The sequence below is a fragment of the Ipomoea nil genome, unplaced genomic scaffold, assembly GCF_001879475.1.
Source record: "Ipomoea nil cultivar Tokyo-kokei standard unplaced genomic scaffold, Asagao_1.1 scaffold1317, whole genome shotgun sequence".
Classification (NCBI taxonomy): domain Eukaryota; kingdom Viridiplantae; phylum Streptophyta; class Magnoliopsida; order Solanales; family Convolvulaceae; genus Ipomoea; species Ipomoea nil.
In genome coordinates, this window is record NW_017617745.1 from 5,861,228 (window position 1) to 5,922,175 (window position 60,948).

At 35.6% G+C, this 60,948-nt stretch overlaps 2 protein-coding genes and 2 non-coding genes across 5 annotated transcripts; all 4 read right to left on the bottom strand.

Moving 5' to 3' along the window:
* Positions 1-22,229: 22,229 nt before the first annotated feature.
* TRNAK-CUU lies at positions 22,230-22,302 on the bottom strand. Its single transcript has one exon. It is a non-coding gene; the product is annotated as a tRNA-Lys (tRNA).
* A 1,817-nt stretch (positions 22,303-24,119) lies between these two features.
* Positions 24,120-24,201, bottom strand: TRNAS-GCU. The gene has a single exon. It is a non-coding gene; the product is annotated as a tRNA-Ser (tRNA).
* A 6,368-nt stretch (positions 24,202-30,569) lies between these two features.
* On the bottom strand, positions 30,570-35,211 carry LOC109185330 (phosphatidylinositol 4-phosphate 5-kinase 1-like). The gene is made up of 8 exons (XM_019335303.1): positions 33,687-35,211; positions 33,424-33,588; positions 33,062-33,227; positions 32,795-32,905; positions 32,516-32,709; positions 32,298-32,428; positions 32,113-32,206; positions 30,570-31,400 (listed from the first exon to the last, which is right to left on the bottom strand). The coding sequence occupies exons 1-8, from the start codon at positions 34,889-34,891 to the stop codon at positions 31,091-31,093; spliced, it is 2,376 nt and encodes a 791-aa protein (XP_019190848.1). The 5' UTR covers positions 34,892-35,211; the 3' UTR covers positions 30,570-31,090.
* Positions 35,212-45,314: 10,103 nt separating this feature from the next.
* On the bottom strand, positions 45,315-57,013 carry LOC109185329 (oxysterol-binding protein-related protein 1C-like). 2 transcript variants are annotated; one of them, XM_019335302.1, is made up of 10 exons: positions 56,133-57,013; positions 54,772-55,128; positions 51,372-51,471; positions 50,612-51,057; positions 49,255-49,410; positions 48,019-48,186; positions 47,796-47,936; positions 47,253-47,480; positions 46,329-46,442; positions 45,315-45,774 (listed from the first exon to the last, which is right to left on the bottom strand). In XM_019335302.1, exons 1-10 carry the CDS (start codon positions 56,724-56,726, stop codon positions 45,607-45,609), a joined length of 2,472 nt encoding a protein of 823 aa, XP_019190847.1. In that variant the 5' UTR covers positions 56,727-57,013; the 3' UTR covers positions 45,315-45,606. The 2 variants fall into 2 exon arrangements, with proteins under 2 accessions (XP_019190847.1, XP_019190846.1); XM_019335301.1 differs by having other exon boundaries at positions 50,612-51,060.
* Between the last annotated feature and the right edge of the window lie 3,935 nt (positions 57,014-60,948).

A 60,948-nucleotide genomic window follows, 5' to 3' on the forward strand; every position in this document is an offset into this window, starting at 1 on the left:
ATAATATTTGAATATTGTACCCTGAACAGTTTTTGTGCAACTAATGTTTTAGAAGAGATCAGAACTTATCCACTAAGTATCTGTTTATATACTTTCTCAACCTACTGAAACACAAAGAGCTAATAAAGCCTCCACTGAGGCTTGAACTTACAACCTTCCAAATGGAAGTCCAACCCGGGTACCATTGGACCACATAGTCCTGGTAATGGGTTTTGAATTTAGACTAGTATGTTCCTAACTATTTTTTAGATTATCATAAAAGAACCAGCTTCGAAGTTTCCTCATGTTCAGAACTATCAATTTTCATTGTTCAATGGAATCACAGATCAGTATGAATGATTCAAGACAGATGTATGTGTGTCATAATTAAGTATATCATTTCAATGCTTAAGAAAATCAATAATTTTATCAAATATATCTTGTGTTGGTGCAAAAGGACTGTGATGCTCGGGATGCTATTGTTGACGTTTGGGCTAGTGTTTTGAATGACAAAGAAAAAGAAAAAAAAGCAGAGGACCCTATCCGGTTTTTCGCTTCCACATGGACCACGTAGTCATTTCTACAAGATACTATTTTGTATTTTTGAATACTATTCACTTTAAATACTAATTTGTGCATTTCAACACAAACGCAGACAGTGGTAGAGACATCTAATGGCAAGGAAGAAAGATGTGAGTGGTTTGGTGATCGCCTAGATGAAGACTATGATATTACTCAACTCAGGTCTTGGAAAACGATTGACATGGTAACCTTTGGTGCTGCTGCCATTTTAGTGTTGTCTTATATGGTTATTATTTGACGTTTATGACATTAATTTGCTATTGTAGTTCCTTTAACCACTGGGTGATCGTGGACACTATAACTTCATAAGTGTGGACTTGAAGAAGATGACGATGGATATCATAGACAATTGTCCTACTCGCACTCCTAAAAAAGCTTTATATGGCAATGCTCCCATAGAACTGGTAAGGTCACAAATATCTTGTAATATTGTTTCTAATTTTACCACCAAGCTTGTGGTGCTTACTTTTTCGTGTTTGACGTTTCATGATTGGTGTTGTGAAACATGGTGATATTTGTTGTGCGTGAGGAATGATTCAGTGGTGCATTACACTGTATTTTGTCGTGCATTCACATTTGGCTCATGTGTTTTACTATCTTGTATTTTGATCTGTAAAGTGGGTTCATGTGTCTAATTGGTGTATTCTTTGTGGACATTGCAGCAAGTCTTCCTTGCTTCGTTTCTAATCGAGCGGATTGCGTGCGGTGCTTGTAACCGAAACGCATGCAAATGTCTTTGCAGGGACACAACCATCTTGGAGGATAGTGCCATTTATTCTATGCGCCACATAAAATCGAATTTGGGTTAGGGTGTTTCAAACTTGACCTGTGGTATAGTCAAAAGTGACATGGACATGCTTAATGATTTGCGTAAGATGGTCAATTCATTTGTACATTCACAAATCTAGGTTGCTGGTTGCACAACGTTCTGTGTGTATTTCCTTTCCCCTAGAATAAATCATCCATAGTAGCTTATTTGGTTTTCCTAGAATGCACATCAGTGTTGTTAATTCCTTTTCAAAATGCACAGTCCATTCTTCCCAGTTGCACATGAAGGTATTGGGTGATGGACTAAATCTAGATCTGTGTTGCATATTTAAAGTATATTCTGTTTATCTTGTTTGGTAGATAATTTTTATGCGATTAACATTAAAGTATTTAAATCAGCTTTGTCAAAACCATTCCAAAAGCAACCATTACAAAGTTTACAAATTAAATAACAAATATATTCATCCATTCTAAAAGAAGACATTTGAATGTTTTGAAATAAATGAGAGTGTCCAAAACCATTACCATGCACAACTTTCTATGTTTATTTCCTTTCCCCTTGAATAAACCATAACTTATTTGGGTTTTTTAGAATGCCCAGTAGTGTTGGTAAATTCATTTTCAAAATGCACAGTGTGTTCATCTCCATTGCACATCAAGGTATTTGGTGTTGCATCTAGATCTGCGCTGCACAATTACAATATATTGTGGTTATGTTGATTGGGGGATAATTTTTATAGGACTAACATTAAAGTGTTTAAATCAGCTTTGACAAACCACTCCAAAAGCAACCATTACAAGTTTACAAATTAAATAACAAACAGATATAATCATCCATTCTAAAAGCAAACATTTGAATGTTTTGAAATAATTGAGAGTGTCCAAAACCATTACCATGCACATCTCTCTGTGTTTATTCCCTCTCCCCTTGAATAAACCATAGCTTATTTGGTTTTTCAAAATGCAAAGCAGTGTTGGTAAATTCATTCTCAAAATGCACAGTCCATTCCACTCCATTGCACACCAAGGTATTGGGTGTTGCACTAAATCTTGACCTGGGCTGCACAATTACATTATACTGTGTTTATGTTGATTGGTGGGAAATTTTTATACGTCTAACATTAAAGTGTTTATATCAGCTTTGACAAAACCACAACAACCATTACAAAGTTTACAAATTGTACAACAAACATATATAATCACTCATTCTAAAGCAAGACATTTGAATGTTTACGATCGTCGTGCCCACTGAATAGCCCCCACGCATGAGTGTATCTTTGATAATAACTGATTCCTAAGACTTTTTGATTTGTCATGTATTGCATTCTGCTTGTTGATTGTGTCATCAATGTTAAATATAGGACGAATGCAAGCATTTCTTGTCCACCGTGACAACAAATACTCTAGTTGAACATTGTTCAAATTTAAAAGTGTATAATCCCTATCTTGATGGTCCATAGTTTGCTGTATGTTTTCAAATAGTTTTGACGTTTGTGTTTTGTTGCCCTTCTCTCCAGGTCTCAGGTATAGTTGCATATTTAGCAGTTCTATGTTGCATATTATGTTCTATAAGACTATAACATTGCACTTAACATAAACAACATTGCACTATAGTCACCACACGATACACAAAACCCAAGGGACGGTACCTAATTCTAATTACAAACCCATTCGATCTCCCACCACGTATGTTTATCACAGGTACGTAATCTACGAAAACAGTAGCCGTCATTGTAGTGTTTTTCATGAATTTTTCGTTTCAATAAACCAACATGATATTGTATTCATTCGAACCACGCTTACTTACGGAAGAATACCTACCAGATTGCATGGCCACAACATAACTTGCACGCCGCTAAATCGTAAAATTGAATACAAGAAGGAGTTGCGTTGTTTTCTCGGTGAATAGCATAAGAAATACAGTCGTATCTTCATAAGAAAACTAATTAAACGGGAAGTAGATTCCATGCAGGAGTAATCTTTTACAAATTACAGTAATGCCCATGGTTAATTAAGGATTTAATTACGGCTTTTTAAGAAAAAAGGATAATCTTAGCCTTTAGATCACATCAAACGGATGCTCTGGATTAGTCATCAAGTCCTCACCTAAGCATAGGTCCTCACCTGATCCGGACCATATATATATATATATATATATATATATATATATATATATATATATATATATTTGTGTGTATATATATATTTTGGATAAATATCGAATAATATTTTATATACTTGTGTGTGTATATATAAATATTATTTTCGGATATTAAATCGATTGTGGTTCATTATTTTAGAACAATCTTAAAACCTTATTATTTTGATAATGAACAAGTCGATGGATTCCAAAAGTGTTGGATCCGTGAATGTTGCTTGTGGTGCACATTCAAATGGTCGGAACGGCAACGATGTTGCACGTTCCGTGATGCCAGTCGATGGCAGCAACGTTGGAAATGATATTTCTATGGGAGTTGCAAAGACACACGATGGTGCTCCGGGGAACTTTGGTTCGCAATCCGGTAGACCAGTGGCTAATGGCACACAATTGGTACCTATTGTGTTGTCTAGTGGATCGGTTAAAAGCCACAAAGGATCCTATGATGGTTTAATAATTACATGGTCTGAGGACTATTGTAGTGTGACCAATGTCTTCAACGATAATCAAAGGAAAGGCAAGCGGAAGCTTAGCTTTCATGAAGATTATGAGAAGAAGGAGAAATGCCACCATGAAGCGAACCGTCATCCTGGTGAAAAGGTTGAGGACAATTTCGCTATGTTTAAAACATGTGGATGGTTGGATGAGTGAGGTCACAACTGAGGTACCCCCGATGTGCGCTATGGACCACCCTTCGTGGAGTGGACGGTTGGAAAATGGAACAAGGCACACGCGTTGAAGGACTACTACGAGATAGGAATAAGGAATTTGTTTCCAATGTAGTTTTTCCTATTTATTTATTTTGAATAAATATTGTAGTATCCTTGTAATATTTTTTATTTGAATAAAAATATAATTGTCCCATTGAGTTGAATTTTGGTACATACGAATTATTTGTTAGAATAATGTCAAATGTATGAAATAATTCAATATGGGTGCGTAGTGCATCACGGAGCATTACGTGGGAAATGCAAAAATGGCTTAACGGCCGGAACGAAATGTAACTAGCGTGTTACATGTTTGAAATCCCGTAAAAAGACTTCGGTTCTGGTTCATGTAGAACGATAAGGATTTCAAGGATCAATTTGTCAAAAATTGGAATAGCTATATAATCGTGAGCGTCACAGCTCAAGTGTTGAATATTTTAATTAATACTCTAAGAACGATTATATAAGCTTGATTCGACTAGTCGAAAATTTGGTTGATTTGTTCTCGTTAATTATGTTATAATTAACTTGATCAAAAATTTCAAATTATACTAGTATATTTAATTTGAGACAAATTGTGTTTTGGTAAATAGTGCTTTTGTAGCACTAATGGAAAGTGCAATTTAATTTGGCACTTTGAAGTGCAAATTAAAACACTGTAACAGTGCTATTAAGCACTAGGTAGAGTGCCTAATTAGGCACTTTCGGCCACTTGGTGGCTGCACCTTTAGGTGTTGAAAACTTAAGCATTTGGTGCTTTGGTAATAGCAATAAAGGTGCTAGATTATGATTGGTCTTAATGCTAATCTACTTAGCTTAAATCTTTCGTATGTGGCTAATTAAATTTAGCATTGTAAAAGTGCTATGTGATTAGCACGAAAGGAGGTTTGGTTAATTTTGTAATTAGCTAATAAGCATAGGAATTATAAATTAAGCAACCGAATGTTGATGTGTGTTTATAATTTAAAGCAATGGAAGATTGCTTTGAGATCAGTGCTTTAAGTTGCAACATTGATTCATGCTTTGTGTAGCATGTTTCGTGCTTCATTACTAAGCACTGATTCGTGCTTTAATTTCGGTAGCACTGATTCGGGTTTGCGGCCTTTTGGTCAAAACCGAATGGATTTGTAAAGGCTAATATGTTAGCTTCTACGAAATGTGTTAACGTGTAACACATATTTATTCTTTATGAGAATAAAAGAGATAAACCAAATTAATCGTGGATTAACGAGGTTACAAACTATCAATGTGGTGAATATGAAACACCTATTGGTGATTTCTGCGCAAGCGTTGGTATTGTACTCGAGAGTACGTATGGTATTCACCTCAATCGAACGTTGTTGCCGAACATAAATATCAAGGCGTTGATAAGTTCGGGTCTACCTCAAGGTATGTGGGGTGAGACAATACTTTGGACAAGTAAATACCTTTTAAATAAGGTTACCCTCATGAAACTCTTACGAATTGTGGGTACGTAGGAAGTTTCCTACTAATGCCCGAAATGTGAGGGTGTCTTGCCAAAGGTGTGTATTGGTTCTTAGTACACGAGTCCTAGAGTTTGGATGTACATAAGAACACGATAAATTGAATCAAGAAATTCATTGTTCTTTAGAAAATGTATCTTTGTGAAGGTTCAATATTGGACCTAGCACGTTGAAATGAACTTTCGACGTAGCTATGGTTGAAGGGTATGAAAGAGAACCCGAGCTCGAAGCTAGACGTAGCAAGAGAGCTAGGATTGAAAAATCCCTTGATCTAGATTTTCTGACATACATGCTAGAATGTGACGTGCATATTCTAACTTGTTTACTAGAAAATAAATTGGACTTTCTGACATGGTTGTTAGAAAACGAGCCTTGAACGTATGTAGAAGTGGTGACTTCTACAGATGGACCAACCCGAGAGAGGCTACCGAGAGTGAAGTAGATTCTATCTTAGAGAATCATACTTGGAACTGGTTGTTCTTCCTCCAGGTTGTAAAACCTCGGGATCCAAAGTGGATCACTAGTCGGAAGATAAAACCGGTTGATTATATTGAAGTAAAATGGTCGGACCTGTAATTGTAGATTACATGCAACGCGAGTGTCACGGTTACTTTGATATAAATATTCTCTTGTGATGAGAATAAAATCCATTAGTATGATACTTGCCAAAGCCGTTTAGCGAGACTTGGAAGTTCATCAAAATGGATATAACGCTTTCTTAGTAGACATGGAACAACCTGAGGGTTTGTGGTTCCACGATGTGAAAAGAAAGTGTCTAATTGGTGAGATCATTGTATTGTTCGAAACAATTGCCTTAGTATTTGGCACGTAGGTTTGATCATACAATGATGACTAACGAGTTTAGTATAAATAAAAGTGACAAGCGGGTTTACGTATTGCGTACGATAGACGGTGATATCACTGTTTGTTTATACACGATAAACTCAACGTGGGTAGTAATGATCACATGATCAATTCTACCAGGGTCATGTTAAATTTGAGATTTGACATGAGACGAGTGAGTTTGGCAGATTTAATCTTCGAGATTGAAATCATGGGAAAGCCGTATGGTCTCGTGTTAGGCCTATCTCATTGTGTTGATTGAATCCTTCCAAAGGATGTTAATCAAGTGGCTTGGACACCGTTAGATACTAACGTACAACTAGCCAACAATCACGAAGATTGTACTTCTCACGGAAAATACATTCAGATTATTAGTAGTTTAATTGTATCAAATGGGTCGTACTAGGCCAGATATTGCCTTTGCGGTTAACGAACTCGGTAGACATACGAGTAGCCCTAGTGTTGCGCACTAGAAGACAATAGAAGTTATGAGATACTTAAGGTATGCTCGTGACTTTGGACTGCACAACGTGGGATATCTAGCCGTACTTGGAAAGTATAACACGGATATCAAGGACTCTGAGTCCATCAAAGGCTACGTCTTGACGTAGGCCAGTGCAGTCGGTTGGATGGAAATTCTCGAAATGATTTGTGATAGCTAAGATCCGACGGGATCTAAGCTGAGAGTCATACACTCGTGTCGCGAGCAAGTAGGCCGATTGGCTATGCCATTTTTTGAGAATGTTCTTAGTGGTAAACTCGTACCTCCAATTTGTGTGCATTGCGATAATCAAGCCAAAATTGGTTAAGTACAGAGTTAGATGTGGAATGATAAGTCTAGACTTATAAGTCGAAGACATAATACCATTAAACAATTTCTCACAACAAGGGTTATCTCTATTGACTACGTGATGTCAAAAGATAACTTAGCGGCCGCTAACTCGCTAACCCGAGGGTAAGCAAATGGTTGTGGAGAAATTGGAACGAGGAATGGAACTAAAGCCCTTGGACTAAAAGTTCTATAGTGGATACCCAACCTAGCTGGCACCTAGGTTCAATGGGACAACTAAATTATGGAACAGAGCGTGTCACTGTGGGGGTCTCGGACTCCCTACCTCTCCTCGTTAGAACATTGACTCCCGCACGAGGTTAGCATGATAATGCTTTAGTGATTCGAATGTTGGTTGACATGCGTTAGTATGCGGGATACTCGGAAAAGAATCACCTATGTGAGAGAGAAGTGAGGGTCGCTTCAAAGGATAATTGATGGGCACAATTCTTCACAAACTCTTGCAGAACCAGTACGGTGACCCACGACCAAAATGGGCACACTCATGAGAACAGAGCATGGTTGGGAGGTTCCTGTGTGAGATACGTCATCGTCTGCACAAACGGCAGTCGGTTCAAAGACATCGCGTTCTACCGTACAGCCAGTAGAGTAAACATGTCTTCACAAGGGAAGGTTCAAAGGGTATAGTGATCCCTACCTATCCTATGCAGGTATCGACCGTTGAACACAATTTGTTTCCGATTTCAAAATACCTTGAAAATCAATTTTTCATTCATGTGGGGGATTGTTGAAAAAAAAAAGCTTAAAATGACATATTAAGTGGTTATTTTGTGGTACAATTATTAGTGGGGTCCACTTTCGATTTGGGTCGGGTCAAAGTGGATTCGGATTCTTTGTAGTGAGACGAAGAGATTGATATATTGTACGCTCAAAACGGATAATGGGTGAATGAGATATTGATTCTCAAAGTAGACCCATTTGAGTTGGAAAATGAAGGGAAAAAGTGAGCTTTTGTCCCACATTGATTTGGGAAGAGGATTTGCCCCACTATTTATACAAGAACTCTTTTTAAGCTTATTGAATTGTATAGTATAGAGGCTCTCTCTCGCGCGCAGGGGGGAGGGGTGCAAATCAAATCCCAGAATGAGATTAAAAAGGCTTGGATCAAGCCTAATCTCGTGTGCGCCGGCCCCTGCAGGCACGAATGTCATCCGGAAATTGGCATTAAATTGTGACTGTTGGGATTAATTCTTTGAATTAATTTCAATTTTAATTTTTGAATTAAAACCAATGTCAATGGTTGCTGTTACATGTGTTGTAGGGGTGCCCCTAAATATCATAATAAAGGTTATTCACTCCTCAATCCCTATATAAGAAGGAGTTGAGCAGTAGCAGTTCGAAAACACACAAGAAGGAAATATATTTTTCAACCTCAAAATCTTCTGCTTCTACTCCATTCTTAAAGTTGTGTTCTACCCGTGCTCTAGTTCGCCGGGTTCGTTCGTTTGGGTGCTCAAACGTCGAACCGTTGTACGTTTTATCCTGGGAGACCTATGCCACAACGCTCCTAACACTTTTGGGAGGTGGCAAATAAGGTTTTAAGGAAAGAAAGACACATCGCCTAACTCGTACAATTCTTTCTTCCTTCTCCTTCTTTCTTGTTTTGGATTATGCTCTAAGCAAAAATCAGTTCTCCTTTTTTGGTTGATATATATTGGTATATCTCTTTATAGATATATATGTATACCATTGGTTCCGTTATATATATATATATATATATATATATATATATATATATATATATATATATATATATATATATATATATATATATATATATATATATATATATATATATTTGTGTGTATATATATATTTCGGATATATATCGAATAATATTTTATATACTTGTGTGTGTATATATAAATATTATTTTGGGATATTAAATCGATTGTGGTTCATTATTTTACAACAGTGCATCATAGAATGTGACGATGTGCATTAGTGCGCTTAGGGCAGTGCATCGTAGGACACTGAGATGTGCATCGATTGTCCACCGTGTGATTAATTTTGTAGGGTTTAGGGGTTTAAGGTGTGTACTTAGAAAATGCTATAAACCTTTGTGCACTTCTAGAGTAAAAGTTGTGTATTGCTAGTAGTAAAGATATGCATTCTGTGGGACAGTGTTGTGCATTTTGTGTTAGTATGACTGATCCCTGCTTTGGAGGACAAAATTGAAGGAGATTATATTTTGGAAATTTTGATTCACAATACATAATGGCGATGAGGTGGTGAGACATGAATATGAATGTGTGGATTTTATTCTGATTTGGTGGTTAAAGGTTTATTGTTGTGGACACATATATCCTTAGAGGTCTAATATGAATGATTTTATATCCTAAAATAATGCTTAATTTTGGAAAATGTGTGTTATCGACCAACTGTTGATGGAGAAAATGACATAGGGAGTGGTTCTCATGGGAGTCGGACTCTCTCTCTCTCTCTCTCTCTCTCTCTCTCTCTATATATATATATATATATATATATATATATATATATATATATATATATATATATATATAAAATTTCAAAAGTAAATAAAATATAAAGAGAATTGTCAAGAATTTAAACTTTTTGCTTTAGTAGAAAGATAACAAAAATACAAAATCAAAAGGGAGAGTGATCACTGCTTAGCAATCATTTTGAGGCGCCTAATGAACTTCTCATCCGCAATTTGTTTTGTTTTGTTTACCCAAAAAGCAGTTGTTACAGTGCAACCTGAATTTTTGAATTTTGCCCACTCATGCCTTCCCATTGGTGAAAAATTAAACTCCAATGGAGGTTTTTGAGTTAGTATAAAATTCTCTCAAAGCCTCATTTGGAAGTGCACTAAATTAAATTTCATTAGGGTTGGATTTAAAAATTCTGTTCCTATTTAGGGAATAAATAAAGTTACTTTACAATTAATTAGTTAGAGGACGAAACATTGTGACAATATAATTGATAGATAAAAGTGTTACTTTTCTTTAGTATAACTTAGCTTGCACCAAACACCCATTTATTGAAATTTATGCATTTTTTTTTTTGGATAGTCAAATCTGATCTGATTATATATATAACTCAGCTCAATCCATGCATAATATTTGGAACTAAATTTATAGTTTTAAATACTCCGTAGTAAAGTTGAGTCTTTAAAAACATATGTCAAACTTTACTTGGTTAACAATAATTTTTTTTTCTTAGATTTTTTTTTTTAAAAAAATATTTTATTTTATGCATATATGCCAAAAAATCTTACCATTATAAAAAGTCTTAAATATTTTTTTTTGTGAACTGATTATTATATGATTTAATATCTATCATAAACCCTTTTATTTTTAAGGAATCATTATCTCATTAAATATTTTATTTCATAAAAAAAATTATCTCATTTAAGACGATCTACGGGGAAACAGTAGGCTACTCTACATCTTCCATTTGGCGCCAAGTTGGGAGTCCCAATAAGTCATCCTCCAAGAGCCTTTCTATTTAGGACCCATTTGAATACTTGAAAAATATTTTTAAAAAATAATTTGTTGAAAAATGAATCATTTTTCAAAGAATATTTTTATTTTTCAGTGTTTGGTCAAATTCTAGAAACTATCTTCTGATAACAATTTTATTAAGAAAAGAAAACATTCAAAAACTACAAGAAAAATTAAATTTACCAACAAAAAAACTTCATAGATAAATTATTAAAATGTGTAAGTATTTAATTTACGAATAGAAATCCATTGGTAAAAATAGGTAGGTAGTTAAATTGTAACTATTTAATTCCTTACTAAATTTATTAGTATTTTTCTGTTTTCTTATAATGAAAGTATTGGCATGAGCGATGCACTAGTTAAGCATGAAACAGACTATATGGACTTCAAATAAAAAATAAAAAAAATGGTTGCATGGAACCCAAACAATGGACTTCTCATCTTAAACTTTTCTCCTTGTTGAATTTCCAAACACAAGAAAACTCTTTGTGTAGTGCCTTCAATCTCTTCTGCATGATTATATTACCACATAATATTCAGATATAATTAAGAATTCAGATATCCATACAATAAAAAAAAAAAATTGAATTTCTCTTGGAATTCAAAATGCTATAATTTTGTACATAAAAATGTATTTAAAAAGAGTTAATTCCATTTTTTGTCATGGATTTAATGTGACAGTCCACTTTTAGTCTTTTTTTTTTTTTTAATCAAAACATCCTTATTTAGTCTTTGTATTATTGTGGCATGATCATTTTTTGTCATTCGTCAACAAAATTATTAAAATATTGTTAAATAAAAAGGGCATTTAGATCTTTTTTTTAATACAAAGTTGGTTGACCCATTATATTTTTTATGTTTTTTTTTTTGAAAAAATCATAATTGAAGACCGAAATGCTTTTGTATTTAACGACATTTTAACTGTTTTGTTGATAGATAACAAAAAATGATCATGTCACAATAATATTAGAATTAGAAATGAATATATTGATAAAAAAAACTAAAAGTGAACTCTAACTCATAAATCTAGAACCAAAAATGAAATTAATTCTATTTTTAAAAAATGCATATGTGGTTAGAGATGTCAAAATGGATTACCCTCTGGGTCGTTGGACTCGTGTTCAGCATGCTTGCTGGACACGGGTAACAGTGCCGTTAGGCACTGTTATCTCTTTTTTTTTTTTTTTTTTTTTTTTTTTAAAAAAAAATTTCAGATCGCTTCATTGTAAGAGTATATGTTCATAATTTTATTACTATATGTTAATAACTATACATTCATAACTCCATAACTGTACGTTCATAACTCTATAACTGTACATTCATAACTCCATAACTGTACATTCATAACTCCATAACTGTACATTCATAACTCCATAATTGTACATTCATAATTTTCGAAGCTCTATGTTCACAATTTTAGAGCTCTATGTTCATAATTTTATCACTATATGTTCATAATTGTAAGTTCATAATGTTAGAGCTCTTTGTTCATAATTTGATCAATAACTGTACATTCATAATTCCATACTGTAGATTCATAATCTCATAACTGTAGATTCATAACTTCATAACTGTAGATTCATAACTCCATAACTATAGATTCATAACTCCATAACTGTACATTCATAATCTTCGAAACTCTATATTCACAATTTTAAAGCTCCATGGTCATAATTTTATCACTATATATGTTCATAATTGTAAGTTCATAATATTAGAGCTCTGTGTTCATAATTTCATAATTGTATAACTGTATATTCATAACGGTATAACTGTACATTCATAACGGTATAACTGTACATTCATAATCCAAAAAAAAATAACGCCGTTAACGCCATTAACGACAAAACGCGTGCGATTTTTTTTTTTTTATAACTAAATGACGCATTTTTTTAAAAAACGACGTCGTTTTGGGCCCGTGTCCACAATTCAATGTGGACACGGGTCCAGGGCATAATTTGCCTCAATCCACCTTGCCATCAATAAGATAAGGATTGAATTTGAACTTTATAAGCCCACAAAGAGGCAGGCCATGGGTTTAGCCTGCTATTATATTTAAAAAATGATTCTAAAGTTAATATTCATTTTTTGTATTTCCTATAAGGACTCAATTCTTAATTCCTTAATATCTACATCTAAATCTAAATCTAAAATCTAAAATATAATAAAAAACATAATAAGTGTGAATGAAAGTTATATCCCTCATTTATGTCCGTTTTTTCCGTTAAGTTTTTTTGTACATTATGCTATAAAAGTTGTACATTAAAATATTTTGGACAAACATACCCCTACCGTTATAACTTCCGTTATCATTTTCACTATTGTTACCATGCACATGCACCCACCATATATTTTCTTATCTTCTTCATTAATAATAATATATACACATTATATATTTGAATTATATGTTAATTATTACCTAAAATATAAATATCAAATGTATAAAATTAATTTACATTATTATTATTATTATTTAGAATAATTTAAATATCTAAAATCTAAATAAATTTAAAATTTTAATATAATGTACTAATATTGGGCACCTATTTTTTGCGCTATCGCGCATAAAAAAAATACTAGTAATCTATATAATCTAATATAAGAATGGGAATATGATATATGCTCGATGAACTTTAATTTTTAAAAATATTTGTCTTTAAGTGTGTTTGGGATTATTATTACCTTTATACTATTTTTTTTTTTTTTTTGGTTTGATTTGGATTATTTAGATTAACTTATTGAATGTTAACTTATATTTTAATTATTAATGTTTGTTTAACTATATATATATATATATATATATATATATATATATATATATATATATATATATATATATATACACACACACACACACACACACACACACATTTATTTAATCATAATATATTATTTATAATAAATCCATTTAACCATAATAAACTAATCATAAATTGCTCATGGATTAAAGTGACACTAATGTTGTTGATGCTGATAAGATACGGAGTAATAAATTGATTGCGCATATACGATAATCTTATATCTATATATAATCATCCATTGTAAAAGTTATGGCAAATATATATACTTACACAAAAGGGAGAAGTTCTCCTCTCTTTGGATGTTCTCTTTCTCCATTTGCACCTTTTTTCCGAGTTTGCATTCTCCCCGTCACTGTATTCTTCGGTGAGTATACGCTCATAGCTTTGTTGCGAATTTCTTCTGTGAAATAGCTGGTGAAATGACGATCTTACCTTTCTAGTCCATCTCCATTTCTGCCGATGCACATTAATTACTTAATAATCAATCAAGATTTCAATCATTTCCAGAATTAAAAAAATATATATAATCACCTTTTGTTGTTTATGATGACTTGATTTCTTGGGGGTCTTCAATTCCGATGGTGGATTATGCCTCAATTCCTGGGCATATGAAAGGAGGCGTGCACGGCGATTGAGTGGTTGGTGCGTTCTTTGATTAGGTTTAGGGCGTGATGGGATAATGGGATGTTTTCTACATTGTGAACTGGGTTTTGATGATGATGATTCAATGTAATTTGTGATGATGACCTCTTTCATATTACAACTACAGCTTCGCTTCACTTCACTTCTCAATCTCTACATGAATGTAGCATTGGTATAACCATCTACACTATTTAATTTTCATGAGATCCTACAAATGTTATTTTAAGTTTTACTTAATTAAAAAAGTCAATTGTCTCATATTTTACAATTGATCCATACAATAAGAAAAAAAAAATGATTTTATAGTGATTAGTGAGTGGATGTTACAAAAAAGATCAATCTATGTCATCTCAGAAACTCAAGGTCATCCAAATAAAAAAAAAATAAACGCACAAGATTAGTCATCACATCTTCACCTAAGATTAGGTCCTCACCTGATCCGTGCCCTTTATATATATATATATATATATATATATATATATATATATATATATATATATATATATATATATATATATATATATATATATATATATATATATATATATATGATCATATGAAAACACTTGCTTAGGTGAGAACGTGATTAAGTGTGTTGTCGGCGGCTTTGGTCTTCAATGGCTTTCCCAAATCGGAGTGAACAAGAAATGACGAATTTGCCCCTTCCAATTATGTTTAAGTGTTGACTAAAAAAATTTCGGACACATTTGGCCAGTAATTTGACTGGCGTGACCAAAATTAATAAAAATTGCATAGTCAATGTACTAAATTAACAGTTTTGAAAGTCAGGTGTTGCAATTAACAAAAATTCAATAGTCAATGGACCAAAATTAAAATTTACTCTTTGAAAATATTAACAGTCAAAGATCAAATGTGATACAAATTACATAGTCATACACTTAATTTTAAAATATTACTAATCAAGAACTAAATTTGATACTTTTTTTTTTGAAAACCAATCTGCCGATTGTATTAATTGATCAAAGCTGTAATAGAGTCAGGCGGGATAGAATCCCAATACATAGAATGATGCTGAGCAAAAGCTAATGAAGCTAAAGTATGAGCATGCAAATTAATCTGTCTAGGAACATAGCTTAACGAAATAGAGCTAAATAAAAACATAATAGTTCTGCATTGGTCAATCATGACCCCAACATATGAGTGAGTGGGTGTGGTTTGCTGCTGCATGGTACTCCGCAAAACCATGCAATCCGTGAGAAGACATATTGACATAGAACTAAATTTGATACATATACAATACTTATTTTAAAAAAAAAAAAAAAAAAAAAAAAACCACACACACACACACATACATGTACAATAGTTAAGGAAGCAAACGTGAAAATTTTCCTATTGTAAATTTAGTCTTTAAATTATTATCATATTCACTTTTTTCCTTTTAATTATTAATTTTAATCAAATTACTAATAAAATTCATCATATTTGACCCAAAAAAATTATAACAAAAAAAAAATAAAATTATAAGGCAGAAATTGTCAAAGGCTACCTAGTAATTTTATAAAATTTTCTCCATTTCCTCACATAAGTCAGCACATATATGGCCAATTATGGGTTAATGATTCATCAAAATGAATAATTTACGTACAACAAAATAAAAATATTTATAATAAATTAATATATTTAAACTTATAATTATATCTCCTCAATCGAGTTTATACTAGTCCTAACCAATGTATAAATTATGTATTTTTAGTATTGAAATTGTGAATAAACTGTGTTTCTAAGTCAAAACACAGGAAATTTATGAATACAAATATACAATACATGGTCATCAAATTTTAATATGTTAATATTGTGTGATTACAGTATTTGAATGAAATTTGTGAATACAAAGCAATATAATCAATTACATATATGTTAACATTGTGTGTTTGTAATATACAAATTGTAAATTTTTAAAAGGTAAATTATGAATATTTAGTATCTAAATTGTAAATATTTGGGCTAGGTGGACCTAGGTCCACTAAATAATTTGCCATCTTTAAGTGATCTTCTATTTGTTATTTTTGAGGTTCTATAATTAGAGAAAGAAATTTTAGTAATTTTACAAGTTTAGCATATATGTGGGTTCTTGAGAGAAAAAGGTAAATTTTTTTTTTATAAAATTACTCAATTGCCCTTGGAAATTGCCATTATATAACATTTCTTGTTAAATATGATGAATTATGTTAATGTTGTGATTGCATTCAAAAAAATGTTAATGTTGTGATTAAATTAAAAAAAAAAAAACTACAACAAAATCATGAATAAGATAATAATTCAAAGATCAAATTACATAACAATTGTTATATGGTGGACATATGTGTGGACTATGGTCCAAAAAGGTCATCATTTTTTAAGCAAAAAGAAATGAAAACGGCGGCCATTACTACCCATATTTATAATGTGCTCAGAATAAAATGAAACAACAATTATATCAAAGTGTAATGAAACTACAGCGTATATAAAATGAAACTAAATACTCCGTAATAGGTTTCACATATTTGAGTGTATATTGTAAATAAAACCGTAGTTGAATTAAGATTATACTTTAGTGGTGTTCAAGGACGGAGCCGGGAATTTTGTTGAGCGGGGCGAAGAAGTAGGGACGGGTTCATACATTTTTTCGAGTGAAGGCAAAACATGAAAACAAAAGAGATAATTTGAAAAGAAAAAAAATTACCCAAGAAATATAGATATAAATATGAGTAAATACCCAAAATGATCCCTCGACTATAGCTAAATTCACAAATTGGTCATCGACTTTCAATTTTAACCAATTAAGTCCTTAACTTTGCAATTTTAACACGATTTGGTCCTCCGTCTATTTGACCGTTTGTTGATCGTGATCTCTGAGGATACATATGTAATTTCATCGCCGTCCGCCTTCATCCGCTGCCGTGACACAGTCTATCTCCCAGCCACAAGCCACTGCCCAGCCGCCCTCATCTACTGCCATGACACACTCCACCGCCTAGCCTTCACCTATTGCTACGACACAATCCACCGCCCAAACACCTTCGCATAATTCATCATTGCCGGCGCTACAACCCAATTTGCAATCTTCATCATGTCCAACGCCACAAACAGTCGTGTCCGAGTCTACTGGGCAGCGCCGCGATTCTCATGTCCAACAAGAAGCGCGATTCGGGTCAGGCCAAGTACCAGCTCATGCACGTGGTCCGCACGCACAAGGGCGCCGACGATAAAACCTACCGCTGCGTTTACGAGCAGGAAGATCCGCAAGGGAAAGTCAGAATCAACCTCTCAAAAGACCTAACGGTGATCGCCGGCGAAGCCCTCAAATCCAACATAACCACAATCGGCTCGCTCGTTCTCCCGCCGTCGGAGCAGCTCCCAAATGGAAACCCTACATTGAATCCAAAGGGAGGATGAAGAAAGGCGACATGATTTGGCAGATTGCTTTCGGCGGTGGGTTCAAATGTAACAGTGCGGTCTGAAAATGCAACCGGAACCTTAAAAAACTGACGATGGACCATGAAATTACATACATATCCTCAAAAATCACAATCAACAAATGGTCAAATAGACGGAGGACCAAATCATGTTAAAATTGCAAAGTTAATGACTTAATTGGTTAAAATTGAAAGTCGATGACCAATTTGTGAATTTAGCTATAGTCGAGGGATCATTTTGGGTATTTACTCTATAAATATTGTTGGATATGAGTGAAAAATAAAACACATCAAAATTTTATAAAAATATAACTGAAACATAATTAATTTGATAAAATAATTTGAATAAAGAACACATTATAAATTACACGTCTCATTATTAATATCAAAGAATGTTATGTGTGTGTGTGTGTTAAATTAAATATTATAAAAGCTATTGAAGGACTCAAGAGAAACTGTGAAACTGACAACAAAAGATTCGAAAACTAAACCTTCATTATAACCAAACATGTGCTCTGTCAACTTATCTAACTCACTTCTTGTTTAACACTTGTACTATATATACATACTAGTTTTTTTACGCGCTTTACGCGAATGGAATAATGCCCAATGATTATTTTTAAATAAGTACTTCAAAGTATATCAATACAATATTATATAGGAGATGTTCATGCATAAGTAAATGAATGTTGAATTTGTTTTTTTTTTTTAAATCGGTAATTTAAAGTATATAAATGCAAGATAATATATGAGAGATTGATTATAAATGTCATTAAAATAAATGTCTGTAACTTTGTAATAACGCTAGTCTAAATATATAGTCTAAAAGCGATAGTCTAAATAAATACTACTTTTGTTTTAAATTTCTCTAATTCTTCTTAATTCTCTTTTTGGTAGCATTGTCATTGTCTTCATCTTCAGTACTGATGGGTAAATACGCACAGAAGACTGATCCGTATAACCGGTCTGCCAAAAAGTCATCCGACCGGTCCGTTGCAGTCGTCATCCCGACATGACTAAATCACTTGTGGTCAATCGTACCGTTCGTACCGATAGGCCTCGTGACGAAAGAAGATGCTTCCGGATCACCCTTGGAATCGCCCTGACAGAAGGTCGCCCGACCGGTCTACCGTAGGCTGACCGGTCAGCCTGCAAGATAACGTAGCCTGAAGAGCCGAAAACGTAACTTACACGACAAGTTATAGGGTCCAACTTGCAGTTGCAAGGCGGCGATGGACAGCTTGCAGGTAGGGCAGCTCCGCCTCATCGATCAGTCAACCTATGCATAGCTGCAGAGGGACGGCCTGACTGAGCCAACGAGAAGACGCCACGTCGATCCACTTGCAGTAGGCGCATTAAATGCGTAGACCGACTTAGACATTATAAATAGGAGGGTCCCCTTCTCAGATCTTCATCTTCATCTCATTGTAACTACTACTCACTACATTGTAACCTACTATTTATTACTTGCAATACTACTTAGCCTCAGACCGCTCAGTCGTCGCCCGGCAGACCGACCGACCGACTGACCGACGAGCGCTCTTTTCTACTCGTTCACAAACATACGTATTCGTAGTGTAACTGTAACCCCCGGTTCAATTTACGCTATCAAGTACATGTCTTTTTTATTTTTATTTTTTATTTTTTATTTATATTGGTAGTGTGTCATGTGCAGTTGGGTTACTAGTGGTAGCATAGAAGGATTCATCATGCAATGAGATTATTATGGTGTAGGAAGCTTTAGATTTGCATTGCTGTATATATGAATGGAATCTTAGTTGTACTATGAACTCTTTATCTTACAAGACGTGTTGATATTTGGTAGTGATAGTTTTTCCCTACATGTTTCATGTGTTGTGAAATGTGTGTCGAAGGTTATCATGTGAAAGTATTGAACATAATATTAATATTTATTATATTTGTATAAAATAATTGGTAAATAAATATATATAACATATTTTGTATTATAATTTTGATATTTAATTACAAGATAATAATGTAAAAAGAAGACAATGGACACTGTAATGAATATAATAAATTAATAAATTTGAAGGTAAGGAATCTTTGAATTGTAGAAAATAAAGATAATATAAATAATGAAATTATATCTATTTTTACATTTTTATAATGAATAATTTTTTTAAAAAATAAATGCCTTATAGACATCTAATTCTAAATTAATTAAATGCATATGTATTTTTTTTTTGTAGCCACTAATTTATTTAATTTAATAAGAGTAATGAAATGATGTACATACTTTTCATCCACAATAATGAAATCATTAATTATTTTTTTAATTTCTATTTGTTGTTGAGACAAATTGTTTTCAGAGTTTATCAATGACAATTGCTACAATTGCTATCAATAGAGGATGATAATAAATTTTGAAATATATGGTTACAATAGATATTGTAATGATATAGTAAAAATTAACTTACAAATTTCTTTTAAAGTTTTCATGCATTGATAAACTATGATGCGTAAATTTGTTCAATTGGAGCTAGTGGAATGTCAACATTGTCAATTATTTGAAAAATGGTCCTACCGTTTTAGAGTCCAAGTGTAATTGTATTTATGATCAACAACTTTGTAGTTAGGTCGCGCAGGTCTAACAATGACGTAAGAACAATTTGTCCGGTAAAAAAATAATAGTATAATATTTGTAAAATAATGTACTATTGTACAATTATAAAAATACATACAAAAAAAAATATTAATACCATAATGACCTAAACCATTCAAATAATGCAAAAACATAATTGAAATATTAAGTTTTGTTCTAAATAATCAAAAGAAGATTAATTAAACAGAAAAAAAAAAATTAACCTAATTTTTTTTAACGCAAGAAAACCAGATGATTTTCAAAGTTCCTGATTTATATCTTTGATGCTCAACTTTGAATGCTATGTATTTAGTCGGGTTAATTATTTGACTAAACTTTATATTAAATTTTATATTAAATTTAAAAAAATTTTAAATATATTTTAACATATTCGCAGTATATGTTTAACAATTATGCCAACTTTATTTGGGATGAGGTTCGAACCTAAGACCTTTCTTATAGAAATTATAATGAGTAAGTTAAGAATAATAAATAGTTAACGGAATATTCTGTTACTAAAGTTTATACTAACGGAATATAGGTTTATTTAAGGGAGAAAATAATATAATAGAAGGTAAATAAGGAAAATCATTAAAAAAATTACTAAAATCAAAATAATATGAACCATTCATTTTAAGAAACAATTACAACTAACATTTTTTGGTTTCAGTTAAGGACGTAACATTATTGACTCTTATTAGATTTGTAGATTGTAGATAGATATGCATACAAAGGTTATATAAGGGGTGAGGGTGGGGGGAGGGGGAGCAGCTGCTCCCTGTCCCCCTTTGGTTCCGTCCTTGGTGGTGTAATAATAAAACTACAATGTATAAAATTAAATTCAATAACATGTCTCACATATTGAGTGTATAATGTCAAATGAAATTGTAGTTAAATTAAAATGATACTTTAATTATGTTGTAATGAAACTATATTGTATATAAAATAAAATTGAATACACCATAAAAAAATTAGTTGAACGAAACGGTAGAAAGGGTGTCGTTTCTTTTAATTAAAAGAAACGGCACGCTTTTGGACCATAGCCTACTCAGCTATGTGGACCATGGTCTATAGTAGAATTTGCCATTACATAATTAAAGGCAATAGCTATTGTGTGCACCACGGCATAAACGACGTCGTTTCGCGTAATTTTTTTCTTTCACGCGACCCTCTGCAATATACATTTTTATAACTCATAGTGTACATTATTCTAACACATAATGTACATTATCTTACCCCAGAAATTTCATTATTCTAATTAACTCATTTTTTTTTAATAAAACAACTTCATTAATTAAAGGTCAACAACAAGAATATAAAGAAGAGACGGTGGAGGCACATTCCTCCACCCCATACAATCGGCAATGAACAACGCTTCGTCGCTTCCCTAGCTAATACATGGGCTGTCCTATTCGTAGATCGTTTAGCAAATATAAAATTAATGTCTTTCACGCGACCCTCTGCAATATACATTTTTATAACTCATAGTGTACATTATTCTAACACATAATGTACATTATCTTACCCCAGAAATTTCATTATTCTAATTAACTCATTTTTTTTTAATAAAACAACTTCATTAATTAAAGGTCAACAACAAGAATATAAAGAAGAGACGGTGGAGGCACATTCCTCCACCCCATACAATCGGCAATGAACAACGCTTCGTCGCTTCCCTAGCTAATACATGGGCTGTCCTATTCGTAGATCGTTTAGCAAATATAAAATTAATGTCTAAAAGGTCACTAGCTAAATACCTAATATCTTGAAGAATAAGATCAAAATAGGTAATACTAGATTCAATAAGAACAGACTGGAAACCCTAAGGATTTAAGCGATTCCAAATCGTTTGCTACATCAACGTTATTTCCAGCTGTGTTCAGCAATAGCTACTGTCTCTTCTGAGAAGTGTTTGCCATTAAAAGATGGAAAACGCCCACCGTGGGGCTCGAACCCACGACCACAAAGTTAAGAGCCTTGCGCTCTACCAACTGAGCTAGACGGGCAGTTGTTTAGTATGCAATAGTTTACTTATTACACCGTTATTCTGAAATGTTATTAATTCTTAGAGGTTTTTTTAGTTCAAGTCTAAAAACTATTTGGCTGGTTAATGTTTACCTTTCATAAATTTTCAATTCTTATGTAAAAGACATGCTGATGTAATGGGGGCTTACTAGAACTATCAAAGTTATTAAAGAAGTAATAAAATTTATATATCTAATTTAACCAGATTGAGATTAAAACTTAGTTGTGTTGATTAGTTTAAACGAATAAAATTTTATGAATCACATACCATCTCATTACTTTAAATTTTCATAATTATAAACTAGATCCAGAAGGTGATCATGCGGCAAGTTAGGGAAGATTATTCAATACCCTGCAGCTTGTTGTAGACAGTGCCATTCTTTATAGCAAACATATGTTTGCTTTAATATGATAAAACTCTTTTTCTACTAGTTAAAATCGTGGAGAGATTACGCTCTACAAAAAATCTAGCAGCCCAAAATGGTCAAACATAGATTTGTGAAACCCTCAGAATAAACAGCACTAAAGAAGCTTCAAAATGGCATGCCTAGCAACCCAAAGACCCAATCATCACCTTCTCTGAAGTCATGGACTCATGGCATCCTCTTCTTCTTCTACTACACTTTAGACCCTTCACTACTGGCTGGTGATCACTTAACTCATAATGACCCTGTTTGGTAAAATAGTTAGTCTATAAGTTAATTATGACTTATTTGATCACTATTAATTTTTTGATTTGATTAAAAACTCAATATAAATATTTAGTTAATTAGTCTTTTGTAATTCCAAAATGCTAAAATTCAAAAAATACAAAACAGTTATCAATTAACAGCTAATTTACCAAACACCTTTCTACAATAAGCTAATATTATCAACTAGTTATACCTTCTAATTAACCCAATCAGCTAATAGCTAACAACCATTTACCAAACATGGCTAATGTCCAAGAAGAATAATAAATCCAAGATTTCAACCAAGAAACAACCATTTAGCTTTATCTTGAATACGAATCTGCTCATTACATGACTATCCAGCAGCAGGCATGTATTTGCAGAGATTTAAACTTGAATTGAGAATTCACTGATCCATATACTAGACTTGGAATTGGGGAGAAGCTTCATTTATTTTTATTTTTTTGTGGAAAGGAATTCTGATGCTTTTTGCATATGTGATATAAGCTATAAGGAAACAGGAGCACATGTTTTTGTGTTTTAGTGTACCACATCGAATGTTGTAGGAGTGGGAAAGGAGTGAGCGCAGAATAAAAGGAGAGGCGAGCTGGAAGTCAAAACCATCTTTGCGCTTGGGGCAATGACGCAGCTAGTGAGGTTCTAACCGAGGCGCGTCTATTGCTGGTTGAAAACTATTTCCAAACCCCCTCTATGGCTTAGGTTCACCCTAAGCCTTAGAGAATTTTTGGAAGGGCTTCCTTTTATTGGAGTCCTGCAATTTAAGTCCAAAATTATATATTCAATTGTTTCCAATGTTGTAAGAATTGTGCTTTAGATGGTGCCCGCGTCGAGGAATGCAGTTGGATGCATTTATATTGGGCTGGTCGCATTGAGGAATGTAGATGCAGTTGGATGCATTTATATTGGGCTGGTCGCATTGAGGAATGTAGTTGGATGCATTTATATTGGGCCGGACAGTATAATTAATTACGGGTCTCGGAGTCCCTGAATACAAGTGGCTCTCGTGTTCATCATAGCGTCGAAAACATCAAACTATTAAACAAGAAAGTCAAATTTGACACTGATCATCATAGCGTCGAAAATAGCAAATTATGTAAAACGTAAAACGTCGCCTAAGAGATTTGAACTCTCGCAGGGAAACCCCATGTACTTAGCAGGCACACACCTTAACCACTCGGCCAAAGCGACCACTATGACTTGATATTCTGCAAACTATTAAACAAGGAAGTGATGTAAAACTGAAACTTAAACGTCGCCTAAGAGATTCGAACTCTCGTGGGGTTAGACACTCGGGCTCACGAATCCCGGTCCTAAACAACACATAGCTGAGCCTCAAGGGCCCGACCTCTCCTCAACTTGACTTGGTGGGGCTTGGTGGCGGGCCTTGAGAAGCCTCGCCCTCGCGGATTGGAGTGACGGATCACTCCATGATCCGTCACTCTGATTCGTTGATCAACGAACTAGGCCAACGGATCTCCCCTAGAATCGTCTGCTTGTCAGAGGAGATCAGACTTTGAATATTCATCTGAAATCCAAACTAAGTATTTACTCTGACAACTTTTCTATTCCAAATCAAAATGAAATAATTTCATGAAATATCCTCATTACTGAAGACTTGGGGTCTGTTTACTCGGGAATCTGTTATATGTCCTCCGCTAGTTGACTGATTATCTGTCCTAGTTATTATTCATCGGCCAAACCAATTCTTTCTTCTTTGTTCATCCAACCCGCTACAATATATATATTTTTATATCTCATAATGTATATTATTTTAATACATAATGTACATTATCTTACCCTAGAAGTTTCATTATTCTAACTCATAACGTACATTATTCTAATACATAATGTACATTATAATTTTCTGAACGCTAATAACCAGATTGTGAGGAAGTCTGGGTTACTCAGCCCTATCAAGTGAGAGCGGTTTGATGACCTTCGATCTTCTATTGGAGAGGGTGTTCGTCAGATTGTTTATGATGATCTTCCATTGGAGAGAGTGTTCGCCAAATTGGTTATGATGACTTCATAAGCATCCTTAAGGCCCGGACCGGAGAAGTGTTCGTAAGATTGTTTATGATGACTTCATGAGCATCCCTAAGGCCCGGAGAATTGTTATGTTTGTGTAGATGTTTTGTTGGGGTTCCCCCTCTTTCCAATCATATATATCTTTAGAAATGGAACACAACTATACTTGAAGCTGGAATTAATGTTGTATCCGTTCCATGTCTGAACTCTGATGACTACATCTTGAACAATGCCCCAGCGGATAAAGCCCCTCCCTCACATTTCTTTTGTCCACTGGATTCCTCATACCTAGGGTAGTAGGGTTTCCCGCTTGTTGTTGTTTCAAATGCATGTTAATGTACATTATTCTAACATCTAATGTATATCATTCTAACTCATAATGTACATTGCTCTAACTCATAACATTCAGCAAGGTTATTTTAGACCGTGATCCACACAACTGTGTGAACCACGGTCCACACAATAATTTGCCAATTAAAGGAGTAAAATCATTATTTTCCATATTTCAAATGTTACTATAAAACTACCCAATCAAAAAACAAACGGAAGTCCAAAAGTTTTTAAATAAGTTTTGTGTGAGACTTTCTCATTGTGAGACAGTGATACTTTTCAGTTAAAATATATTACATTTTGTGCGTGTATAAAAAACTAGTATTTCATATGCGCAAAAATATATGCTCAATATTATTAGGAATCTACTAGTAGTATTAGACTAGATCTCTATTATATTAGTAGTATTAGATTAGATCTCTATTTCATGTCTTTATATACTTTGTATCCGCTGCTCTTGATCAATACACAGAAAATATATTCTCATCTGGTATCAGCTAGGTTTTCTCCCATGGAAAACGTCGGTGTTAATGAGGCTCTGTTCTTGGTTCCTCTGAATGGACCGTTACCGAGATTCCTTCAGTGCCTGCGAGTGGTAGCCTTTCATCGGCTCACCACTTCGTTTCCTTAAAGTTGACCTCCCGGAACTATCTGTTCTGGCGGACTTAAATGCTTCCGTTTCTTGAAGGCCAAGGGCTTCTAGGGTTTGTTGATGGTACTACGCCCTTTCCGACAGAGTCACCGGCACTGGCGTCAACCGCGGACAGCGCTCTGGCGGTGGCTTCCGATCTCCCATCACGGCAGCTTGCATGGCGTCGGCAAGACAAAGCCATCCTCTCCATGCTCATCTCTTCCTTGTCCGAGGAGACCCTTCGTTTCGCCGTCGGCAAGGGTACTTCTCGACAGCTTTGGCAGGTGATCGAACAAACCCTAGGATCGTCCACTCGCTCTCGCGCTCTCCGGCTGCTCGGCGAACTACAAGTGCTCCGCCAAGATGACTCCTCCATATCTGATTACCTTGGTTGCGCTCAGATGTTGATTGATGAACTGGCTCTCGCCGGTCGTCACGTTGAGTTGGACGATCAGAATCTGTACGTGTTTCGTGGTTTGCGCCCGGAGTTCCGACCGTTGGTGGCAACCCTAGCCCGTGGTGCTCCCGTTCCCCTCCCGGAGGTTGCAGATTTTCTTGTTTCGCAGGAGTGGATCTGCTCGGATGACGGCGCGGCTCTCGGCGCACCGGCGGCCTTGGTCGTAAGCTGTGGGGGTCACGGCGGCCGCGATGGCAGTCCGCAAAATCGAGGTGGTGGCAGTTGCGGCAGGGAGGCGCGGTGGTCGTGGCCGGGGGCAGTTCAACTCAGGCCCTCGGTGTCAGATTTGCAACAAGCAATGGCATATAGCTACGGCATGTTGGCATCGTTTCACTCCTGATCCAGATCCTCAAGCAAATGTTGTTGTTTCTGGTGTTGATGGTCCTATGGACGACTCTCATCAGTGGTTCCCCGACACTGGTGCCACAAATCATGCTACTCCTGATCCCACTTTATTGACGTCCTCTACTACATATGATGGTCCGGAGACACTTCGGGTCAGCAATGGTACATGTTTGCCTATTATTACTGTTGGTTCTACTTCGGTAGCTACTAATTCTAGGTCGTTTCGTATGTCTGATGTTTTGCATGTTCCTAGTTTATCTTCTTCGTTATTATCTGTTCAGCGTTTTGCTAAAGAAAATAATGTCTTTTTTGAGTTTCATCCTTCGTGTTTCTTTGTGAAGGACATTCAAACTAGGAACACTCTTTTTAAGGGGCATGCATCCGGGGGTTTATATGTCTGGCCTGCCTCGCGTCCTGCTCCCGCTGCTTTCGTTGCTACACGATCCTCTTTCGTTTGGCATATGCGGCTTGGGCATCCACACTCTCGGGTCCTGCGTCAAGTTTTAGCATCTTCTAGTCTTAGTTCGTTTAATTCCAGTGATCTGCCCAATATTTGTTCCTCATGTCAATTAGGCAAGTCGTCTCGTTTTCCTTTATCGTGTGTTGAATGTACTAGTTCGCATCCTTTAGAATTAATATATTCAGATATTTAGGGCCCTGCGCCAATACTTTCTGCAAATGACTTTAAATATTTTGTATTATTTGTGGATGATTACACTCGTTACGTGTGGTATTATCCTATGCGAGCTAAGTCTGATTTATATGCGATATTTGATAAGTTTCGGTCACTTGTTGAACGTTCCTTCTCTCGTAAAATTCTGTCTTTTCAGTCTGATTTAGGGGGAGAATATAAAAAGCTTGGTTCGACTCTCTCGTCATTGGGTATTCGTCACAGGCAGTCCTATGCGTATACCCATGAACAAAACGGCAGAGTAGAACGCAAGCATCGCCATGTTGTCGAAACGGGACTGACGCTAATGGCCCAATCCTCTGTTCTGTCTCGTTTCTGGGATTATTCCTTTGAAACTGTTGTGTATCTTATCAATAAAATGCCCACTCGTGTCTTGTCTGATAAGTCTCCTCACTACCTCTTGCATCGGTCTCCGCCCTCTTACTCATACTTACGGGTTTTTGGGTGTCTGTGTTTTCCTAATCTGCGACCATATAATCGCAACAAACTACAGTTTCGGTCGTCTCCTTGTGTTTTTCTTGGATATCCTCCGTCTTTTCGTGGCTATCGTTGTTTAGACACTAACACTAACAAGGTTTTTATCTGTCGCCATGTGCGATTCGATGAGACTGTCTTTCCTTTTGTTGCTTCTGTTGATTCACAAGTACCCGCATCACGCCCGGAGCCATGGGGTGTTGCGCCGGTTGTGCCTCCTGGTGAGCCGAGTGCTGTCTCGGCCTTTGATCCTCCTGTCGTGCCCATAACCAGACCCGAGCCACACCGTCAACAGCCCGTTTCTGCCGAGCCGTCCGTGACCGAGTCTGAGCGGACAGTCACAGACCAGCCACCTGCTCGGCCGAGGGGCCGACCCCGTCCTGCGCCATCGCCCGTTCGGTCTCATACGATGAATACGCGGAGCTTGGGACCGCATGACCATGTTGCTCTATCTACTGACGTCACTACTGAGCCTACATGTTTTACTCAAGCGGTCAAATTTCCCGAATGGCGGGATGCAATGGATTTGGAATTTAATGCCTTGGTGCACAACAATACATGGCTGCTTGTTCCTTTTAAATCAGGTACGAATGTGGTTGGCTGTTAGTGGGTGTTTAGAACCAAGAGGAAAGCTGATGGTTCGATTGAGTGTTACAAGGCTCGTTTGGTTGCCAAGGGATTCAATCAGGTTGCTGATGAGGATTTCTTTGAGACCTCTAGTCCCATGGTTAAACCGACTACGGTACGTCTTCTTTTATCCTTAGATATTTCTAGTGGATGGACTATTCGAAAGTTGGACATACACAATGCTTTCTTAAATGGCAATCTCGCTGAGACGGTTTATATGCGCCAGCCCCCTGGCTATGAAGACAAAACGATGTCCGGGCACGTTTGTCTCGTTCAACGTTCCTTATATGGGCTTCAGCAAGCTCCCCGTGCTTGGTTCACTCGTTTGCATGATTTTCTAGTTCCTGTTGGTTTCTCACCTTCCAAGACGGATGTCTCTTTATTTATATATTCACATGGCAATACTTGTCTATATTTTCTGGTTTATGTGGATGATATTTTGGTTATGGGTTCTGATTCGGCTCATGTGCCTACTCTTATTGACAAATTGGCTCTTGAGTTTAAAGTTCGTGATATGGGTGTGCCCTCGTTTTTTCTAGGTATAGAGACCGTTCCGTTATCTGATGGCATGCTTTTGTCTTTCTGGATATGACACGCCCGTAACAAGTAGCGCACACACCAAAACTCATAATATTGGGGAAATAACAAGCACGCCATGGTGAACAGCTCCTGGTCTAGAAAAACCCACACGCCATTCCACACACATGCCCACACCACCGTAAAATTCCCCACATTTAAAAAAAAAAAAAAAAAAAAAAACAACAACAACAACAAGCACAATACTATAGCTACTATGCACTGATTATCTACTTGAAATTCAAACGCCGAAACACAAATTATATTCGTATAGTTATTTTCTTTTGGATACGTTACGCACACGCCCGTAACAAGAAGCACACACATCAAAACGCATAATTTTTGAAAAAAAAAAAACCAAAAAACAAAAAATCCAACACACCATGGTGAACAACTCCTGGTCCAATAAAACGCACACAGCATTCCACACCCACGTACACACCACCGTAAAATTCCTCATAATTTAAAATTACAAATGTACAAAATATAATTAATTATTACCATTGATAGCCTCTACTATTCTGGTAAAGATTCTATTTTAATATAATCAAAATTAAAAATCAAAATACAATTACTCTTTCATCCTTGTCTTTCAAATCTATCTCACCAGATTGGGATGGTATATATATATATATATATATATATATATATATATATATATATATATATATATATATATATATATATATATATATATATAATTGTGAAATTCATTTTAATATTAATGAAGTAAGAATTATAGAAATGATATATTACTAAATATAACTATGGTAACATTTAATTAAAATCTAAATAAAATCAAACTTACCATTGAAGATTGTAAGAAAAAAATAGTGTATTCATGTGCATGATAATAATAATGTGAAAAGATAACAGAAATTATAACAACAAATACACTTTTGTCTAAAAAAAATTATGTAGTACAACATTTATAGCATAAGGTATAAAAAAAGAATTTTTTATTTATTTATTTATTTATTTATTTTTGTAAGAACCACACAAGACTTTCTCAAAGTTTTTTGTCGAAGACTTTTTTGAAGTTATTTTAACACTAACACTATAATGAGATAGGGTGCTTAGGATGCTAGGGGAGGGGACCAAATTGAAGTCAAAATGGTCTGCCATTCTTTAAAGGAGCTCTCCCTGACTGACTCCTCGTCAAAAGAATAAAACCTGTAACCAAACTCTCATTATTATTATTTTTTTCCCCCAAAGAAATCATAGAAAACATTAGACCCCTTCACAGTAAAAGAGAGAGAGAGAAAGAAGTAAACAAAGTGAGGAAGAGAACAAGAAATGAGAGGTCCAGCATATCTTTATCTCTCTGCTTTCTCTCCTTTTCATGAACTCAAAGCTCTCACCCCACCCCCACCCCAAAAATAAAAAGGCAAAGTGAATGAATGACCCCTTGGTGGAGAGATGGATCCATTCACTAAAATATAAGCACTTTTCATAACTTCTCACAAAAAGAAACAAGAATACAATGAAAAAACACCTCAATCTATTCAACAAACCTACCTATATGCTGTACAATAATAGCATTATTTATGCCCCCACCCACCCCCACCACCCCCAATCCTTTCTTTCCTAAATTTTCTTTTTGGGAATCACTTGCTTTTCTTCCCACCATGCCTATTTTTTCAAATCTTCAGTCAACAAAAAATTTTACTCCATAACAGGGAAGAATAAAAAAACCAATCTTCCTTACCCTCTTCTCCATGGAATTTACAGGTATCTAGTCTTCCCCAACTGTGGCTAATTGACAAAATTCAGCCACAAGTGAACCCTTATCTTTGCCAAATCATCTGAGCAGAAGCTCCACCAAGCATTGTGGGGTTCTAGCATGGATTCTGGAATGGATTCATGATCTCCATGGTTAAGTCCATTCAGCTTCACTTGTTCTCTTCAGTCTTCACGGTCACCTGTCTTCGACGAAGATCCTCCCTATGAAATCCCGGAACCTCCTTGAATACAGCTTCGGGTCAACAGCTGAGATTGAGGCGGGATCAGCTTGCAAGGACTTGTAAACATGCTCAAGTTTCTTGCTAATATCGTAGTCTTGAAGAATGTCGATGATCCCAAAGTAAAGGACAACTTCATAGGTTTCAATGCCTCGGGAAGCGGCCAAATGACCAAACCGACCAGGGATGTACTGATCAAAATCACTCCGTCGAACCACTCGCTCTGCTCTCGCAGGCATGTTAGCGCCTAAATGGATCAACGGTTTCCTGATAAAGATACACACAGGATTCAACGTCAGAAAATTAAACTCAAACCATATGTTAGATTTAACATATAGACTTCAGCTAGTGATAACAAGTTAGTACGCCCAGAAAAACACAACCACACACATATATGTATGTATGCATGTGAGTGTGTGTATTACATGTATACATATTTGGAAGAAAATCAACTCTCCGCAACTCAATAATTGGAACATGTTAAGCAATGACCAAAAAACAAGTTTCCGTCAAGTCAATATTATTAAGACATGTGCAAGAACCACCCCACTTCCAACCATAGTCTAACACACAACCTTGAGAATATTGAAATAATAAACCAAGCCACCAATTATTCCTACTATCTGGCTCAAATTCAACGGAAATAAATAACTAAACCAACAGACCATGAAGAATAACAAGGCTCAATCAATAATACATTTCAGGATTTTTAATATAAAAGACAAGAAAATTAATAATTGTGGCCATATGCCACCTTTCAAATAATTGGACTTAACTATATTCCAATAATAATAATAATAATAATTGGACTTAACTACAGTCGACATCCAATAAGTACAAAATTGTTAAACTTTCAGTTACATAATCTATAAGCAACTTATTCCACCTTCTTTGACATATTGACAACTAGACATGGATTGATGGATATGGGATACCGGCCAAATAGAAAAAAATAAGCTGAATATCAAGGGCAACATACCGGCCAGCTAAAATTCGATCCATGTCTTGTAGCTCTGCTTCAAGGAACCGATAGCCACGCATAAACTTTTCATTTTGAAAAGAATCACTCTTTCCTAAAAAGCAAACGCAAGCACTTAGTCCATTTGTGCACCACAAGATTATACGTGCTACTTACAACTAACTGTGACAACTGAGAATATTAACCTGTTCGCAAGAGGAATGGTGACAAACCCATTTTGTCACCAGTATTGTCATCACGGAAGTGGAGACCAACCAGGAGACTATAATCCATAATTCTCTCTGATTCCAAAAACTCACAATCCAGATCAATTTGTCTGTAAGATGAACCAGCATATTAGGAAAATGTGGAAAAGCTTACATAAAGACTGTTAACTGAAAAAAGGTGGAAGCCTCATACTAACTTTATTAGTTCTAGGTACCAGTTCCGCTGGAGGCGAAAAACAAAATTAAGGTCAAGATCTTTAAGAGTAGTGGTTTCATCAATTTCTTCCTCGGGCTTATCTGTTGTGCGGCCATGAGAGGAACCTTTAAGGTCAAACCGCCTGTGTATTCGGTATTCCGAGCAGAACAAATTACCCATCACAATAAACCGCGTCTATAACAAATTAGATAAGATAAATTAGACATAAAAGCATTGGCAGCATACAGAAAGCATTCAATTCTTAGTACTGACCACATACCTTCACGCCACCTACTGGTTTCACACAATGGACGCCATAGAATTTTGTTACAAGGGAATTTTCATACCGACAAACGTGCTTATAATAACTTGGAAGCATCTTAATAAGCACCTGAAGCAATATATCACACAATTTCAGTGTCCCATTAACTGCAGTAACTTAGAAAGTTTACATCAAAAAAAGTATGTTCAGAACAAGAATGCAGCAAACATTTTACCCATGTCATCATCTTTGAAATTCATCCAGAATAAATGGCAGGCAACTAACCTTGACTTCAGATTTTTTCACAGTTTTGATCATAAATCTATCATCCTGAGTCAAATAAAAACTGCTTCCACTCTTCCCCGGAGATGAAAGCTCTCTCAGGGCATCATCTCCACAGACAGCCATCATGTAATCTGCAGGATCTACTTGGAATAGCTCCCGCAAACACCTACACATACCCAACAGGCAGGCAATTACCATATAGAATCTTCATTGGTTGACAACCAAATTGAATTATGGCATCAATTTATTATCAAAAAACTACAATGGTGTGAATGAACAAATAATCATGATGATAGAGAATTCAGCAAAATTTAATCTGCCTCCATGAAAAAGATCAATCAAAATCACAATAAGATCAATACCTAAACACTATTGGACAATAATCCTTCCACCGGAAGTCTACAGATTGGTGCGGGGGTGTAATTTTAGACCCTTCTGGTGGAAACCTAGTCCAGAACTTCTCCTTTGGATCAAAATCACTGTGTTTAAGGTCTCTCAATACCAAAGCATGCTTTCCAACAGAAAACCTACACAAATTTACCACCAAGCTTGCTCTAAGTAATGAAATAGCCAGAAAAGGCTTAAGATAAGAACCATCAGGAACAATTCAACCTGTAAAACTTACCTAATGCCCAACTGGAGATTGAGCATCAACTCGTAGTTCTTATGCCCCTTTGATATTGTTTGCCCTGGCTTCTTTGCTTCCCCATTAAAACAAGGATTTCTCCTAAACTGCTTGATCCCATCCCGGTCAAACTCAAACCTATCCCGGTAAAACATAGAGGCCTCTACGGTGTCAATAATGTCACAAGTAATATCCCCGGCCTCGCCATCAGATTCCCAGATGCAAATCCTGGGCAAATTTCTCTCTGTCAAGCTCCTCCTTCCTCCGTCCATGGAGGATCTCGTCTTCCCACCATTCACTACCACTCCACAATTCTCATTCCCCATTAATGGAGCAGCTAACTTATGCCCAAATATGGCCTCAAAGCCCTCATCTTTAAAACTAAACTTGTGAAAATCGTTTTTAATATTGCAAGAACTTGTTCTACTATTTCGTGCAGGGTAAAAAGTGCCATTCAAGACTTGAGTGTGATGAGGGTTTGTGTCATCTTTACACCAGCAGCCTATGTAGCAACTCCCATCCGGCCAAGTGAAAACCCCATGGCCTTTGGGAACCCCATTGTCCCAACTCCCATCGTATCGATTCCCATTGGCCCAAATCAAAATGCCCCTTCCGTGAATAACCCCATTCTTCCACTCCCCAGCATATTCATTCCCGTTCTGCCACACATACCTCCCTTGCCCATCTTGCAGGTTCCTCTTCCAATGCCCCTCATAATAGTCCCCATTGCAATACCGCTTTTGTCCATACCCGTGTTTCCGATCCGCCAGCCACGACCCCTTGTACATATCCCCATCCGACCCGATGAATGTGCCCTTCCCGTCCATCCGACCCGACTTGAATTCTCCCTCGAAGGTGGCCCCAGACGGCCAGGAGAACTTCCCTTTCCCAGATGCTTTCCCTCTCTTCCATTCCCCTTCGTACATGCACCCATCAGCCCACAAGTACTTCCCGGATCCGTGAGGCACGTTGCCGGAGAAGTCCCCAGTGTACAGATCGCCGTTGGAGAGGCGCTTTTCGACCGCGCCGGCAGTGGTGGGAGTGACTCTACGAGCGGTGGCGTGAGATTTGATCCTGGGGATGATTATAACAGACCTCGGCGTCGTCGTCGTTACTTCAAACACCTTCCCTTCTTCTTCCGTCTCTTTCTCTTCCGAGTTTTCCTTTTTCAGTTCGCCCTCCATTAACATCAAACCCTGAGGCATTCGCTACGGCGGCGGAGACAAGGGTTGTTGTAGTGAAGGTCTACGGCGGCGGAAATTGTGGGCAGAATCTCTCAATTATCTCCGGAAACGGAGCCTCACAAAACCCTGTTTCAGCTCCAGTAGCATTTCCGGCAGCTTTTTCCTTCTTCTTTCTTGAAATATTCGTCTAACTGTTCCTCTCCCAAACAAAAAACACAAACAAATGTGTACATATACTATATATAGAGTGAGATAAGGTTCCGTGACAATCACAGTACAAATAGGAGGAATGACACAAAAGAGAGAGATAGAGAGAGAGAAGAGAGAGAAATACAGAATACAAACAAAAGAAATTGAAAAAAGCATAAATAAAATGGACGATGGATTGATGGGGCGGGGTGATGTCGAATAAGTTTGAGTGCCAAGGACTTAAAGTTTGCATTAATTACATTTTCTGCCCAAATATTTAGAGAAATGATAAGTGTAAGGGTTGTTTAGTAAAGTGAATTTTTTTTTTTTTTTTAAAAGGAAATCGGAGAAGTAGAAAAGTGAAAAATATAAAACTTATTTACTAAGGAGGTGTATTCAATCAAGATTTTTATAAAGTAATTAAGACTTTTAACGACCCTAAAAAGTTTGGTGATATTCGATTTAGACTTTTAAAAAGTGTTTAAAAGTATTCACCTTTTATAGTCTTTAAAAGTCTACTGGTATTCAAATGCTTGTTAACTTTTAGAGACTCAGAATATGATTTTTGTAGACTTTTTCTTCTAATTCAACCTTCCAATCCCAAACTTTTTTAGCATTCTCTACAAACTTTTTTTCTCAATAGGTAAACTTTTCATCAATTCTTATCAAATTTTACTGACGTTTCAAAACTTTCATAAATACTCATATTTTTTTTATCTCTTTATTTTCATACATATTTATAAAAAAAAAATCATAACAAAAAATTATCACGATGAACAACTAAAATAAAATTTATTAATGTTCATTACAAAAAAATTTTATCGCGAACAACAACAAATTCTTGCTGCTGTTCGCAACAACTTAGTTCACCGTAAAAACTGTGACAACTAATAATACTCCCTAGCATTTAATCGACTCACTACTTACCAACCACACAAGACAATTAGCAAAAATTAAAATTAAAAAAAAATGGTTATATCATTTAGCGAAAATTGATTATTTTTCTTTATGTATAAGACACTTTATTTTTATGACATCCAATATTTATTTATTATTATTATTATTATTATTATTGTTTTGTAATTCATTAATTTATTTATGATTTATAAAAATTAATTATGTATTATAAATGTTTTTGTAAGAAAATTATAAATAATGTATTAAAAGAAGTTATGAAATGCTTGTGAGGGCTATTCAATTTAGAGTTTTAATGTCTTTTATAGACTTTTTAATATGATTTTTTAAAAAAGTCTATAAATGTTTGTTTACGAATTTTTATAAACTCGTACAAAGTTAATAAAATTTTAAAAAATTTTATAAAATTTAAAAGATAAAAATCAATTAAAATTCATCACTTTAAAAACTTATAAAAGTCTTAATTGAATACACCCTCCTAAATTCAATTTGCAAACCTTAATTCAATCTCCATTATCTCCATTCTTCCATTTTCCTAGAAAATTAGAGTCTCATTTACTCACTTATAGCCCGTTTGGTTCGCTGAAAAATATTTGAAGTGAAATGGAATTGAAATTTCATGAAAAATAAATTCCAAGAAAATTGATTCAATTGTTTGGTTGGTGGAAAAGAAATTACTGGAAATATAGATTACATTGTTTGGTTGGGTTTAGAAAGATAAGGAATAATGAATATAAAGACCAATATATCCTTAAAGAGATGAATGAATAAATAGGTGCCTATGTAATTAAGAAACTTTCATAAGGGTAAAACGGTACGCTCATGTTATTTTTCTTCTCAATCCATGTGGAAAACAAAACCTCGTCCCTTTACAAAGAATTCATTTTCCAATGGAAAATGTTTTCCATCCAACTAAACAACTTCTATAGAAAATATTTTCCATCCAACCAAACACTCCCTTAGAGAAATGGCAATAGACGGATGAACTATAATTTTGGATGAACAGTGTACGAGGTCAGGAGATCGATTACTCCTTGGGTAATTGGGTGCAACTTTTCTTCTTCCTGTCTTTTCTCCCTTCTTTCTTTCTTCGTTTTTTCCCTTCTTTCTTTCTTTCTTTGTTTTTCCCCCCTTTTTTTTTCTTCTTTATTTCTTTGTAATGTTATTTTGTTTGTATTAAGTTTCTTCCATTTTTAAAATTCTCATACTCCCTAAATTTATCGGGCATGTAACACGTGCATTAAATTTAATTACAATTTTGAGACGATGAGATTTTAGAAAATTGATAGAATGAGGGACAAAATTATTTTTAAAAAATCATATTAATTAGATAAGGTGAGATATATATATACAAATAACTTGCACGTTAAAAATATAATTAGTTTATTGTAATCCCTCTTTGTGTATTGCTTTTCCTTATCTCCTTCATGTACACATCATTAGTCTCTGATAAATCTATGACAAAAAATTGAATGAACTCTAACTTAAACTTTAAGTGTAAGTAATAACACAATGGGACTACTTAGCAACACCATGATATGTTTAGGTGCAGTGAAATTGTCTACTTTTTACAATTTATTTTAATTTTAATTTAATTTTGTTTAGAGTTCGTTTAGATTTTTTTTAAAATTTGATTTAAAAATTTACTTTAGAATTTAGCCGTTATTATTTGCTTTTAGAGTGTACCTAGCAATAAACACCAAACAACAATGTTAATAGTACATAACGTTATCATTAATTGCACTAAATATAAGAATTAATTGTACTTAAAATTCATGTTTTAAACTTTATAGTTTATTGGTTTGATTTTTTAATGATTTATTATTTAAAATTTTATATTTTATGATTTATCTTTGGACTTAGTTTACTAGATTTATCAATAGAAACAATTTAGATCGAGTTATTTACAAAATATCACCACATTTTGTATACTTCTGATTCGTTAGATCTTTGCAAATGGACAGCTCTGCTAATACTTTTGTTTTTAAAATTAAACAGAAATAGTATTAACCAATAAAAACTTGACACAAGCTTTTCAAAACCGAACTTCACTATATAGTATATACAACAGATGTTCTATAGAGTGTCTTTCTATATTTTGAATTGTTCTATATTTTGATTTAATAAACTAAACAATAAAATAAAATTCTTATTCTATCCCTCATTCCATGAAATAGTTGTCTCCAAAATCTATTCCATGAGTGGAACATGGCACTAGAAAATATTCCGTACCGCCAAATTCAAAGATCATATAACCACATGGAAAAACAATAATATCAGAATATGTAATAACCAAATTTTGCCTACTTGTGTCTCAAATTAACCAAAAAAAAAAAACCTCAAATTTATTAATTAGGACTCTTATTGTATGCGTAGTTCTAGTTGAAATATAACTCTACAGTTTGTATATATATTTACTCTTTGTAATTTTGTACAATCAATTGAATCAGAATTTTAGTCCTAATCTAGTATCAGTCGTTAGGTTTCTTCCAGAGCCGTTAATGACAATTCTACCGGTGTCTCTTCTGAGCAGAATGTCTCTGAGATGCCCTATATTCCTAGTTCCTACGTATATTATATCCAATTCGTTGTCTACTGCTCACTACTTTGTGAGAATTAAGCTCACAAATCGGAATTTTTTGTTTTGAAAGACTTAGCTCATTATGTTTTTATGTGGTCAGAACTTGTTGGGTACGTCGATGGCTCCGTTTCGTGTCTGTCTTCAACGATGCTTCCTCCTGTCCTCCAATTAGTGAAGTTTCTTCATCCGGTGCAGATGTGGCAGTCAATATGGCATATACTCTCTGGGTGCAACAGGATCTCCATAATCATCTCCTACCTCTCGGAGGAGGTGATGCACTTGGTAGTTGGTAAGACAACCTCCATGGTCGTGCGGAGAGCTATCGAGATGACATTGTCTTCTTCCTCGCGTTCTAGGGCTTTGCATAATCTTGGACAATTACAGTCGTTACGGTAGGGTGACGCATCAGTGGCAGACTACCTGGGCAGAGCTTGGATGCTTGTTGAAGACCTCGTGCTCACAGGACGTCTTGTATCCATGGACGAGCATAACCTATATATAGGGTTGTGACCGGAGTTCCGATTGTTGACCGCCTCTCTCTCCACTCATGCGTCGCCGGTGACCTTAGAGGAACTAGCGAATTTTCTGGGCGCACAAGAATTCAGGCTGGTAGACGAATTTCCGATTGGAGCTTCTGGTTCGTCGTCGCAGCCGTTCGTGAATATGGCTCATCGTTCTGGTGGTTTGACGCGACGTGCAGGCAGTAGCCAGAATTCACGAGGCGGTGGCAGTGAACAACGTGGATGTGGTAGTGGCAATCAGCATGGTAGCAGTCAGTTCCATGGCCGTGGTCGCGATAGTCAGCAATGGTCTTGGGGTTGTCCTTGTTGCCAGATCTATGACTTATATGGTCATACTTTTGTGGTGTGTTATCGTCGTTATTCGGGTGGTTCTGGTGCTCAGGCGAACTTATTAGTTTTTCATGATGATCATGGTTCGAGTGCTTCATTGATGACATCTCAAAGTTGGTTCCCTAACACGGATGCTATTGATCATGTTACCCTAGATATTACTGTTCTCACCACATCTGAAGAATATACTAATAATGACATGACACTTTGCGTGTCAGTAATGATAAAGCCTTGTCTATTTGTCATACATCAATTTTTACCCCTTTAAGGATTTTTACTATGTCTTGTGTTCTTCATGTCCTTGAGTTATCCGTGTCTCTTTTGTCTATTAAAAAGTTTGCGTATGAAAATAATGTGTTCTTTGAATTTCACTCTCATATTTTGTTGTGAAGGATATCATCACCAAAGCGGTTCTTCTACAAGGTAAGAGCTCGGGTGGCTTATATTCTTTGCTAGTGTCTTCCTCATCTCCGTCTGCGTTTCTTTCTACGCGTGCTTCTGCTTCTGTTTGACATGGGCACTTGGGTCATCCACATCATCGAGTTCAGAGTCGTATTTTACAGTCTTGTTCGGTTAGTCAGTCTAGTCGTTTATCTTCGTTGTGTAGTGCATGTCAGATGGGGAAATTTGTGTGTTTCCCCTTAAGGCATCCTCAATAGTTGAAGATTTTACCCCAGATTTTTGTGGGCCCCAATATCCACCTCATCATCTACTATCTCACTCAATCACAAAATCTCATCTTCCCATTAGTTTTAAGTTTTTCACAACTTTTTGTGGACCCACCATTTTATCTCCCTATTTTAATTATTTCTTTATTTCTTTATTTATTATCATTCTTAAAATTATAATTATAAATTTGATAAAAATATTATTAATAATTATAAATTTAATATTATTATTATTGATAATTAAGAATTTTAATTTAATTAATAAATATAAATTTAATAACAATAATAACTTAAAATTAAATTAAATAAAATAAATAATTAAAAAATAAAAACAAAAATTTAACAGGTTAAATTCAAAATTAAAAACTAAAAAAAAAACAAAAACAAAACAAAAAGCTGGCCGAAATAAAATAAAAATGATGTGATGTGTCAGTAGGTTGTGGGCTGTGGTGGGCCATATGTCTCTGCAAAATTTCTCTCTTTGCAGGAGGAAAATGACTTGAAAATTAGTTCTTCCCATTTGTCTAAAATTCCCAAGTGTAAGTTTTACTATTCTAAAATCTCATTAAATTAAACAAATGGGGATGCCCTTACCTTGTAGTCATGTTTTAGATTTGGTGTTGATAGAACTTATTAGTGAGAGTATTCATGTACTATGTTTGTATAAGCAGAAAATGACCCATGTTACTAGTATCGTAGAGAGAAGTGAAAAAGCCTCCTATAAGCCTCCTATTAGCTAATTTCATTCTTCTTCTTCTTGCTAGATTTATACATACAAACATAGTACATGAATACTCTCACTAATAAGTTCTATAAGGTGTATAGGGCCATTGGGGCCTGTTCCTGTTTTATCATTTTATGGCTATCGTTATTTCGTTATTTTTGTGAATGATCGACTATTCACGATATACTTGGTACATATGCATTTGAAATCTGACTTGTATTCTATATTTGATTGTCTTCGTGCCTTGGTTGGGCGTTCTTTTGGTCGTCGTATTAAATCTATTCAGTCTGATCTTGGTGCTAAGTACAAGAAGTTGCATTATTTGTTTCTAAAACTTGATATTAATCATAAACAATCATGTGCCTACACTCACGAGCAAAATGGTCGTGTTGAGCATAAACATAGACACATAGTTGAAATTGATCTTACTCTTATGGCTCATGTTTCTGTTCTGTCTCGTGTCTGGGACTTTGCTTTTGAATCTGCGGTTTATTCGATCAATAAAATGCCTACATCTGTTCTAAACAATTCTAGCCCTCATTTTGTGTTACATAAGTCTCCGATGTCCTATTCTTTTCTGAGAGTTTTTGGATATTTGTGTTATCCTCATCTTCGTCAATACAATCGTCATAAAATGAGTTTCCGATCATCTCCTTCTGTCTTTCTTGGGTATCCTAAGTCTTTAGGGGGTATTGATGTATGGATCTTAACACTAACAACGTCTTTGTTTGCATGCATGTTCGCTTTGATGAACATACTTTTTCTTTTGCCACTAAGCCTATTTTGCAGAATCCTATTAGTGCTATGTCACAGTCCTGGGTTGTCTCTTAGTTGCGAGCTCCGGCGGTGTCTCCTACGGTTAATTTGACTACCCCGCCTGTAGTGAATGTTCCTGTGCCTAGGACTGCTGCTCGCCCCACAATTCGGACTCATGGAATGGTAACGAGGGGCATGTCTCAAGCTGGGGGTGCAATTCCGATTGCTTTATCTGCGGATGTGCGTCCTATGGAGCCTACGTGTTTTACGCAAGATGTCCTGTATCTAGAATGGCGGGAGGCTATAGACATAGAGTTTAATGCACTGTTGCAGAATTAGACATGGCAACTTGTGTCTTACCGTGCAGTGATGAATGTTGTTGGATGCAAATGAGTGTTTCGCACCAAATAGAAGGTTGATGGCTCTATTGAGCATCACAAGGCATGCTTGGTAGCCAAGGGGTTCATTTTGTGTCACATAGGTCTCCGATGTCCTATTCTTTTTTGAGATTTTTGAATGTTTGTGTTATCCTCATCTTCGTCCATTCAATCTTCATAAAATGAGTTTCAGTTCCTCTCTTTGTGTTTTTCTTGGATATCTTGAGCCTTTCAAGGAATATTGATATTGATGTATGAATCTTAACACTAACAACTTCTTTGTCCGTAGGCATGTTCGCTTTGATGAACATACTTATGTTAGTGCTCTGTCACAACCCTGGGGTGTCTCTCAAATGCGACCTCCGGTAGTGTCTCCTACGATTAATCTGACTACCCCGTATGTAGTGAATCTTTCTGTGCCTAGGACTTTTGCTAGCCCCACAGTTCGGACTCATTAAATGGTGACGAGGATCATGTCTCGGGCTGGGGATGCAGTTCCGATTGCTTTATCTGCTGAGGTGTGTCCTACGGAGCATAGTTGTTATACGTAGGTTGTCCGGTATCCAGAATAGCGAGAGGCTATGGACATGGAGTTTAATACACTGTTGCAGAATCAGACATGGCGACTTGTGCCTTATAGTGCAGGGATGAATATTATTCAATGCGAGTGGGTGTTAAACGGAAGGCTAATGACTCTATTGAGCGTCACAAAGAACGGTAGATAGCTAAGAAGTTCAACCAAGTGGCTGGACAGAACTTTTTGGATATGTTCAGCCCTGTGGTCCAACCGACCACTGTGATTACTGTTATCCTTGGTTTTGACCTCTTACTAGTCATTCACCAACTAAATGTTCATAGTGTGTTTCTAAATGAGACGCTAGCTGAGACAGTTTATATGCACCACCCCCTGGTTATGCGAATAAAGAATTTTTTGACCATATTTATTTTTTGCAGGGTCACTGTATAGTCTTAAGTAGGCTCCTCATGCTTGATTTACTCGTCTACATGCATTTCTTTTATCAGTTGAGTTCCCAGCGCAAAAAAACAGATGTTTCTCTCTTTATCTTTTCGCAGGGATCTTCGAGAATATACCTTTTGATTTATGTAGATGATATCCTGATCATGGGGAGTGACTCGTATTTGGTGTCCACACTCGTAGTCAAACTGTCTGCTGCTTTCAAAATTCGAGACTTAGAAGCACCTGACTTTTTTCTTGGTGTTGAAATCGTATGGACAATTGGGGCTTGCTGCTTTCTCATAAGTGATATATGACTGATATTCTGAAACGTGTGGACATGGCTGATTGTAAATTGTTGGCAATTCATATTCCTGTGTCTATTATTGTTAGTGATGCAAATGAGCCCTTTGCATATTTCACGAAGTATAAGAGTTTACTTTGCAATACCTCATTGTAACTCGTTCTGGTGTCTCTTTTGTTGTTAATCTGTTGTGTTAGCACGTGCATGTTCCGAATATGGCTCATTGGGCTCAGCTTAAGAGAGTGTTACGATATGTTAAAAGGACTTTACACTTTCATACATTTTCTGATTAAGTCTTTTAATACTGATATTCATACATTTTCTGATTTTGATTGGGCTGGATGCCCTTCTGATAAAAAATTTACGAGTGGCTCCGCTATATTTCTAGATTCTAATCTTATCTCTCGAGTATGTAAGAAGTAGCGTATAATGGCTACATCTTCTACAAAGCGGAGTACAAGGCTCTTGCTGAAGCAAGGTCACGTAAATCGCGTGAACTAGGTGTTCCTTATGTGCCTGTTTCAAGTTGTAGTGTAGTAACATTGATGTCACGTATATGTGTGTCAATCCTTTTTTTTTATGCATGTATAAAGCATATTGAGATTGATTAATAATGATTAGCACTTCATTTGTGATAAAATGATTATAGATAATTTACAAGTAAATTTTATTCCAACTAAAAATCAGTTGGCAAATATTTTTGTCAAGCCTCTTACTACTCTGCAGTTTACACTCTTACCTGACAAGAGTCCAACCTGAATTTGAGGAGAATATTAGAACTCTTATTGTATGCGTAATTCTAGTTGTAATATAACTCTAGAGTTTGTATATATGTTTACTCTTTGTGATTCTATACAATCAATTGAATCATAATTCTAGTCCTAATTAAATTGATATATAAATCTAAGGTTGATTTTTTTTCTTGTATGTGAAATAAAATATTTATTAGAATAAATTACACTTTTGGTCCTGTGACTATTGGAGTGTTGGTAATTTGAGTACTTGACTTTCAAAACTCTCAATTTAGTCCTTTAACTATGCAATTGTTAGCAAATTTGGCAATCGCCGGCCAATTTTCACCGAAAAAATTTAAATTATTTTTAATTAATTAATCAGAAGGGCAAAGTAGTCATTTCAAATCACCTCCTTCTCCATTATACCTGCTCGTCGAGTGATTTGCGAAGGAAACGGCAACCCAGTCGCTGGGCATCCTAAATTGCATTGTCATCGTGGATCAGCTTGATTCAAAGGAGCAAATTGCACTTAGGGTTAAACCTCTTAATTTTCTCGACCTCGTTCTCCGAATCGAACGTGCTGCACTTAGGATGAAACCTCTTAATTTTCTCGACCTCGTTCTCCGAATCGAACGTGCTGAGGTTCACGTCGATATTGGCGGCGTGGACAACATCGGCTTCCAGCTTCCAGGGGTTGGCAAAGATTATGTAGTCAAGTGACACGCCGAGGGACAAAACGTAGTCGATACTATCACCTCCACCTCCGCGGTCACCACCCACCGTGACAATGCCATTCCGACTCCTACGCCCCCAGCTCGTTGCCCACTCTGGTGGAGACGCTGAGACTGAGAGAAGACGGGAAAGTGTAGATCAAAAAAGTGGTCTGAATCAGAATCCCATTCCCATGGCGAAGCTGACGACGAGAGAACCATGGGCCTTAGCTAGAGGAGAAAACCGGTGGGAATCATGGACAAGCAATCTTGAAATGACTACTTTGCCTCTCTAATTAATTAATTAAAAATGATTTAAAATTTTCCGATGAAAATTGACCCGCGATTTGGCCGACAAAACCAAATCATCTAACAATTGCATAGTTAAATGACTAAATTGAGAGATTTGAAAGTCAAGTACTCAAATTACCAACACCCCAATAGTCACAGGATCAAAAGTGCAATTTGTTCATATTTATTATATAATAATAACTACGCTCAAATGATATACTACTATTATTATTATTATTATTATTATTATTATTATTATTATTCTAAACATCACTGTAATAGAATTTGTATACTAATTTCATCATACAATTTAAACACTTACAGGAGTTGACAAATCTAACTGGGCAAGTCAAGATCAATTTAGTAATTTGTGTGGTAGCTAGCAAAAATACAAGAGAAAAATTCTATATTGCAGTGATTATGCTGGTATACAAATTTTGGCAACACACTTAAACAAAGTTCCATAGTTTTGGTATTGCCCACTAATTTGAGGGCCATAAATGTTGTGCACAAGTGAAAGAATAATAGACAAAGTGAAAGAATGCCCCTTTATTATGTTAACACTTTAATCCCTGTAATTTACCCATACTGTTTCTCCCGATAAATAGGATAATAGGGAAATTCAGTAAAAATGGTGTGAAGAAAAATAAGAAAACAAAAAATGGATAGGTTCAACCTTACTCAGTCCAGCATCTGGTCAGATGGGATTTGACCAAAAATATCCGGACATGAATCCCACTTCCTTTGCTCCCTTGCTTCCCAATAACCACCTATGTACCGATACACATCACTACCTTTCTCCTTAGTAAACCATTGTGGCCTCCAACCTCGTTCTTGCATTCTACGAGCCTGCATTCCACAAATACAGTATATTTTTATGATATATAACAGATGCAGTATTCTACTTGCAAGACAGATTATCCACCACATAGAAGCATAAAGCAGAAATCTGGACCAACTATTCAATTACTCTTATAGCATAACATAGTACTCTCCCCCTTTGCCCCATAATACTATCCTTTGTGTTATGGTATGTTCCTTAAAAATACAACTGTCCTCTATAATAAATTCAATGGTTCTTGTAGGTTGATTTCCCCAACAATACCTCATTTCCTATGTTGATATAAATGGTAAATGAAAGAGAGCACTTTTTATTTGTGGGCAAGGATGAAGCTATAGAATTTAATTAATTGTTCAGAGTACATTAAATAAAAGTATTTAGTGCTGCTTCTTTTTTTTACCAAGTATACTTTTGTGGAAGAAACAAATATCTAGATCTCAAGGCATAAAATTGTCAAGGTGAAAGGAACTAAGGAAGAGCATATCTGATAGTAAAATTAACATCTCGCAACAGGGATCCTCAACTATGTATGCTCTAATCCATTGATAAGTTCAAATTATACCTGCCGTTGCCGCTGCTCCAGTCGCAGTTTTTCTGAGTTTGCCTTTTCATACTCTCCATTTTCCAAGCACCTCTGGTCAGGCCTTAGCCGAGAATCTGTTGGTGGCAACTTTTCCTGTCAATGACCCAAGCTGAAGTCAATCACTTAAATTATAGATCAAGAAAGTGGAAAGGACAACATGGGAAACCACTATCAAGGTTATGCCTTAAGCACTCCCGAGGTTTTAGATACAAGTATAATTCATGTTGTGGTTTCAAATTGTACATTGCAGAGAGGATAGAGTCTATTAGGGCCGAATACTTGTTCTACTACTTCATCTTTTTCTTTCAGAGTTTCCAATTATACACAGAACAGTTCTAAAGATCTTTGGTTGTATTTGTTTGAAACAAAGCATAAAAATATTAACTAAAGCCGTCAACAATAAAATACAATATAATATGTTACACTATAACTCACTCCTCCCAAGCAGATTGTTACTTGCGACTGTTTTCCATAGAAAGGATTATAAGAAATTTTGAAAACACAAATTACAAGAAAACACATAGAAAGGATTACTTGCCTGAATAATCAAAAATTTCAGAAACTTCAAAATTTAGTATGCCACAACAAATGGTCAAAATTAGTTTTAAATGACCCTCAGGGACACTTAAACATATAATCTGGATAAGCACAATATGCAGGACTACATTTATGCATGAGTTTACAATAGCTTAATAGAAGGAATTAACTATAGCATATACGCTGTGTGAAGTCTATGAAACTCAAAATAAACCTTCTATGCTGCTAGTTGTATCTGAGCAAAACGAAAGGATTCAGCAAAGCAGATAAATCTGAACATCAACATCACAGAGATTGGATGGGCGGCATTACCACCAAAGGATTCCAATGGAAGACAGATAAGGTTACCAAAAGATGAATACACACCTTCAGACCAGGGGTGAGCTCATTCAAAGTAATGGCAAATCGTGTCAAATTATATCTAGTTGGGTCTTTAGGAGGCTTGCTCCTTTTCCAAAGCAAATGAGCTTCTGAAAGAGAGTCAAATGAATTTCCTCTGGTGCAATCTCCATTCACATAGAACATGCTCTCATCCCATTTCCCAAATAAAGTAGCTACTGTCTTCCCACTCTTATCTTGGACAATTCCCTGTACCTGCAGAGTAAAACTACTTTAAGCATTCAACTTGAAAACCCAATAAGCCACCTCCCTTCACCCTAGCATTTCCTGCATATTTCCCTTAACTACAGTAGACGAGTAAAACTAATTTAAGCATTCAACTTGAAAAGTCAATAAGCCACAGTAATCTTTCAATCTCTATTTCATTATCAGCAAAACTAAAATAATAAATGGATGGTCAGCTGATCTTACACATCATTCTAGAAGATTGCATAAATAGTAAACACCATGAACCTGAACTGTTGAGTTTGAGTGAGAACGAGAGAGGGAGAGAGAGTGTGTGAGAGGCACCTGATGGGGATTCCGATCTATAATAGACTGCTCCTTAAATTTCAATTTACATGAGTAGTTGCGATTCCCTTGGATACGCATCGTCCCATAGTGATCACAATATAGTTTTCCTAGAATTAAATTATATATGGATGTTGTTACCTGTAGCATTAGCAGGGTTGTTCAGAAGTTAAAAATGTGAATATGACAAAGATTGGAAGACTCAATCAACCATCTAAATTACCTTGCTCCACTGGAAAACTTCTCCATCATCAAATTCTAGAGTTAAAACACCAACAGGATCCAGCTGGATTGAGCGACCCCAAAATTTGCTTTTCAAATTGCTATCACCCCAAAACTTCCACCCTGTACCCTCACAATGGCATGCTATAATCATAGGGTGATGGCTTACCTGAACCAAAACAGAACCATTGCTTAGTGAGAAGCATATTCAATGTATAAGTGTATAACTAATAAGGAAAAGGAAACAACACCTTCATCTCTAGACCTGTGACAAGGACATCATAAATGCATGGGAATAAAGTTGCAGGTTATTGCCCATCTAAGAATCATTGCTAAAATTAAGTGCACCTGAGAGTAAGGGAAGTTCTATTGCAATTTATTATTCCCATATTGAGGCATTTCCTAACAACCTCATGGTAATGACTATTGAGCTTTTTTCTCTAAAAATAATACAAAAGTAATAATAATACAATAAAATAAAGAAAACAAACATCTCTGACCTCTAATATCTTATAAATATTAACATACTTAAAATGGCATTTTATGATGGCAATGAAAATACATGGACAACAAATTCAAGCTGTGCATACAAATTAGATAAAAACAGAATCAGCTGAATGATTGAACAAAATTCAGTTCAATGAATGATCCAATGTAATTCAAAGGTAAGCCCATCAACAGATGGACAAAGAAGTTGCAACCGTAAGGTTAATGATTATGATAATAAGGTAATAATATGATAAAAATGAAAGAGACACAATATTGGTGGATATTGTGACAAGTCAAATTCCACCCAAGAAGCATGCAAAGGTGGGGTCCTCCCAACTTGAAATCAACACCAAAATACCAACATTTGAAAACTGGTCTAACACACTAACTTGGAGACGACAGAAATGAACAAGTGGTTGAACTAGAATCACATGGAACTTGATTGGAGTGAGATAAAATGGTAGAAAATTTTTGGGAAACTTTTTAAGCATGTATAGTCACTCTGTGATTTTAAACACCAATTAAAATGAGTTATAACCAGTTAATTGAAGGTGTTCTCTAGAATGCAAGTTCTCTCCTTATCAATAAAAATCTTACTTTTCTATAAAAATTATGATTAATGGTCATCTATTACCTGCAAGTCTGCAACTATATCATGATTTAAGAACAGAAGAATGAATACTAAGATGAATCATCCAAATGTATAAATCGAAGGCATAAACAGCATTAGTTTAAGCAATAAAGTCACCTTCTCTGAGAAAAATCGGACACCTTTATCTGGATAGTCAGCCTCATAAGTTTCCCCTAATAATGGATTGAATGGCTTGCAAATTCTCCCTTCTGTAGAGGCATATGCAGATACAGCAAATGCTGCTACGTTCAGAATCCTCAGGAGGCTGTTACCCTACCAGAAAACACAACAAATGATTAGGCACTGAAAAAGTCAAGCGCACAAGTTGTGCCAATGCAGGATCTTATGATGTTAATAAATAAATAAGCCATATCAAGTGAAAAAACATGAATACTAGATAATCACAAAGGTATTCCCAATTTGGGATACAATGACAAGCATGTTAAATGTTAATGCTTTATTTTGACACCCAAAGTAAAATTTAAAATCATAGCATATTGCATATTAAGGGGCAACAAGCAGGGTTGGAACCTTTGGAGTACTCCAGTGGATGTGCAAAGAAATAGAAAGTGTAATCACACTTACTAGTTAGGAAACAGACACTCCTAAGAAATTTAGGGTCGAAGAAATTTCCTCAAGGACAAGACCAAAAGAATACTGGCTCAGTATGCCCCTCAACCTTGACAACTGTATCAAGTAATTGCCAATATGAGACACAAACTGATGCACACTTCTATTTTCTTGAGCCACTTTACAGACAGGAATTAAGGGGAAATTTAATCATGTTTGAAATCAATTTTCACTTTGAACTGGTTGGTACAAAATGCTACATAAAAGAGAGGATAACAATTGATCAGTCTATGTTAAGCTTTTAATTATAGAGTGCTTCCCACAATTGACATAACCTTATTTTTGGATCAAGCACAAAGTAAGCATTTATGGCTTTTCACTGGAACTTTGATAATATACATTACTAGCTTTAATCTTAAAATTGCACCAACTTTCTCTGTTTTTAATCTTGTATAAATAACATAAATTTATATACTTCAAGAAGAAACATGATCATGCATTATATTTTAATAATTATTTGATATTATTTAGTGCCAAAGGAACTTGACTGAATAACAAATTGAAATTCACCAGAAGATCTTGTTCTCATTCTTCTAATGTAAATCCCCTTTTCACTCCCAATAAGGATTAATATGTTTTCCTCATATTCTACATTATACATAGCTAACCAAAAACCTCAATAAGTCAAATAGTATATTAATTTCATAAAACCATGAACATCTATTTAATTCCTTTGAATAAGCATCCTCACAAAAAGCAGCCAACTAGGAACAGTTCACTTAAATCATCTCAAGTTGGTAGCAAAATGGCACAAACATTCGATTATAAATGAGTTGAACATATAGATCAGATGAGTTTTTAAAGTAACGAGTATTCAAAAAGAAGCGGAATCTCATTTCCTTACTCTTTTGCCCCATTCATAAGCACGATCCAAAAGATATGAATATTCCAAGTCTTCAAAACTCTTTTGCAGCGAAGAAAGAGGTTCGTTGAAGTAGACAGGCAGGCAAACTTTTGTCAAGTCTTTCCCAATATTGTCTTTAATCATTGACCATAGACTCACTCCTTTCTCTTTCTCAACAGGATCTGGCAATTTCTTCCGACGCTTGATATAAGGAAACTTAGTTGAAGCAGACCTAATAATAGGGTCAACACTCTCATCTGATGCAAAAGCATATAGATCGTCATCTTCTGAAGAAAATGAGGATGTCCGACAATCAGAACCATTGCTTTTAAAAGAACTTGATGACAGAAAATCCCTGGTATCAAAGAAGGTGTTCTCTTCTTCATCTGTGTCTTCCTCTGCAGCATCAACCCTTTCATTGTCATCTTCTGAGTCGCTCACACTAGCTTCTGAAGAAAGCATCCAAAGATATCAAAGTATAAAGATAGAATTTGGTATTAAGTACAAACAGGAGAAAATTTTCCAAATATTTTTGCAGTGCCAATAAAATATAACTGAAATATCACCCAATTCTAATAGGTCCATGAGACCAAGCCGAACATACAGATCAACTTTAAAATTTATCAGATAATTTTGAAGTACGGAAGATGTATGAATCCTTAAAATTTGTTAACAAAGGTAGAGATGAATCAACAATAACTTGGCTTATTTAAATAAGAAAGGAAAAACAAGTACACAAACATAGCTGATTCAGGCATACCACTGTATTTGTCCTGCCTCAATCTAACAGATGGTCCAGCCCCATTGATTTGCCTTTGGCTCTCATCAACCACTGTATTCTCCAAATCAACTTTTTCTGTCTACACAGCATAACATAAAATACTACATTAACAACTTTAGAAAAATAAAGCACAATAAACAAATGCATTCTGCAGATGGGAAAAGCTATATAAAGAACTAACACAACAAAGTACAAAGACATTAGTTCATAACAAAGGGGTTACTCAAAGTACAATACAAGATAAAATTAAATTAAGAATCACTACATAGGAGCAGGCCACTCAAGAAGCCAAAATGGTATCCAAGTTCCTTAGGAATCATATCCATTTATTAAAAAAAAATATAAATCAATAGTTCATTTTGGAAAATGGGAAAGGACATAATGCAGGTCAAGTATTGGGAAAGAAACTAGAAAATTGGATTATTTTCTAAAGAGCTCAGTTTTAGGTGAACAACCTAATATGCTAAGAGTCTCTAGTAAACAATAGGGATGTCAATCTTAGTCCGAAACCAATGGGCTAGCCCAAAGACCGAAATGTTTTAGGATTAGGGCCAAAAATATTTAGCACATAAAAAAACAGCCCAATAAGCCCGATGGCCCAAGCAGCTGGCTCGATAGCCCAAGCCACTTGAGGCTATTCTTTGTTTCACAAATGATGTTGAACAAAACTTACATGGAGTTTATATGTAAGCTTATATTTAGTATTTTTTAATTAAATTTGTAAATAAGATATTAATAAATAAATTAATAAATATATTACAAAATAAAATATTTTAATGAAAAATACAAAACTTTGTGTAATTATTACATTATAGTATAAATACATTAATTATTTTTAGTTGGAATTTAGAAATGGAGGTTTATATTGATTGAATGATGTATAAGTTTATATTTATTAGTGTAAATCCGCTAATTTATTAAAATTGAAAGTTTAGAATTTTAATTTGAAAATGTCAAAAGTTTTAGTTGAGCCCACCCGATAAGCCCAACAACCCGAAGTTTTAGGGTTAGGGTCAAGAATTTTAAACCATACCTAAAAAAAATGATAAGCCCGACAACCCAATAGGGCTAGCCCGATTGATATCCCAAGTAAACAGAAATGAACTTACAATAGAAGCTTAAGCATAAAAACCATGTTAGTTTCCCTAGTCAAGGTTCATCCTAGAATGGTTACCAGCAATTGCAAGTTTATTGTTACTAATACTGCAATATTAAGGAAAATTTTGCTTATCCTTTAGTGAGCAGAAGCAGTTCATTTCTTCATTGACCTAATAATTTAGTATGATCCTCCAGAACATTTATGATCAGCCTCAAGGAAACACTATTTCCATTCTCAAAGCAGTTTCATCAATTATAGTAATTCCAAGCTGGTAAGAGTTTGCAGTTCCAACTAATACCATATACACTGACCACAAACAGCATTAACATCTAGTCAGATAACTCCCAAGTAAATAAAATGTGCATCTATTATTCAAGTAACTAAATATGAACCCATTCTGTAAGTAAGACCAAACCAACACCAAATATTATTCATGGGCAATAAACAATAAAGATCATAGTATAAACAAAAATTTTACAGTATCACCGTGTATGATTTAAGGAAATGTGCAAAGAATTTGTGATATTCATTCTTCCAATGAAAAACATGTACACAGGGGATGAAGGGAGTTGGAGATTCATTTAAAAGTGTCATAGTTATTGAACAATGACAGACTATTTTGTATAGGAATGTTATAGTTAACTAAAGAGTAGGGTTAAATTACCAACATCTTGAAAAGGGGATGGTCATCGACCATGCAAGGAATGTAGACATTGCATGCATTAAATACTTAAAGAGGATGGACCGGTACTGTTTTTATGGTTTAAGCTCAAGTTGTCGATGGTTGAGCAACAAGTCTAGCCTTCCACTAATTTCCTGTCTAGTTCATTGAATTCAGGGGTTGACCGGGAATAAAACTGGCTTGAAATAGACTACTTGAAAAGGATGTGATTGAGTTTGAAGGAAATAAAATAAGCCTATTCAAGAAAGTTATTTAGAAACAGTTATAATGAATCCATGTACCATAGCAGTTTCAGCATAAACATTGATGAAAATTTCACCAATACTTTGGCACTTTGCAGTAAGATCTAAACAAATCATACTATGCAACCACAAACTGTAGACTTGACATTTCTAAATTCTAACATTAGCTACATAGAACCACACCAGATTTTTCTACATCTTATATGTAGGATTTGGCATGAAAATAAATAAATAAGCCTTGTCAATGAATTTTGTGGAGAACACTTGCAACAAACAAACACAGAACAAATATTTGAATAAAAGCATAAAACAAACAACTTTTGCTAGTATTTTCCTGAAAAAGTTTGGCAGTTTAATCTCTAGGATGGCATATCTGACATTATCTTTATAATATTACATTCCATGTTTCAACATTATTAAGCCATACATAATTGGTAGAAGGAAGCCTTTCCCTTAGAAGCCTGCAATGAATATTACATTCACACCCAATCAATAATAAGAGTAAAAACCTTCTCTGAAATAAGTGAATCTATGTATATCTTCCTTAGACCCTGAATAATACCAGAGCCTGGCATATTGAGCTAAATCTTTCAAATACACTGAACTGAAACATTTTTTTTTTTTAAATCCTGGATTCGAAATAGTTCAGAGCAATTTTTTTACACCAAGAAAGCAAATCTAACACAAATAGGAACGTAACTTGTATCATGCATTTGTTCTAGTTCAAGGACATGGATGCAGTAGGTGTTAGGCGCTAGTCAGGCAGTAGAGGAGCGCCTAGGCGGCTGACTGAAAAATAGAACAGTGCACGTGTGTGGGTGTATGTCAATATATATACACACACACATATATATATATATTAGCAAGGCTTACTCGGCCGAGTTAACTCGGCCAAGTTCGCTGCAAACTTGGTTGAGTCGGCCAAGTTGGGCGCCTAGTCGGCCGGCCGCCTAGGGGGTAATTCGCCTCGGCCTAGGGGCACCTAGCGCCTAGGTCGACTTTTACAACAGTGTTCAAGGACCTCAATTCTGTTAGCCAAGATCAAACATCAATATAAGATGGCACTTACTTGAGCAGATAGCAATGTGTTTGAAGCCATTAGAAATTAAGCTTATCAGATACCGTCACTAACATCTATTCATTTCAAATTTCAATCATTTTAAAAAGTTGTATCAATTGGTACAAAAAAGTTCAAAAATTCAAAGTCCAGATTATATGAAAGAATAGGCAAATGAATAAAATAATTACAGGATTTACAGCAATTCACAACAAGGACACAGACAATTCATTGCAGAAGAAACGCGAGAATTTTGAATTTATAGCAAATTGTTATGTACTAGTAATCATAATTGGTACCTCTAAATGGCGAAGTGTGTCAATGAGGAGCCAATGCTTCTGTTTTAGCAGAAACAATTGATTCTGCAGAGATGCAAACTCATCCCTCATAATCTGCTCACTGTCCTGGATGGCAGCCTCATTTACCTGCTCTTCCATCAGGCGCTTTCGTAACTTCTCTGTTGAAACAGAAATGTTATCCAAAGGAGCCATTAACTCACTGTTGGAAAGTCTGGGGAACATATCCTTTACAGTTTGCAGTGCTTCTATCCAAGCAATTCTATCTTCTCTGGTCTCAGCCCTCAAGTGCAGCCTCTTTGTTCCCGTGAAAATTGAAAACCTTTTGTCATCTGATCTGCTCTCACGGATTGATGAAACCTATAAGAAACTACTTAGATTGTAAAACAGCTAATTGTATAAATTTCATACTATGTGCATTAGGTAAAATTAAAATGGCACTATGGAAAAAAAAAAAAAAAAAAAAAAAAACCAAAACAAAATACTAGAATGTGTTCTCGCCAGATAGAGATGAAAAGCACATTACATGTATTGCAAGAGAAAGAAGCCACGACCAATTGATATCAAGTTGAGTTTGTATGCAAACAATACTACAAACTAATTCACTGATTCTATTTCTTGATTCCAATTCTCAGCAGCACAATTACTTAATATATCTTCATTGCTTAAAAGCTATAATCCAAAATAGAAATGTTTCCATGAAGAGTTGCATCAAAGTCCATATACAAGTCAACTGCAACAAGCTGGAAACCATTATAAAGAATTGCATCAAGTAGTCACTTAAGATTACTCCATATAAGCTCCACATAAGCTCCATTAAGTTTGGCCAAATGATGGAGTAAATGAAGCAGATCCACCATTGAATTATGCAAGCATGCCACTATTCTAGAATACAATGGAAAGAACATTACTTTACTAGATTCTTCGAACCAAAAGACTATGAATGCACAAGGAAGCCTAGTTACTGGTATACAGTCATAAGGAATGTGATTATTGAGTTTTTAGACTCTACTATTATTTAATAACTTCCCATTGTGCTTTTGCCTATTGGGAAGTAATCAGATTGGGAACATTTTCATTGCCACATCTTTGAACCTTGTTAAATTCAAGTTCAAGCATCTGCTACTCTTGTTCTATATCACCAAATAAGCTGATCTGTGTACTTATGCTACTAAAATCATATTAAATAAACTAACACAAAAATAATGCAAAATGATCAAAAGAACAGTGCTATTTCTTATCAGCTAAAAATCTCCATAAATAGAAGAATTCCAAATAGAATTAGAAAGGCAGATTCACACTTATGAATAAAACAGTTTGCATCAAAACGCAATCAATGACAAAGAACGCAGAAGTAGTTGAACCTTGAGATGAACTTCGCCGAGAGGCTTTCGGCGTGGCTGTGAGGTATTAGAATTGCTATGCTTATGGGGACGGGATATTCTACGCAGCGACTCCTCGCCGATGACCTTCGAACCTTTCTCGGTTTCGAAACTGACGACGATCTTATCAGGCCCGTGGATCTTATAGTAAGACAAAACTCCGTCCTGCAATACAAACCACCTCGGCCTCCATCCCTTGCCGTAGTTCACCCACTTGTACAGAACTCCCGAAATGCCATTACCGACTATCTCGTTGATCTTCACTTGCTGCTCTCTCTGGTGTTGCTGGCTATCCACTCCGCCGAACGTCAGCTGCGTCGCCTCCCTCATCGACGGCGGCCGCGACATGGACAACACCTTCCCCGAAGCCGACGACGACGACTCGGTCAAATTCCGAGTATTAGAACTGGAATTGTTGTGATGATAGTGATTTTGACTGCTGGAGACTGTCCACGAATCGGAGGATCTGGAGGCAGCGGACGACGCCGGAGGCGGCAGGGGCGGCGGAGACATGGACAACAGCGAGGAATCACGGTGGTTACTGTTAACGGTGGAAACGCAGCAGAACGGATGCATAGCGTAGCATAACAAAAATCAAATATTCGACGGAAACTTTATGCTCCGGCGAGAATATTCTCATTCTCGTGGAATTATACTCCGCGTTTTCATATTCCTTTCTTTGGGAAATCAAAGTACAATATACGAACAGATATAGATGAAGCGAGGCGTCAACAAACTGGTGCCGGAGATCAAAACTGGAAAAGAAATTTCCAGCGATGTATGGTGACGTGGCGGAGGAAAAGGAGAAAACGAGCACGGGAAGGAAAGACCCGGATATTTAGGGGAACGTTTGGGTAGAACCGAAAAGGTATGAGAGTTTAAATATGGGGCGGTTGAAATGAGGAGTGACTTGGAAGCCAGGCCGGCGGACGTGAGATGAGAGAGTGACGGGTGGGTGATCACTGCTTCGACACGTTTCGACAAAACACTGGTAGAAAACAGTTAAATTTACGTGTCGAGAAAACAATGGTGGAATACAATTTATACTGTGATAAACTCGGTATTTGTTTTTTTTTTTAATTAATTTTTTAACATTCTGGAGGCCTCCTTGTCAGAGCACAAGGCAATGAGGGATCCCTCTCCATATTTCAGTCAACTTGGAATGTTGTGCTCATTTTAAGTTAATGATCAGTTTGGAAAGTATGAAAATGTTTTTTAAAAAATAATTATTTTTTAGGAAATATTTTTTTTGATGTTTGGTTGCAACAACATAAAATTGTCTTTGTGTGTTTGATTTATTTTTCATAAAATGAACAAGAAAATAAGTAAAATTGTATGCTTCATCATTTTGATTGTTATAATGAGAAGAGAGATTTAGCTTTGTCTAGAACTGTATAATATTTAAATCTATTAAAAACTCCAAACAATAAATTTATTTTTTAAAAAAATAAATAAAAGTGGATTGGTTTCCCAAGCTGGAAACCAGACCAGATAACTGGTTTAGTTTCTGTGCCAGAAACCAATCGCCAGAACCAAGCTAGGGGTCTGGTTTGGTTTCCGGCAAGAAAACCAAACTGGTTTCTAACTTGGAAAACCATATCTATGGGTTTCCAAGTCGGAAACCAATACGTTTCCGGTTGTGGGTACGTCGAAAATTGTTTCCGGTGGTCAAGAAGTTGGCATTGGTGAATGTCGTGAAGAAGAAGGTCTATGTAGTCTCTGTGCGAAAAAGGAAGCTGCGTTGGTGGTCTCTGGTCTCTGTGCGAAGAAAAGAAGCGGAAAATGACTTCCCGTAAAAAAGAAAAAAAAAAAAAAAAGTCATTTTCTATAAAAATGACTCCATTTTTCATTGAAGTAACTTCGTGAGGTAATATTTGTTTTCATGATACAATTGCCAGTAAAAAGAAAAAAATAAATTAAGGAAAATTGTGTCAGCCTAAAGCTCGTGTGGTTAGTGTGCTTAAGGTGCATAGTTTGTGTACTTAAGATGTGTGGGCCTAAAACTTTAGGTGCGTGGTTTGTGTACTTAAGGTGTGCGGGCCTAACACTTTGGGGTACCAGTTTCGAACTCTGGACCTATGGGTTGGAGTTATCTTCCTCCAACCACCAGAGTTAAGAGGAACCGGTCGCGAGCCTAACACTTTAGGTGTGTGATTTGTGTACTTAAGGTGCGTCATTTTAATGCTTAAAGTGTGTCTTTTTGAGTTAACCGCACGGTAAGCTATATCCGCACCTGAACCATTCTATATATATATATATATATATATATATATATATATATATATATATATATATATAAAGTCAGGTTTAAATAAGAAAAAAAAAATAAAAACCCCTCCTGTAAACAAAGAATATATAGCATCAATTTTATAATCTCAAATTTATATTAGGATACATAATGGTTGAGTTCATTAGTATAAAAGACGTGATTAATTTTATAATTATTATAAACTTTTAAATTTGTAATATTTATAAAACTAACCCTACCATTTCGCCTAGTTTTTAGCTACCCTCAATCGTTGATCTACGAAGTGATGGATCAAATTAGTTTCCGTTTTTTACCTGGGGCCTTTTCTCAGTTGATCCCCCTCCCCCACACACACATATAGAAATCTCTTTTAAACTTGCAAAAAGTGCAATTGAGTCCTAATATTATATTCTCAACATGTTACTTTTGATTTGGTGTTTACTAAACTTCTATTTGTGATATTATTTCAGTGTCGCAATGACTTGGTATTCGATTTAGGGGTGACTTAGCATAAATTAAATAATTTTTTTTGAAAAAAAAAATAATTAAAAAAAAACTATTAGACGAAGACATTTAGGGCCCGTTTACTAACTCGAGAATGAGAGAATATAAAATAAAATACATGTTTACTGGCACAATTTTTCATTTTGAGAACAAAAAACATTTTCTAGTTTTTTAGAAACCTAGAGAATTTTTAAATATTGTTTTCTAAATGGAAAACAACATCATTTATTATCTGTTTGGATATATATCAGTATATCACTATAACCACATTCTAACATTTATCTACTTACATATTTATTCTTTACCATGATTACATTCATGCATTATTATATTCTTTTACTTATCACCATCTCCTATCTTTTCTACTTGCATTTACTTATATAAACATAACTTTTTTTTAGATCAATAAGGAGGGGGAAACCCAGGAACAAAGCTACCAGTTCCTCTCTCAGGTTACTCTAAGCCCAGAGGCTTAAACAATCATCTTCGAGGTCTGAGCTCCGTGGTAGTGCCCACACTAAATCTCGCCATTTTGACAATGTCATCCATCACCCAATTTTGCTCCCGGAAAATGTGACTCACTCTAATATCCCAAGCTTTATCCATCCAAGACTTGCATTTCTCCACAATCTCCTTCATACTCCCCCTTGGGCTGGAACCTCCGTTAATCCAATTGATAGCTTATTGTGAGTCGCTTTGCACAATCAGATTTCGGACCCCTTTTGTCCAAGCCCATTCCAAACCAAAATAAAGGGCTTATAGCTTCGCTTCAGTAGCACCTTCCATTATGATCTATTAGCACTCCTCCACGGCAACACTGCTATCAACATTAAAAGACATGCAACCTTCGTCAGGTCTTTGCCATTTAATTGCTCGCATGGCATTATCTCCCTGATTAGAAGTATTCTGGTTTCTAAAGGCCATCTCAATTTCATCGCTTTTGTCTAAAATCCACCTCACTCTCTGTTCATCTTCGTGATCCATGTTGTTGAAGGTCATGTCGTTGTGCCACCTCCATGACCACCAACAAGCTACACTGTTGGAAAATAGTCGCAACGCGCGATCTGGAAGCCTTTTAAGAAGCACAGACACTATGGGTGTATGGTTGAAAGGAAATCTGTGCCGTGTGCCCGTGTTATAATAACACTACCTTAAAAGCGTTATTTGCCCGGTACGGTGCAGTTAGAACCCAGACACGCTTTCGACATGCTACACAGACCTACTACGGATAGCTTGCACTAGCAATCACGTAGGCAAACCTCACTATATATTGCTCAGACTAAGGGAGAGAGAAGGAGAATAGAATAAGTGACTTGAAGTCAGGTGTGTTTTCCAAATATGATAAGAGCTGCTTTATATAGTAAGCAGCTCTCTCATATTAGCCATGCAAAGAGACAAACGATGATGTCCACAAATTTGCACCAAACACGCTGGCCACAAAATGGAGATCACGTATACTAATTCAATTCTCCATATTCTTCTATGAATTTTTCCAACAATCCCCCACAAATTTAAAGAGGAAAGGAAAAAAGATAATGTCCGAGCAATACAAATGAGTTGGTCTTAATGCCAATGTTTTAGAACTTGAACTGACACGTAGTGACACTGAGTAATTTTCTTCCCGAGAGTGATATGGATCTTGAACTCACCGGTTAGATAAACTTTGAACTCTAATGCACACACCAACTCAAAAGACAGGTTCTACGAAAGTCAAACTCTTTGACTTCTTATGAACACCCTTAGTATTAAAGAATGTTATGTATGTCTCAATATAGACTTCTATCCTGTCAAAGTCTATCTCAACATATACTTTTAACTCTGATAAGTCTTACCGCATTACAGATTTTTATGTCTTGTCAAGTCCATCTCAATATAGACTCCTAACTCTATCAAGTCTATCTTAGTATAGACCACCATTAAAGGCTCATAGAGTAGTTAAAGACACAAATCAGTTGTAAGTCTTTTCTTTCTATCATAGGCACTGTTATTTGCAATGCAAATCGACAGTTTGTGAATCACAATGTAGTGAAGGTGTTGGGCACCCCC

Bases quoted from the DNA above. Each gene is read 5' to 3' on its own strand.
- LOC109185330 (XM_019335303.1), bottom strand. From the start codon at position 34,891: ATGCCTCAGGGTTTGATGTTAATGGAGGGCGAACTGAAAAAGGAAAAC. The intron at 33,228-33,423 runs GTATTGATCTTA...GGGTATGTGTAG, and splicing joins TATTGTCCAATAGTGTTTAG to GTGTTTGCGGGAGCTATTCC. The intron at 31,401-32,112 runs GTATGTTGCCCT...TATCTTTATCAG, and splicing joins GATCGAATTTTAGCTGGCCG to GAAACCGTTGATCCATTTAG.
- LOC109185329 (XM_019335301.1), bottom strand. From the start codon at position 56,726: ATGCATCCGTTCTGCTGCGTTTCCACCGTTAACAGTAACCACCGTGAT. The intron at 51,472-54,771 runs GTACCAATTATG...TATGCTGTGTAG, and splicing joins ACACACTTCGCCATTTAGAG to ACAGAAAAAGTTGATTTGGA. The intron at 49,411-50,611 runs GTAAGGAAATGA...GTTTTCTGGTAG, and splicing joins CTTATGAATGGGGCAAAAGA to GGTAACAGCCTCCTGAGGAT.